The sequence below is a fragment of the Cricetulus griseus genome, chromosome 7, assembly GCF_003668045.3.
Source record: "Cricetulus griseus strain 17A/GY chromosome 7, alternate assembly CriGri-PICRH-1.0, whole genome shotgun sequence".
Lineage (NCBI taxonomy): Eukaryota > Metazoa > Chordata > Mammalia > Rodentia > Cricetidae > Cricetulus > Cricetulus griseus.
The window spans coordinates 92,206,021-92,277,568 of NC_048600.1; the positions used below are offsets into that span (position 1 = coordinate 92,206,021).

Below are 71,548 nucleotides of genomic sequence, written 5' to 3' on the forward strand. Positions count from 1 at the left end.
GGGAGGGGGAGTAGGATTTTTGTCATTGTTGTTGTTGTATGTGTGACAAAGTCTCAATGTAGTTCACTCTGACCTTAAACTCACTATGTATGCAAGGATAACCTTGAACTCTTTAAAACAATTTTTGTATATGTGTGTGTGCCTGAGTGTATGTATGTGCATTCATTCATGCAGCACCCTCAGAGGTCACAAGAGGGCATAGGGTCCCCTGGAACTGGAGTTATAGACAATTGTGAGCCACTGTATGGTTCTGGGAAGTGAACCCAGGTCCTCTGAAAGAGCAGCAAGAGCTCTTAATCACCAAGCCATCTTGCCAGCCCCAACCTTGGGCTTTGTTCATCCTTTACCTTCTGAGAGCTGGGATCACAGGCATAGGCTCTCTTGTCTGCAGGTCATTCTAAGAGATCAGATCTCACGGTTGAAGAAACCGGACCACACACCCTTGCATCACTCCCCCCACCCCGCCCCCACCCCCATCTCTGTGTTGAGACCTCCCAGCTTCAAATTTATGGTCAGAGTCAATACCTGTCTCCGGCATATTCCTTTCCACATCAGCCTCAGGCTAAATCACATGGCATGGAACTTCGTGCCGCCTCCTGGAAAGATGTAAAAGTCAGATATGTTCCTCTGTGGTGGGATTTCTCTCTGGGTCCTTCCCTGACCACCTGACTGATGGCTCTATATCTCTCTTGCTCTTTCTTTTAGCTATCCCTCTTAATGGTGCTCCCTCCAGTCTCTCCTTCCCTTCACAACCCTGTCATGCTGCCCCTGGTACAAGGCTCTGTCTGCTTTCCAGGCTCTCCCACCAAAGCTCGCGTGTGAACTCAGGACTCTTTCTCCTAATAAAGTTCATTCCCGAAGGGTAATCTGCTCCTTCGGAATCAACCCGCTGCGCCTCTCCTCGTTTAACTTGTACCACCACGCCCAGTTTATGCCATGCTAGAGATGGGCCCTGTTCACACCTGGCAAACACTCTACCATCCGAACTACTTCCCTATCCCCAAAGCCATGCTTTTTTATCTAGGAGTCGCAGAGACCAGGAAACTGATGGGGGAGAAAAGAAAGGGAAATGACAAAGCCCCGGTTTGCTTTGGGCTGCCTCGGAACAACTCAGAGAGTACATTACCCGATCTGGTTTGGACTGGTTGTGAGTCTGTTGTAATGACCTCCCATGGTAGGTAATCCTCGAGTGGCTGAGAAAGCAATATGCCACTGGCCAAGTCTCATAATTTATCGACAGGGGAAGGCCGGCACTGCAGTTGGCACTCCGTCAGCTAGCTTTCATGGACACACACATCTGATAGATCTGGCTCTATAAATTCAGGTCTGTAAAACCCAAAGTCTGTATCTTTTCCAGTAATACAGCATTTCTCTCCCTACAAATGCAGATGCCCACTTCCTGTTTCCCCTCAAAGATCCTTTCCCTCTATTACCAATTCCTGAAGTTCCCAATCACTGCCCAGAAAGGTTGGGGGGGCGGGCTGAACCCTCACAGGGTCCCGCTTCTCCTCTCTGTTTCATGTCACTTGCCCAATGCCACCACCGGCAAGGCTATGTGCTGCAGTGGCCGCCCAACAGCCCTTTGGGGCCCTAAAAAGTTCAAAAGACTGTGGGGGAGGGCCCTGACTAGACCCAGATTTTCTCTGAATCTTCCATTTCTCACCCCACCCCCAGGAGATTCAGACACTGGCAGAGCCTGGTCCTGCCCGCCTGTTGGGAAATGTTGAGGCAGGGGCAGGAGGTGAATGTGAAGGTCCCCTTTTAGACACCTGGTCCTTTCACCTATTGTTCCACTTGGGCTGGCAGCTCCTTGCAGCCTAATCACCCTCAGCTCATTAACAAGCTGTACTCATTTGCATATCTACATAGCCCTGTATGTAAAACACAGCCCGTTAGTCTTCTCCTTATATCCACAATATAGAGAAAGGGCACTGAGGGGGGCAGATAGGAAAGGCCAATCCCACATGCCTGTCTCTGGTCCGTGAAGCCCACCTGGAGGGCAGTTTTTATTGTGCTGTTTTGGGTTTTCTTAAAACCTGACAGTTCTTACAGGCTGAGCACTGCTATCTTGGAGTGATTGCCTCCTTCTTCATTTGGAAAAGCCATGGTTCTTTCCTAGTTGATCTCTTTTATTCTTATTCTCCTGTCTTTCCTAGCTCTACTTCTGGGAGGACACAGTAGCCCCCAGAACAACAAGCAAACAAGCTCCCCCAAACCCCACAGCCTTTCCACATCCATCAGCTTTATGCAAATATCTCAGCACACCCACCCTCTTCGCACAAGCTCGGAAACGGGAACTTTCTATGTATAGATCGCCAATGACAGTTCATTTTTATACAGTTTGAGAAGCGTGAAAAGTCACCAGCTCGGATAGCACAGTCCTAAATCAGCACAGACCACCGTGGTACCTGGGGCTCATGAATCCAGTGGCATATCACTGGCCCCAGGACCCCCAGCTGAGCATTTATAGGAAAAAATTGAGGCTCTCACGATGCCACGGGCCCTGGTAGGCGTGGGGGCATTGGGCACCATCTTGCTTAGTTGCCAGCTTCCTGAGAAAACAGCCACAAAATAACGGGCCTAAAGGAGGACCAGCCCTGGAAGATGGAATGCCTGGAATGCAAGCTTGCTCCTGGCTTGATCACACTTGCTATATCAACAAATAAAAACACCATGGCACAGAGAGGTTAAACAACTTTATGAAGTCACAGGGCTTATCAAATCTGCCCCCCCACTAGGGTTTTGGTCACTTTGGAGGGGCTCCTGTTTGGGGGTGTGTGTGGTAGCTGAAACAATGATGGCATGTTGACTTTGCTACTAGCTTCTTCCAAATTCACTCACCCCTCCCCTGCCTGGCATCCTGTTCTTGGGAATTCATTTCTGCAGGTGGTTAGGGGGTGGGGGTGTTACCCTCCACTCTTAGCTTCTGCAATCAAGACCTCACTATCAGCCACCCTTGGACAGTCAAGTGGCCACAGAAAGTGAATCTTAGTCTTTCTGAAGGAGTTCCTGACAGAGAAACTCCTTCTTCTACAGGCCAGTGAGGCTGCAAGGAAGATGCCTGCTGGGTAGACAAAGTGAGAGAGGAATGACAATCCCGTGCAAAGTTGAAGAAGGGGCCTGTGGATGGCAAAGCAGGGAGACAGGGGCAACACAAGTCTTTGGTGAAGCTATGAGTTGCTGGATCAAGCTTTGCCTGAAGCAAACACCATCTCCAAACTTTCCACACAGTAGGCTCTCTATGAATATTTTTTGACTATACAAGCTTATGAAAATCCCTTTGTTGATTAATCCACTTTGATTTTCTATTGTTGATTTACGAAATGAAAGATTCCTAATGGATACACATGTTCATACACATCAGAGACAGACACCAACCAAGGTGGACACAGTGCATGCTGACAGGGGTTGGCTTTATTAAAGCACTTTCTCTGGGCAGTGGTGGCTCACACCTTTAATCCCAGCACTCAGGAGGCAGAGACAGGTGGATCTCTGTGAGCTCAAGGCCAGCCTGATCTACAGAGCTAATTCCAGGACAGCCTCCAAAGCTACACAGTGAAACCCTACCCGAAAAAAAAAAAAAAGCAACTCTGTAAGGTGGATTTTTGTATGTAAACCTGTGTAGGGATGAGTGAGTGTACATGTGTATGGGTGTGGAGGCAAGAGATTGGTGCTAGATGCCCTCCCCTCCCCTGTCACCCTCCGCTGAACCTGGAGCTCACCCATTTAGCAATACCAGCTGGCCATCAAGCTCGAAGGAGCCCCCTTACAGGTTTTCACCACCACTTGGGTTCTGGGGATTCTAACCCAGGCTCTCATGCTTGCTTGGCAGGCACGTTCTCATCCAGCCATCTTTCATCACTAGTATCTTGCCTCTGACAGGCATGAGGCCCTGGCCCAGAGTCTGTGTGAAATAGCAGAAGGCTTCTTTAAGCTGGAGACTTGTTGAAAGTGACAGGAAGGTTTGTGAAGGGTGAGGAATCCTACACTCTAATCCAGAGGTGCAGGGTGTGATGTGTATTTATAGGCTATGAATTCTCGGTCCTGTGGTGCTCTGCAGTAGTCTTCACACCTCAGACCTGTGGGGACCCTCCTGGCATGACTGGTGACAGGGTGTTCATGGCCGCTAGAATTTGTTTCTGGGTCCCTGCCTAAAGGTTTCACGGCTCCCAAGACAGTGCCACCATCTTGGGTTCCAAGTGTTCAAACACATGAGCTTATGGAATACATTTCAAGTTCAGACTGTAACATCCCTGCGGTTTGTGTGAGAAGGACCCTAAGGGGCCGGGAGTAGGGGAATTTATTGGGGGGAGCAAGGGGAGTGTCTAGGGGTATGCAATAGTCTCAGGATTGGTGCACTTCTGGGCTTGAGTGGCCTGTCCTGTGTTGATTGGTCAACTGGTTGTTATGGCCTATAGGCCCTCTCAGGGTGGTTGCTATGCTCTGTGTGTCACTGTTACACCATTTTTACTGTAAAGCATGTTCAGAGTCCATAAAGCACATCCAGAGCCCACCATCTAACTTCTGATTGGTTTCTTGCCACGTGGAGGGTATCTGACCTAGAGACTAGGAGGTCCTGCAAGGTCAGAAGGCCGGAAACTAAGCAACATGTGCTGAGTCAGAGGCCTACGTCTTGCTGGGTCTTTCTGCAGCCTGTTAAGGCTGCTAAAGCAGGGGGCTAGGTGAGGGTCTGGTCCCTTCAGTCTCCCTATTGGATGGTCTTAAAGCCAGGTGTTTGGATCTCCACTAGCTTGGAACTCAGCCTTTAAGAAGTGAGCAACACCAAGCCTGCACCTGTAATTCTAGCACTTAAGGGATGGAGGCAGAAGGATCAGGTGTTCCTCCTCCACTACACAGTGAATTAGAGGCTAGCCTGGGCTACATGGGACCCTGCCTCAAACAAACAAAACAGCTGTTTTGCATGTAAAAGACTCTTTCTCTTTTGACATTTCCCCAGTGTCATCCCTCACTGAGGGCACTGTGCCAGCAGTCATTAGTGTCTCCGCCAAGGTGGGAGACACAATTCACACCTGTCTGAGGCAGAAATCACTCAGTAGGTGAGGAACTTTCCCTTAGGGATAAAAGATGAAGGCCATTGCAGCCACACGTGCCTGCTCTCCAGCTTTTTGCAACTGTGCACCTTTCTACAAAGAAGTACATTTTGTCTTGCTGAGACATCTGTTTTTGAGTGGTGGTCTGTTGATTTGTGATCTGGATCTTGTCTCTAACACTCTCTTGCTATTTATCTATTTATTTATCTATTTATTTATCTTTTGAGATGGAATTTCTTTGTGTAACAGCCTGGCTGGTCTGGAACTCACTCTGCAGACCAGGATAGCCTCAAATTCACCGAGATATGTCTGCCTCTGCCTCCTGAGTGTGGAGATTAAAGGCGTGAACCACTATGACCAGCTTCCACGTTTTTGAGACAGGATGTGTCTTTGAACCTGAGGCTTGTCAATTTGGCTAGGTTGTCTACCCAGCAAGTCTACAGGCTCTGCCTATGGCTCCCCCTCCAAGGATCTACCTCCATCTCCCAGAGTGCACCATGAACTGGACCTTCATGGACTCTGGGGATTTGAACTCAGTTTCTCGTACTTGCACTGCAATCACTTTGTGTTGAGCCATTTTCTCAACTGTTAAGGTCTTCTTCCATTAACTGCCCTACAAATACCTTGGAGATTATCCTTACCCTTGTGGTTCAGGGCAACTTCTTCATTCCAGAGTGTAGGAGAGAGGGAAGACAAAGAAAAAAGGTAAATAGAAGTGATGAGGTATTTTGGATAGGAGTTTTCCAGAATCTAACTTCCGTCATCCTCTTTAGGCTACACATGGATACTCTGAGGTGCAAGTAAGCCTAGGAAATGCAGTCTTTATTCTGAAAGGCCGTGTGCCCAGCTAAAAGTTCTGTTACCATGGGAGATGAAAAGAAAGAATATAGGGGTGTGCTGAGACTTCTCTTCAACACCAATAATAAATAAATTAAAAATTATAAATAAAAACCCGAGACCTTTGTCCTCCACTTGTACATACAAATGCACATATATCCACACACAAGAATGTACACACAAACAAGAGTAATCTAGAATGTTTCTTCCACCAAACGAATAGACACAGTCTGGAGCAAGGTGGTGCCACTCACTTGCAAATCTGTCTTCTGGGAACACAGAGCACCTGTAGATGGATGAAGAAGAGAGATACTGACTATCCTGCCCAGCCTGGTGACATATAACTGAACATCTGGGCTTATTTCTTGGGTTATAAAACATCATTTTCTTCCCTGCTTCTAGAGCCGTAATGACTGATACAATTGTTTGTTTTTTGTTGTTGTTTTTAATCTTGAAGGACACAATAGGACATGCAGAGAACTTTTGGTAGGATTTTAACAGTGGACAGAAATGGCAGAAACCTAGGAATATGTATGAGGTTAAATAGGATCTTAAGCTTCTGGAGATGACTGGTATGGGTGCACAGATCTAGGTTGGGCCTTGTCACAGACTTGGACCTTTTTTTAAAAAAAATTATTGTGTGTGTGTGTGTGTGTGTGTGTGTGTGTGTGTGTGTTCTATATATATGGGTCCCAAAAGAACCCAGAAAAGAGCATTGGATCTCTTGGAGCTGAAGGTACAAGCAGGTGTGGGCTACCCAATATGGAGGATGGGATTCTAACTTCAGAATCATATTGGAAAAGCAAGCACTTCTAGTGACTGAGCCATCTCTCCTGCCCTAAGCCCTATTTATTTTTGTGGGTAAGTAAATAAAAGCCCAGTAAGTGAATATACCAAGGTCTTGGGGAATGGCTGGCTCTGTGGCTCCTTCCTGGCCAACACTCCTTATTCACACTACTGTCTCAGGCCACCTAACCAATGAAACTAACCAGAGATAGGATGTGGCTCAGTTGGTAGCGTGCCTGACTAGCATGTGTGAAGACTTGCCTTCAACCCAAAGTGTCACTTAAACCAGGTGTGATGGTGCTTGTCTGTAAGAGCTCAGGAGATATAGGGGCAGGAGAGCAGAAGTTCAAGGTCACCCATCATCTGCTATATAACAAGCTCTAGACCAGACTGGGTTACATAACACCCAGTCTCAAACAAACAAACACCCACCATCAGAAAACAGGAGTACAGGGAAATACTCTGGGCAGATGCATTTTCCTATTGGAGGCATTGCAGAGGCCATGTGTATCTGAAGTTTACAGTGAGGCTGCGGTTTCTCAAAGCACAGGGACATTCTCCATGCAAGGCCATCTGCAAAGACCTAACTGGAGACTGTTATGAAATAAAAACAACCCTGGCCTTTCTTAGAGCAGAAGCCGCAGGATATGGTGCCTGGGTCTGGTCTACCGTCAGGCTCACATCTTGTGTGCATCAGATCAAGTGTCCTCCAGTCTCCTTGGCTAGTGGGTCAAATACAAGTTCCCTACCAAACACCAGTGCCCTTTGTGCCCTTTTCCCCATCCTGGGAGGTCCAATCTCTGGCTCTTCCCTCTTACATTGTGATGGCAAATTCTGGTGACGATCCTTGGGTCTGACTGGATCCTTGCCACCTCCATACTCCTGCTCTAGACTACTATACTTGTCTCTACTGACATGAGTGGAAAACAAATGACCACTGGCACCCATCACATTGACACCATGGCTGAGAGGGCCCAAAGTTAAGAGTTGTTGCTTCTGTGTCAGGGGTATTACTTCCTGAAGCATCCAGGCCCATCTAGGAGTCAGTGCTAGTCATGGTCTCAGTTTATACCCAGGCTGGAGTATCTTAGGTGATAGTTTTATTGGTAACCATTGAGAGTAATTGTAAGCCAGGCGTTGGTGGCACACGCCTTTAATCCCAGCACTCAGGAGGCAGAGGCAGGCGGATCTCTGTGAGTTCGAGGCCAGCCTGGTCTAGAGAGAGTTCTAGGACAGGCTCCAAAAAATACAGAGAAACCCTGTCTCAGAGAGAGAGAGAGAGAGAGAGAGAGAGAGAGAGAGAGAGAGAGAGAGAGAAATTGTAGTCTCACTGACCCTGGGATTCATTTGATTCTGTTGAATCAACTCTCATTACAAAGGGGATAAGAGATAGTTCATTCTGGAGCCAAATATGAATGACCACAGGCCAGGAACACAGATTCATGCTATTCCAAATTCCATGTCCCAAAGAAGCAACAGTTTGATGAGGTTTCTATAGTAACAGAACAAAGAAAGTCTTCAATCAAAGCATTTTGCAAATACGTCTTGAAAGCACTAGGTAGGTGAGTCATGGCAAGTGGGGAGATATCTCAGATGTTATCTGCTGCCATCCTTAGCTTTTGGTTGGTGGAAGCTAGGTCTGTACATTCCAAAGGGTATACATAATTATGACAGAGATGTTAGCTCATACACAGAGGGAGACAATAAATGGCTGCTTAATACATTTTTAAAGATGTATTTATTTATTATGTATACAGTGTTCTCTCTGCATGTATTCCAGAAGAGGGCATCAGATCTCATTACAGATGGTTGTGAGCCATCATGTGTGTGCTGGGAACTGAACTCAGGACCTCTGGAAGAGCAGCCAGTGCTCTTAACCTCTGAGCCATCTCTTCAGCCCCAACAAATGGCCGTTAAGAGGACTAAAGATGACCCAAGATAATTTGGCTCTGGACTTGTAACATTCTAAACTCTCCACCATCACTGAAGTTCCAACCAGTTAGATTAGTACAGAAGGCTTAGTGGAAGGTGGAGCTTTGGGGAACTTTTGGTCACAATCCCATCTGGACCCAATAAAGAACAACAGAGGACACATAGGTGTATGTACTCTCAGCACTGCTCAGACTTGAGCCAAGCTCAGTGGATGTAACTCCAGAACAGACTCAACTCTTGTTAGCTGGGTGGCTGTCAGCCAACAGCTGAGCCATTTGACCATACTAGTTTGTTTGGGTTTTGGCAGTGCTAGCATAGAACATAGCCTTATGCATGCAAAGCAAGCATCCTTGCATTGAGTTCCATTCCCAGTGTCTCCAGCTTTGATCTGTAATTTACACACACACACACACACACACACACACACACACACACACACTCGTATGCACAAAATCCTACACACACAACTTTTCTGGTGGCGCTATGGATTAACCCCGGTGCCTTGAACATAATGAGTATGTACACAACTGTCAAGTTACATATCAGCCCAGCTTAAAAAAATTTTATATGTCTAAGCCCACAGAGCCACGAGCTAATGCCAAAGTTTAGATTCTCTTTGGCTCCCTACTTGAGTTCCTTGGGCCTCTTCTCAGTTCTTTTGGCAACCATCACCTTAAGCTCCAAAACCACAGATGAATCTTGCCTTCCTTGAACTTCCTATAGCAAAAGAATCTAATGTAATGACAGTGATGGTGCACACTCTAATCCCAGTACTCAGGAGGCAGAGGAAGGTGAGTTCAAGGCCAGCCTGATCTATAGAGTGAGTTCCAGGACAGCCAGGGCTACATAGTGAGACCCTGTATCAAAAAACAAAATTAAAAAAGAGAATCTAATGTATACACCGGTGTGTGACTGTACACAACTGTTTTATCTATCCTGCTGTTATTGACTAAACAGGGTAGTTTAAATTCTCAGCTACTGTAGATAACTTCTAATGAACAGCTTTCTATACTTTTTATGTGTAAGCACAAGAATGCACATCGACACTCATTTCTTTTGGGTATCCAGGTGTAAAATCAGTATCTTCTGTCCTTCTTGCATGAGCTTCCAGGAAAGACGATCGCCTTGTACTGTTGCCACGCCCTCCTTGTCTACTATTTCCTCATCTTCTTTTGCTTCTGCCTTTGCCCCACTTCCTGTTGAAGTGGCTCTGCTCAAGCCATCAGTGGTGAACCCTCATTGGGCCCTTTGGAGTCCCAGCACTTGACCTACAGTGACAATGGCCTTTGATGCTGGTTGCTATTCCATGCTCTTCTGTACCCCACTTTCTCCTGGTTTCCTCCTGCCTCCCCGCCCCCACCCAGTCTCCCATACAGACTCTTCGTTCTGCTGGTGTCGGTTTGATGGTGGTGTTCTTGGGGTGGGCAGCACAGGGAATTTCTAATTCTTCATTAGCTGTCTCCAGCAGCCCATACAAGACTAGTTTAGCTTAGTTTGGTGTCATAGTGTTTAGACTGTGTTTGATATAAATTTCTTTAGAGCTGGGCCGTGGTGGTGCACGCCTTTAATCCCAGCACTTGGGAGGCAGAGGCAAGCAAATCTCTGTGAGTCCGAGGCCAGCCTGATCTACAGAGTGAGTTCTGGGACAGCCAGGACAGATTTGCAGAGAAACCCTGTCTCAAAAAACCAAAAAGTAAAAACAAATAAAATAAAAAAGAAAGAAATATCTTTAGATAGGGGACACCCTTTTATTACCATTACCTCTTTATATTACATTATTTATTTGTGTGTGTGTGTGTGTGTGTGTGTGTGTGTGTGTGTGTGTGTAGTCAGAGGACAACTTGCTGAAGTCAGTTCTCTCTTTCTACCATGTGAATTCAGAGGATTAAATTCAGATGACCAGTTTTTTGGTTTTTTGTTTGTTTGTTTTGGTTTTTTGAGACAGGGTTTCTCTGTGTAGCTTTGGAGCCTATCCTGGCACTCGCTCTGGAGATCAGGCTGGCCTCAAACTCAGAGATCCGCCTGCCTCTGCCTCCCGAGTGCTGAGATTAAATGCGTTCACCACCAACGCCCGGCCTCAGATCACCAGTTTTATGTTGAGTGCCGAGGCATCTTGCTGGCCCAAGATTGGGGACATCTTACCTTCGTTTTTCACTGCAGTCACCATGAGGCTATGGTTTTCACTTCACACCCCTAAATTCTTTCCTTCTCCTCCCTTTTGTATCTCCGTTCATTTCACGCCCTTTCCCCTGCCCTCATTCTACACATATTTACCATGTGCCTACAATGCATTGAGCACCGCTCTCTGCATAGGAACTAAAAGGCAGTGTACAATGAACAGACAAGTAGAGATTCAGAGAGAGGCAGGTTCATGGTCAGTGTTGAAGAACACCTCAGGAGTGACAGCAGGGCTCCTGGAGAGTGGATGATCAAGGGAGACATCTTTAAAAGGGTGGTTTTGGAAGTGAAACCTGAAAAACACACAAGCCATAAGCCACCCTGAGCTGGGAGTGTAGATACATAGGAAGCAGGCGCGGGAGACTAAGCTGGGCAAGAACTTGGGGCGTTTGAAAGACAGCCAGGTGGTCACTGTGGCTGGAGCAGAGTAATTGGGGAGGAAGCACCAGGGGCAGTTGGTGCCAATAATATGGGCATTGTCTACAAAAAGATGTCATGGGAAGCCACTGATCTACATGATCAATGTTATCAGGTTTCTGAGAAGGATGTCAGGAAGACAGGCTATGTAGTGGTTTGAATGAAAATGCCCCCCTACCAAGGACTCATAGGTTTCAAAAGACATGTCAGGCTCTCTCTCCGTCTCTCTTTGTCTCTCTCTCTTTGTCTCTCTCTGTCTCTGTCTCTGTCTCTCTCTCTCTCTCTCTCTCTCTCTCTCTCTCTCTCTCTGCTTCCTGCCTGACAATCAGGATGCAAGCTCTCAGATACTGCTCCTCTGCCATGTGGGACAGCTAGCTGCCATGCTCCCCACCATGATGGTCATGAACTCTGGCCCTCTGTAACTGTAAGCCGCACTTTCTATGTTGCTTTGGCCATGGTGTCTTATCACTGCAATAGAGCAGGAGGTAGCCTAGCTTGTCGCTCAAAACACAGCCACAGGCAAGCGTGAGGAGCAGGTCTCAGCGGAGGTTCAGCATGGATTCTGCTTCTCCCTGTGACCCGCCTGCCTCCACAGCTCACATACCTCTCTCCCAGCTCCAATTTACCTCCTCAACTCTGACCTCCACCTTCAACTGACCTCTGCCCTTGGATTCAAAGTGTCATCTCTGTCACTGCCCACAATCTCTTCTATCACTTGTCCCAATCCTGACCTCCAGCCAGCACGTGGTACTGGCTACAGCATCTCACCAGCCTGGCACGACTCCCGGAAAGCCTGCCCTTCGCTTGTCCTCTTTTGTTTCTCTCCCTAATTTGATGCTGACATTGACAGATAATGACAAGAAAGGCAGCCAAGCCCCAGGGTGGGACCAGAAGGTGCCATTCACATCCTAGCAAGCAAAGCCTCTAGAGCTGGGCTCATGCCTGCCTTGAATAAGAACAGCACCCCCGATCCGGAAGTGGCCACTGGCTTTAGCAATCTGCACGTTTGTTAGAGGAGCCATTTCTTCATCCAGAAGATCCTAAACATCACGTCTGTGGCTTCCAGAGTGTAGTGTCTGAGGAAAAGAGGAAACAAACTGATTTCATGGAGAAACAAGAAAATATAGAGAAGGGGCTGGAGAGATGGCTCAGCGGTTAAGAGCACTGGTTGCTCTTGCAAAAACCTGAGTTCAGTTCTCATCATCCACATGGTGACTCCCAACCCTCTATAACTCCAAGGGATCTGATGTCCTCTTCTGACCTTGAAGCAGTCACACACATGTTGCACATCTACACATATATGCAAGCAAAATGCTCATACAGATAAAATAAAGTAACTTTTTAAAAAATGAATTTAGAAAAGGAAAGATAGGAAAGTATGAGGCTTCACCAAGATATGAGTTCTGCTTAATTTCCCCTTTCATGGCCTGTGGTTTATGGCCTGGGGGAGATGTTCCTTGATTACAAGTAGAAGTGACCAGTAGCAGGCTAGGTGGTGGTGGTGCGTATTTTTAATCCCAGCGCTCGGGAGGCAGAGGCAGGTGGATCTCTGTGAGTTTGAGACCAGCCTGGTCTACAAGAGCTAGTTCTAGGACAACAGAGAAACCCTGTCTCAACACCCATCCACCCCCACCCCCATCCCCCCACCCAGAACTGGATGGCCTGCCACATGGGTGTGGGGAATTGAAGCTGGATCCTCTGGAAGAGAAGTCAGTCAGTGCTCTTAACTGCTGAGCCACCTTTCCAGCCCCAAATCCTTTTTTCCAACACGTCTTTATTTAAATAGAAATTGGGTTTTACCTTTTTGATTAAGACATTACACAATCCTCACTGCAGGAAAACCACAACTGATGATGCATGACTTCATTCCTGTTTTTTGGAAAGTTCACTGGTGGCTGTGGTGCTTCTGGTGGCAGTGGGCAGAACGGAGCCTTTCTGAGATAGGGAGGGAACCTCTGCCAGGTTTTCTTAGATGGAAAGGTGTTGGCTTTTTGTCACCCTGGGGAGACAGTGGTAGAGGAGGGTGGAGTGTGGAGGGGGTGTGATATTCTACCCTAAAATATTTTTTCTGAAATATGCCAGCAGCTAAATCTGGCTGTGTTTGTGTGATCGGGTGGAATTTTCCTTAAAGGGACAAAGCAGGGCACATTGTATCTAAGGCATTAGCTGTCAAGGGTACTGGAAGGTGGCCTTCGGAGACTTCTCAGGTGCCATCTGACTTACAAGGGGAAAGCTAGCTAGCCTAGCTCACTCTCTGTGTGAGAGTGTGACCTTGGTTGTATTAGTGACTTTTCTCTTCCCTGTGACAAAGCAATTAAATGGAGAAAGGATTTATTTCCCTAGTGTTTTCAGTCCACAGAGTGTGAGTGAGTGGGTGAATAGGCTGTTGCAAAGCAGGCTGGAAGCAGAGAACAAGGAAGAGACCCAGGAATCCAGGTAGCACTCAAAGGCCCGCCCACCAGGGCCTACTTCCTTCAGCTTGGCCTTGCCTCACAACCCTCAAAATAGTACCACCAGCTGGAGACCAGGAGTCCAGCACAGGAGCCTGAGGGGGTTGGGCGTGGGGTGAGGTGTGGGCATTTCATATTCAAACCATAATAGTGCGAGATTATGTAATCTCTCTACTTCCTCATGTGAATCATATTACCTCATTCTGAGGACTGCTGCCGGACTAAATGACACCATTTACAGAGTGTCCAGAACAGAGCCCAGAGCACAGGCTTTGCACCAGTGACTTTGTTCTTCCCTGTCTCCCTAACAGAGTCCACCAGGTATCTACCCAGCTCCTACCAAGTTTGGACACGTTGAAATCATTTATAAATTTATAAAGCCCTGCTATGTTCCCTCCAATGGTTGAATTTACTTGGATCCAGTTATGTAATCATTAACCAATTCAGGGGTGATGGTTCAAATATTTTGTGGGTATGTTAAGTAAAAGTTTTCAGATTTACCAGCCCCATCATCCTGTAAACTGATTTCTTAAATGTCTTTAAGTACACACACACACACACACACACACACACACACACACACACACAGTGAGTATATTGATGCATATCTGTAAGTCTTGCTACTTAGGAGGCTGAGGCTGGTGAATGTGAGTTGGATTTTTCTTTCTTTCTTTCTTTTTCGGGGTTGGGGGGGGCTGAGACACGGTTTCTCTGTGTAGCTTTGGAGCCTGTTCCTGGAACTCATTCTGTAGACCAGGCTGGCCTTGAACTCACAGAGATCCACCTACCCCTGCCTCCTGAGTTCTGGGATTAAAGGCGTGTGCCACCAACACACCCAGTGAGGATATGAATTTTAAGTCTAGCCTGGTCTACAGAGTGAAGCCCCGACTTATATATATATATATATATATGTATATATATATATATATATATATATGTGTGTGTGTGTGTGTGTGTGTGTGTGTGTGTTTGTGCATATACATGTGTTTATAAATATATATATGTATGTATGTATGTATGTATGTAAAATTGGTGAATTCTGCAGAATTTGGCAGGATCTGAATTCTCACTATAGGAGACTGTCTCTGATCATGACACCAGCTGCACCTGAAAGGACCCCAATTCCAGTCTGTCTATGGATCATGATTGATTTTTATTTTCTGTTTTTCCTTTTTTTCTTGAGTCAGGGTCTCATTATGTAGAGTGTCTGGTCTCAGAGATCCTCCTGCCTCTATCTCCCTCCCAAGGCCTGGATTAAAGGCGTGCACCACCATGCCCAATTTGTTTTCTAATTTTCAAGAACTCAGAGAAGTGAGATCCCTGTTGTGGTCTGCTCTGTTTGCTGCTGGCGTTTGGAGGAAAGATGGGTATGGGGTGCAAGGAAGAAAAGAGAAAGGTGAAGAGTCTGCCTGTGGAGTTTTGGTTTCACTAGCCATAGAGGTTACACACCAAGATAAGGATTGGGGGGACAGTTGCTGGGGCTGGGCAGCCCACAGAGGACAGCACTGCTAATAAGATGGTTTTATTTCCCAAAAGGAGAAGGGATATTAAGAGAAATGGATGCTTGATAGCCAAAGTAACAAATGACCATTGTAGGCAGCAGGAATGGATTCTTAGATTGGATCTCATTTGGAAAGTGGTTTAGAATGTACCCATAGCCAATATCCACAAATAGCCCTTAGGATTTGTGGAGTGTTTGCATCTCTCAGCTTAAGATTTCTTGGCTGTGGGGAAACACTGTTTTTTTATTTATTTGCTTGCTTTGCTTTTCTTTATGTAGCCTTGGCTGTCCTGGAACATGCTCAGTAAACCAGGCTAGCCTTGAACTCACAGAGATCCATGTGCCTCTGCCTCCCAGGTGCTGAGATCAAAGGCGTGTGCCACCACCACCTGTCCAAAAGGTTGCTTTTATACAAATGTTCCTTATTTAATATAAATAGCAATCATAATACGATCTCCATCCAACACTGCAGGCTAGGCACTGTTCTAAGTACTTTGTACATGCCTAATGTTTCCCCTTTGCAACAGCCTGGTGGGGGCAGGGACAGTTCTTATGCTCACCTTACATATGAGGAAACTGAGGAATGTGGAACTTAAGTGGCAAGCAGTCCACAATAATGGCCATTCAGCATCTGCATCCTGAAAGAGGACGGAGACTGTCACAGCTCCATTGCCAGTGTAGGTCCACTAGGCAGACTTTCTCTAGCTGGAAAGCTCCCCGGGCCTAATGCTCAGCTACAGATTCTGCCTTGCTGTAAGACGGGTGGCACTCAGTTCCCTTTTCTTAATGGCTGTCAATCAGCTCCCCACTGTTTCCCCTGAGGCTAGACCAGCAGGGGAGTCATCAGCATTTAGGAATAGCATTAAGAACAAAGCCAGATCTGGGCTGTTTGTTTTTCCCCAGTGAGATCGCCCAACCTTCAACACAGCCAGGAATGAGCCCAGATGTCACTCAGTGCTGAATGAATCACTTCCCAGATCACCCGACTTCCCAGAGCAAACAGAAATGAGTCCAAGGAATGCTTACTATTGCTTTAGCTTCCAGGCAGTTTCTGATAGAAATAGAACTTGCAAGCTGAGGCTCTGTCTTGGTGGATAGAATGCCCAGCATGCACAAAGCCCTGGGTCCAGTGACTCCATTACTCAAATAAGAAGACTCCTGAGGTCCCGGGGTCCGTGCTGTCATTAGAGATAAGTATGGGTAAGATGGGCAGTGGTGGCGCACACCTTTACTCCCAGTGCTTAGGAGGCAGAGGCAGGTGGCACTCTGAATTCAAGGCCCGTCTGGTCTACAGAGAGATCTAAGACAGCCAGGGCTACACAGAAAAATCCTGTCTCAAAACCAAACCAAACCAAACAAACAACCCCCCCAAAAAAAAAACAAAATAAAAGGATGGCAAAGAAAGAGACTACTATTCCAACTGAAGTGTTCAAACAAGGCAAACTTGAGTGTGTTCACTCTTCTGAGATGGGGAGTGATTTGGTTATTTTAACTCACATGGCAGTTCTGTCTTTTTCCCCATTGGCTAGGAGTCAGCCTCACACTCTTATTTGATTGGCTGGTCTGAAAAGAATTGGCGCCTAAGAAATGAAGCAGGAAGGGGGAAAAGGGTCACTGCCCCGGGCTATCAAATTCCTAGACCAGAGTCGTGAGCTTTTGTGTAAATAAAGGTTTTACCCGGTGTGGAGGATTCAAGCATAAAAGATTTTAATTCCTTGCCCTAAACACAAGTTCCACAGTATTTGATAAAAAAAAGACTCATTTGATATTTATTACCCTATCATGGAGTATGCATTCAAGGAAGGAGAACACAATAGGATTGAGCAAGATCATTCTAGGTGGAATAAACCAGAAAACGAACCAGGTGAGAGTGACTTGAGAGCACTTGGGAAAGGGGTCAGTGCGAGGAGACATTTGGGCCAGGCCGTGAAAGACCAAAGGAACTAGCCCTGTGAAGAAAGGGGCCTGGTCCTCCAAACAGTAAGTAGAAGCAGCATATGTGACACTCCGGTCCTGTAATCCCAGAGCCAGGAGAGGGAAGGCAGGAGGATCTGGAGTTCCGAATTATCCTCAGCCACATACTATAGCAAGTCTCAAAAGGTGTGGGAGGACTGGCTGTATGGCATACATACGTACATACATGTAATTTGTGTGACTTATCCAGGTCCTGTAGGCTAGTTGCTGGTCATCCCTCCTGTCATTTGTACAGCTGAAGTGGTATCCGGAGCCAGGAGGAATGGCAGAAGAAAGGGAAGACAGGTTGTTGCGTTTAGTTGAGATATAAAATGGGCCTAGTGGTAGTGGCTCATGCCTTTAACCTTAGCATTTAGCAGGAAAAGGCATGTGGATCTCTGAGTTGTATCATCAGTATAGGCTAGTCTTTTTTTTTTTTTTTTTGTCAAAAGAAACATTTTTGTTTCGAAGCCCTTTGCTCAACCTCACTGATGCTGGACATTATGTAAAAGAATCTGGGCCAGGGAGATAGCCTTGTAGGGAAATTACTTCCCTGGGAAGCATGGGGACCTGAGCTGGGGCCCCCAGCATCCACAGAGAAAGCTGGGTGTGGTGGTGCATGCTTATAATCTCAGTACTGGGGAGACAAAAACAGGTGGATCTTGGGTCTCACTGGCCAGCCAGGATGAGCTACTTGTTGAGTGGTGACCCAGCCTGGTGGTGGTGGTGGTGCATGCCTTGGATCCCAGCTTGGGAAGGTAGAGGCAGGCAGATCTCTGTGAGTTTGAGGCTAGCCTGATCTACAGAGGGAGTTCCAGGTCAGCCAGGGATACACACAGAAACCCTGTCTCAAAAATCAATGTGTGTGTGTGTGTGTGTGTGTGTGTGTGTGTGTGTGTGGAAGTTGCCCCATCACATCTATGGGAATCCACTACCAAGCCCTAGGCTTGCGGCCCCATAAGCTGCAGGCTAAACTGGGAAAGGTGCTGTATGTCTAGGCTGCCATCCAAGGCTCAATTTTCTGTTACCAGAAAAAGAGGGTAGCGATAATGGGGCCTGGGGAGGGCAGAGACAGAAATGGAGTGTTTGTCACACTTTCAAATGTCATTTATTAGGGACACTTTGATCTCATCTTGCTCATTTATAAAAAAGAGGCGTAATAATGTTCACTTTATGGGGTGGTTGTGAGTATTGACCACGGTAGTGCCTGTACATCATGCCTGGCATTTAGAAAGACTCTTAATAAATGTTAGTGTTCTTTAGCTATACTGCCACATGGTAGGTGTCTAGACAGTTCCTCATGATACGCTTGACCTATTTTTTCTTTCTGAGATACATTTATTATTGAATTATAGTTGGTCCTCTATATCTGCAGGCTCACATTCTTGAGTTCAACCAACCGCAGATTGAAAATATTCAGAACAAAAATGACATCTGTGCAGAATGGATACATTTCTCTAGACACTATTGCCTAATAATAAAAAGTATTTACATAGTGTTTATATTGTACTGGGTATTACAAAGTAATCTAGAGATGACTTAAGGCATTCTAGAGGACATGTGCGGGTTATATGGGAATGCCGTGGCATTTTATATAAAGGATTGGAGCATCCACAGGTTTTTGGCACCTATGACCACAAAGAAAGCTGTGTGTGAAATTAGAAAACCACATGCATTCTTTTTTTAAGATTTTATTTATTTATTATGTATACAACATTCTGCTTTCCATGTATATCTGCACACCAGAAAAGGGCACCAGATCTCATAATGGATGGTTGTGAGCCACAATGTGGTTGCTGGGAATTGAACTCAGGACCTCTGGAAGAGCAGTCTGCACTCTTAACCTCTGAGCCACCAGCCCCACATGTGTTCTTTTATCTTTCCTCTGCCACGATGAGTTCTTTCATGGCAGAGGCTGTAACTTGCACCTTGCTCTCCTGGCGTGCCCCTTACCTAGTATTTAACCTGCAGTTGCTGAGTGAGCACCTGTGTGGAGAAGAGGGGAGCCTTGCTTGTTCATTATACTCTGACCTTCTCTGTATAGAGTGGGTTGAGGCAACAGGTAAATCAATCTGCATTCTTGGGCTGAGAGCCCAAAAGATGGCATGGTGTGGGACATAGACATCCTCAACCCTGGGCTTTGCAGCCAGGAAAAAGTAGGACATGAGGCCGGAGACTGCCAAGGACACATACCATTGTCGGGCTCATCAGCACTGTGATCCTCCGCTCTTCCCCTGACTTCCCTTCTGTGAGGACCTCTCTTCCCTTCAGGGTTCTAGGCAAACTGTAGTTTAAAGAGGCTGATAGCTGGCAGAGGGAGAAGGAGCGGTCTCAAAGATCAGCAGTTTTTAGATTCTGGACACTGCCCTCCTGTATATTCTGGGCATTTGGATTGGTTGTGGAGATGAAAATCCTGCATTCTGCCCTGTGAAACTGGGTTATATTTTGTTGGTGACAGGCCAGCTGGCCTGAGAGATATGTTGCCATGGCAAACAGTAAGGTCATCTTATGGTTGCTCGCTTGACCCAAGCTTGTTAGTCTAGACTTCCATGTTGGGGATGACCACATCCTGGAGGAGATTCTATCACTCACCAGGTTGCTGGATTGTCCTATTTTCTCCAGCATCCTGGACCTGGACAGGGTTTCCAACTCCTTTCATTTCCTATTCATGCCTGGCATTTCCTCCTTCTCTGTACTCCTGGGGCTTTAGCTCTCAACAGATGCTGTCCCCCTCCCCCATCCAAGAGGGGCCCTGGCCTCTCTGACAGTAAATCCATTGCACCACTTAGGTTTAATTAGAGCACAATGAAAGATGATTAGTTTACACATCAAAGCACTGAAACAACTCAACAAATTGGCCCCATCCCAACCCCCCCCTGCAGCCCCCCAGGAGCTACCCTTGAACTCACAAGCTCTGCCTGCTGGGGCTGGGCAGCTAGCAAAGAAGGTTTGGAGCCCCTGGCGGCAGCACTGAAGGCTCTCTGCTGCTCAAAAGTGAAGCCCAGCAGCTTTCAGCACTAACTGTGCCCCCCACGCCCACGGTGGCTTTTCACTTCAAGACCGCTCTTAGTCTCGGATTGACCTTTGCCTGTAGTCAACTTTCCCTTATTTGTAGACTTCATTCTACACTCTGTGAGTCACCCAGGTCCTTTCTTTTTTGAAAAACCCTTCTTCCTTCCAAGTGAGAGCTTTATTGTTTCAGGACACCTGTCAGGGAGTGAGAAAGGCAAGTCAAAGATGAGGAAGGAGCTAGGAGTTATGGGTTGTGCCAGGCCGGTATGGTGCTGCTGCACACTTGCGATCCTAGCACTTGGAAGGCAGAAGCTGGAGGATTGTAAATTTGGGGCCAGCCTGGGTCTACACATTGCGAGACTCTCAAACCAAAACCAGAAAGAAAGCTAAAACACCCCCCCCCACACACACACACACAAAAAAACACACCAAGAAAGAAATTATAGGATACAGGGAGGTAAATGAACTATTTCTGGGTCTCCCCTGCATACACTTTCTTGTTCCTGTGTTGAAACACTCTCCATTAGACTGTCTTTATGATTTCTTACATCGGAGCCCTTATTGTCAGGGTGTGTGGGCATGGGCATATGTGGGCATGGGCATATGCAAATGTGTGTGTGTGTGTGTGTGTGTGTGTGTGTGTGTGTGTGTGTGTATGATCGAGCTGAGCACAGAGGCCAGAGGTTTATCTCAGGTGTTGTTCTTCATGAGCCACCCACCTTGTTTTTCTTGTTTCCAAGTCAGGGTTCTCTGTGTAGCCCTGGCTGTCCTGGAACTCACTCTATAGACCAGGCTGGCCTCAAACTCACAGAGATCGGCCTGCCTCTGCCTCCGGAGTGCTGGGATCAAAGGCATGCACCATCACCACTGGGCTCCACGCTGTTTTATGATACTGGGTCACTCACTGGTCCCAAACCCAACAAGTAGCCTATACTTGCTGGCCAGTGAGCCCCAAGATCCACCTGTTTGTGTTTGAGATTATAAGGATGCACCACCACACCCAGCTTGTCACGTGGATGTTGGGGGCCCCAGCTCAGGTCCCCCTTCTTTCCAGGGAAGTAATTTGCCTACCAAGCTATCTCCATGACCCCAGATCCTTTTCCAGCACCAGTGAGGTTGAGCAAGGGCTTGGAGACAAAAATGTTTCTTTTGATAGAAAGTACAAGTCAGTACTGATGATCAGCTGGTTAACTGAAAATAAATACAGAAGTTCACCCAAATGAACCAAACTGATATTCTGTCTTGATCCACACACATACCCAGCACAACAAATGGTGTGCCTTTCTACAAGTCAATGCAGAGAAATGTATCAGGTCTTCCTCATGGTCCATGGCCCTCAGCAGTTGGTGATCTTTTCTGTTAGAGCGAGAGGACTGTGGCTAAAGTAGAATTTCATGCAGCACAGCAGCTTGGGCCTCTTTCCTGAATAACTGATGTAGATGAAGTACGTGGTGAAACCTAGTTCCTAGGCTGTGGGCCTGAGGCTGGACGGGAGTCAGCTTTACCACTGAGCAGACAAATGAATGCAGAACAGCATGGTGGGTGGGGGGTTGAACTGGGCTCAGACTGGGGGCTGCAAGGAAGCCCTTCTCCAGGAAGATGGCACTGCATTGTTAGCATAAAACCTGGAGTCTATTGATCTGGCTGATTAGAAAGCCTTCCAAGGCACTGGGGTAATTAGCACAATTTACGGAGTAGCAGTTATCAGCTTCATTGCCTAATTAACAATGTAAATATCTTTCTAAATGACATTTTATAATCACCATCAGACCCTCTAGCACTGGCCCTGCTCGCTGCTGATTCCTTCCCAGATGTAGAGTTGGTTTTTCCCCCTGCCGAACACGGCATTTCTGCATCACGTGCGATAAAGCGATTGTATACGCCCCACATCTCCTCATTTGTATCTTACTAGGGTAGACCCTGCCTTCATCTCTCCAGCCCCAAATATGCAGTCTGCCGACTGAATTGCCAATTAAAAGTACTTAATTAGACGTGAAAGGGAGTTCTGCCGTGTTCTGGATTCTGAACTGTTTTTTATTTATGCGCTTAGCAGGATAAGTCATCTTAAATTAGCATCACATTTTTCCCTCTGAAGAGCATGTGAGAAACGAGGCTATTAAGAGAAGGGGCCTAACACGGTATTTGTGTGCACTAGTCATGGGTACAAAGTCTCATCCCAAACCCATATGTTGCTTTGGCAAACCAGGTTCTGCTTCATATTTATTTTATTTCCGTATCATATTTTATGGAATTAATATTGGTCATAGACGATAGGACCTGCATGATGAAGCATATGTGCAGAGAACTGGAAAAAATTACTAATTCACCTATTATTCAGAATATCAGGAACATATTAAAGATTTATTGTCTTCTGTCTAAGTTCCGAATGCATGCAGAGGCCTGGGAGTGTCACTTGGTGAGAGAGAACCCGCAAGCCTGAGTAAGGTTCTGGGTTCGGATCTCAGTGTTGGGGAAAACAAAGAAAGAAAGAAAACACCCCAGATGGTGTATACATCAATCTTTCTTGGGGATGGGAATGTTAACATCTTAGGGAAGAGTGCTCCACAAGTTTCCCACCGTTAGACTGATGATGGCTTCCGTTTTGGTCTTTTTGTTCGGATGAACTGCATGATGGTCATTGCAGCTACACATCCACAAAGCAAGTCAAAATGAAGGCAAATGAATTTAATGTAAACCAGCTGTATTGTATTGGTGGAAATAGAAGGGGAGACAAAGATGAATTTTTGAAGAATTTGCTGTGGGTTTTAATTAGCCATCTTGCCCTGGTTCCCCATTATCATTGATTTGTGTGATAAGTGACAATTATACGTGTCATAAGTATACTCCTTTTTGCTGAAGACAAGAGATCTTATGTGTGATGCAAATAAGGGTTCTCAGAATGCTAATTTTGTAATGAGCCAATGCATTTTTCAAGGAGTTTATAGTCTAGAGGGGGAATAAAACATGTGCATAAATAATTAGAATGCAAAGTAGGAAACTGGTGTGTCCTGAGACAGTACAGAAAGAATTATGGGAGAGAGAGAGAGGGGGTAAATACATTTTAGTTGAGAGATTCAGGACAGCCTGCTTGAAGGTTGGGGGAAATTGTCATAAAAGTATATGGAGACCATTGGTGTGGTTTACAGATGAGAAGAACACGGAGGTGGGACAGCAGGAAATTTAAATGAGGAAACAAGATGTTTACCATGGTATTAGGTGAGTGGGCTGGAGGTAACACAGTCATTACGGCTTCGAGGGTGGGGCAGACTCCATCCTGGTCTTTTCTGAGCCTTGACTGGGTGGCTAAAACATTGCAGTCCTTCTGTAGACTCAGGATTGATGACTTTAAATAAAGGGCCAGATAATAAGTAAATGGCTTTGCAGGCTGTGCTGTTGTCTCTGCCACAGCAGCTCTTCTCTACAGACAACATGGAAGTGAATGGGCATGGCTGTGTCCCGATGAAACTTTCTGACCACTGAGATGTGAATGTCACAAAGATCTGCAGATGTTTCTATTGTCTTCTGCCATGGAAATAGGCAGGGGCTGCTGGCTGCCTGGTGCTGACTGGGAGTGATCCCAGTGGGCCAGAAAGCTTCACGGTCCATGTGTCAAGTGGTTATGATGGTGTGTATGGGTGCTGGGGGTCATGGTGCCATCACTGCTGTGTGCCTGGGACCAAGCTTCAGTGTGTAGCCAGGAGGCATCAGTGGGTGGGTGAGGTACATGCTCCCGATGAACCCTAATAGTATTTAATAATGAAAAAGAAATACCCAAGTGAAGAGTTCGGCAAAAGGGACATTAGGTCTTCTGCACTGAGGAAGCCATGAAGCCCACACTGTGGTAGGATATATCCCTATATCCTGAAACCACCTTCTCTGGTTTGACTTGGGAATTTCTGAGCAGTAGCTGGCTAATAATAACTTCCATCCATCCATCTCCCTGAGAAGGTTCTGTGGTTTCCAGCAAGTGTGGTTTTGTTCTCCCCACCCCCTACAGCCCTGCCCTTCAGGGACAAGGGAAAGTGCTAGGGGGTCCAGACTGCTGAGCTGTAGGAGGCCAGCTAGCCCCCCTGCTTTCCTTCCTGCTCAGCTACTCAGAGTTCCAGCTTGGGAAGCCCAGCTGAGCAGAGTGAAAAGGTGGGGCCAGCTTTGCCCTTTCTGGCTGGATCGGAGAAATATCTCCCACTTCCAGATATACCAGTGCCAATACAGGGATGAAAAAATAAAAAGAAACAAACAAAAAAGATAAAAGCCAGTTGTGGTGAAACATGCCTACAATTCCAGCACCAGGGAGGTGGAGGCAGGAGGATCAGGGGTGTATAGCAAGTTTAGGACCACCCTGGACTAAATGAGACCCTGTCTCAAAAAAACATACTAACTCAAACTGAAACAGACAAAACCCCAAAAGACATAAAATAAAATATATTTTAAGGAAATGGAATGGCCCCAGTACTCGGGAGGCAGAAGCAGGTGGATCTTTGTGAGTTCAAGGCCATCCTGGTCTACAGAGTGAGTTCCAGGACAGGCAGGATTATACAGAGAAACCGTGTCTTGAAAAACTTAAAAATAAAAAGAGGAAAGAAAATGAAATGGCACTTTTATGTGTGAATAAAATTTCCTCCCCCTGATCTTCTCTGCTTTCTCCTCTTTTATCCAGGGAAGTCTTCAGATTTTATTTTAGTCAGATAATGACAAGTGAAGGGTTAACTAGGTGACCTAGTTTTCAATGTCTGTAGAAGGAAAGTCCAGTCGGATGACTTAGAGGCTACTGAAAAGTCTAGGAAGTTAAGGGCAGAAGGAGGGCCTTGACCTATGACACCACAGAAGCTACTGGAAGTCTTGCTCTGAGCAGAGGAGACAGGTATTGACGGAAGGGTAAGCCTGTGTGGACAGCTGTAACTGTGTGTGTGTGTGTGTGTGTGTGTGTGTGTGTGTGTGTGTGTGTGTGTGTGTGTGCATGTCAAAACTAGAGGTTAGTGTTAGGTATCTTCTTCAATCACTTTTTACCCTGCTTTTTCAATCAGGCTCTGTCATTGAACATGAAATTCACCAATTTGGCTAGAATGGGTAACCAGCAAGGCCCAGGGAACATCCTGTCTACCTGCCTGTGCTTGAATGACAAGCACAGACTGCCTTTTCCAACTCTAATGTGGGTACTTGGGATGGAGCTCAGATCCTCATGTGCTGTACCCTGAGGCAGCTCTTCATCCCTGAGGGGAATGGCTGTTTCTCATTTAGACCTCCATCCAAATGTCATACTTGGAGTGATGCAGTAGCCATTGGGTGATAATCACCTTTTTTTTTTTTTTAACTCTCTGTATGTGTGTCTGTGTGCATGTATGCATGTGGAGGTGAGAAGACAGCTTGCAACACTTGGTTCTTCTGCACTAAGTGGCCCAATCACTAGCTTGTGATTCATATTCTTTCTTTTTTAAACATTTTTTTTGTTTTGTTTTTCGAGACAGGGTTTCCCTGTATAGCTTTGGAGCCTATCCTGGCACTTGCTCTGGAGACCAGGCTGGCCTCGAACTCACAGAGATCCGCCTGCCTCTGCCTCCCAAGTGCTGGGATTAAAGGCGTGCGCCACCAACGCCCGCTAAAAGATTTTATTTATTTATTATGTATACAATATTCTGCTTCCATGTATGTCTGCACACCAGAAGAGGGCACCAGATCTCATAACAGATGGTTGTGAGCCACCATGTGGTTGCTGGGAATTGAACTCAAGACCTCTGGAAGAGCAGTCAGCGCTCTTAACCTCTGAGCCATCTCTCCAGCCCCCCATATTCTTTCTTACTCACTCATTTTCTGAGCCTCTGGAACACAACTTGTACAATGATCATATACTTTATTAATATTTATTTTATTATTTTTATATTTGAGTGTTTGTCTTCATGCATACATATGTACCATGTTCATGCCTGGTGCCTGTGAAGGTCAGAAGAGGGTATTAGATCCCTGAGACTGGAGTTACAGATGGTGGTAAGCTGCCAGGTGGGTACTGGAAATGGAACCCCCGGTCCTTTGCAAGAGCAATAAGTGCTCTTAACCACCAAGCCAACTCTTTAGCCCCTGTTTTTTCATTTTTAAAAGATTTTATTCCTATTTTTAATTATGGGTATGCATGTGTGTCTATGTTGCTGTATGTGCTTGGTGGGCATATTTGCTCTTGAAGGCCATTGGGTCCCCTGGAGCAGGAGTTACAGGCAGTTGTAAGCTGTCCAAAGTGGGTTCCGGGTACTGAACTCTGGTACTCGGTAAGGGCAGCAAGTGCTCTTAATCACCGAGCCATCTCTCCAACCCCCCATATATGCTTTATTTATTCTGTCTCCTGAGAACCTAGAAGATGGTTGGTATCTGCCAGGGAGAGTAGAGAAAGAAATCTGTATGGTGGGGAACAGGGGACATTTTGTTCATTTGTTTTTGAATGGGAACCCCTGGTTTGGTGCTGATCAAACTTTCACATGCCTGGTGAGCATCCGAGGATCTTGTTAACACGTGGACTCTGATTCTGCCTTCTGGGTGAAGATTCTGCGTTTCTAACAGGCTCCCAGCGAGGCTCAGACCGCTGGTCCACAAATCACTTTGTGAGAAGTAACGCTCTGGACCTCTTCAGTATGTTGCTTAGAATGAGCAAATGGAGATGTGGAGATTAATTAGGGATGAAGCAGAAGTAACTAGCAGCAGAGACTTTCACAACTCTCAAGGGAGAGAGCCAAGAGAACCACAGGGGGGGGGGTGTGTTATCAAAGGCACATAGCAATATGCCTCATTGGAAGGGAAAGAAAGGAGACAGGCTGAGAACTCCGAGGGATGTTCTCATCTGGTGGCGTTGACCTTTCCCACGGGCAGTTAGCTGAGAGTGAGGGTGGAGGTGGAGTGTGGGAGCTCTGAAAAGCAGTCATTTTCTTCCCAGGAAGTATCCGGGATGCATTTAAAGTCAGACCCATCAGCTCTGTTGTGTAATTTTCTCAACATTAATCTGCTTGGGGGCAGATTGGAGGAGGACGATAGATTCAGGCGGAGTGAGACGGGCTGAGGAAGTGGGGAGGGAGCTTTTAGTGTGGCACGACATGCCTGGCTGGGACCCTGCTGCTCAGCTCTGTTTTTGTGGGGCCACAGTCCAGAGGTGGAGTGACCTGATGCAATCACGCAAACACACATCTGTATACACATGCATGTACTGAATCTGTAACTAATCTGTACATTTATGACTGCTATGACTAATCACCAGTGACCCTGCTCCCATCCTCTGAGCCTTATCTTCTGCCACACTTGACTGATTTCCCACTGCCCCAAGCTACTAGGTCTCTGCTTGAGAACATGGCAGGCTAACCCGACCAGGGAGCCAGTGCCCTGAGAGCAAGCATCATTCAACCAGTAGCTAAAAGGGATGGCCCTGTAAATACTTCGGGCACTAACCACACTGACTCCCAGAGGGAGGCATGGAGTGTGATGTGGTACCGCCTTGCTTGGCAGGGCTCTGTGTACATAAACTGTCTTCCCTAGCCTCCTGTCTCCACTTGCTACCGGCGGTTTTCTAGATCCCTGTCCAGGCTCAAATCCTTGCATCAGTGTTTTCTGGGGGATTCCAAACTGACCTATGTCCAGTCATAAACTCGGATGCCTGCCAGGGAGACAGGTACAGGCCACTGACTGGGAGCAGGTCTCCTCTGCTCCAGTGTGTGAGTGTGGGTGTCAGGGAAGGGCAGGAGGATGCATTTGTGAGGTGGGATCTGAAGGGTAATGGCAGAAGGGGACAGGGTACGTTTGAAAGTCTGGAGAGTCACAGGGCTGTGGCAAAGGTTGGAAAGAGAAAGTGAAACTTGGAAGTCTAAACCCTATAGGGCCTTGTAGGGTGCAGTCAGGAATTTGACCTCTGTATTCAGAGAACTTTGAGGAGCCAGTAAAGGGTCTATCATAGGACAAAGACAAGACTTGACCTGCCTCAAACAACAAGGTGGGGGTGGAGGGGCAGGGGGCACAGGAGATGAAAGGGATGCAGTTGTCTCTGTGATGACTCCAGGCTCTAATGATAGTTTGCCTGGGAAGGGAGGATATCAGCATGTGTTTGCCAAAATGGACAGTTAACTATTAACTGCATCCTTGATTGACCAGAACACCCCATTTCCTGTCTATAGCAAAGAATGGTTCCCCTTACTAACGTCCACAAAACACCCCTCCCCCACTTTCCCTTGGTAGCTTCTCTTAACTTTACCAGCCCTTTCTCTTTGGGATGGTATGGACAAGGTTAACTCCCTTCTCCCTTCCCTCATTCTATCCTTTCCTCTTTCTTGTCTCTTCTTCATTCCTCCTCTTTTCTGCCTTCCTCTTTCTTTCTCTAACTGATTCTATTTAATAATCATTTCCTCCATTTCAGTGAACCAAGGCATCGAACACTTTTTATTCTTTTTTAATGATTCATTATTTTTTATGTGCATTGGTGTTTTGCCTGCATGGGTGTCTGTGTGAGGGTGCCGGATCCCTTGGAACTGCAGTTATAGACAGCTATGAGCTTTCCAGGTCCTTTGGAAGAGCAGCAATGCTCTTAACTGCTGAGCCAGCTCTTCAGGACCCTGGCAATGAATTCTTATCTGTGGCCATCTTAAGATTCTTCATGTCACTAGCAGAAACAGAGTTACAATTTGAACCAGGTCATTTAAAAGTAGGTCTTAGCTGAATGGTAATGGCACACACCTTTAGTCTCAGCACTAGGGAGACAGAAGCAGGCAGATCTCTGTGAGTTCAAGACCAGCTTGGTCTACAGAGTGAGTTCCAGGACAGCCAGGACTGTTTCAAACACACACACACACACACACACACAAAAAAAAAAAAAAAGAAAAGAAAAGAAAAGAAAAGATGTTCACAAGCACATCCATGTCTTTGGTAAGGTTACTATATATGTCCTCGGCAAGCACTTATTTTCGTCTTTTTCTCCCCCTTCTTCCTCCTCTTTTCTCCCTACTTCTTCTCCACCTCTTCTTCCTCTTCTGCAGTAGTCATTTTTTTGTTTGTTTTTGTTTTTTTGAGACAGGGTCTCTCTGTATAGCACTGGCTGTCCTGGATCTCGCTCTGTAGATCAGGCTGGCCTAGAACTCACAGAGATCTGCCTGCCTCTGCCTCTTGAGTGCTCGGAGTTGTTTTAGTGCGGTCTTGCTGTGTAGTGTGGGCTTGTCTCAAACTCATGATTCTGTTTCAGCGCCCCCTAGTGCTGGCATTGCAGTCATGCACCACCACGCCTGGCTACACTTAATCTTTTAATGAAAAATTCCATTCTAAAGGTAATTTGGATAAAATTGTGGATGTGGGTATATATATTAATTACAGTCTTAAAAATGAGACATGTTTCAACAGACAAAAAAGTGGAGACTCAAACGCAGAGATGGCATATGCCTATGTGGCTTCACTTGCAGCTAAGGTCAATAAATTACCACAGGACACACCAGAAGTGTAGAATGACATGAACCAGCCAGGCGGGTTGGATTTATGGTGCTGCAGAAAGTAACACAAGAGCAAAGTCCTGGAAGACGAGGCTCCATCCTGTAGAGAGTATGCTGTGAATAGTCAGGGCTGTGCCTTTCCTCTCTTATACTCCTTTTTATAAAAATCTTGCATCTCTGCTCATCCCCTTCTCCCACCCAGTAATTACAGAAGAAAAGACACTAGATATCTGAGATCTCACATAACCTTTTACACCTGGTGTTTTCATTGTCTTGCTAACAAACCTTTCTAGTTGTCAGCCAGGGCTATGTTCTGCAACACCCAGGGTGGCAAAGATCTGTATAATGGATTTTCCCAGTTTTGCCTTGGTGATCTCTTTAGGCACATTCACCTGTCACCCTGTGTTCTGGCAGAATTTGAGTCATGCAAATTGCAAACTGGTAAATAGCAACTTTGCATATTTTGAATAGAAAAGAACACCAAGGTAGTGCTCATCATGTGTGCACAGAGAAATCTGAGCTGAGGGGGATGGAGAGCAAGGGCAGATCAAAGGTCCTAAGTATTTTCTTCAAAGTGTTTATGGTGCTTATTAAATCCATTGTATATTTATGAATTAATTTGAATTATTTACATGGTCAACCTTTGAGACAATAACCCGACTTAATCAAAGCATGAAAATGTATCATTTCTCTTTGAAATCTGGAAATGGGGCAGGGAGCAACTCAGTGGCTAAAGGCACTTGCTGTCAAGCCTGATGACCTGAGTTTGATTTCCTGGACCCACAGGGTGGAAGAGAACCAACTCCCTCAGGTTGTCCTCTGACCTCTGCACACACCACAGCACCTACACACACAATAATAAGCAAATAAATGTAATTTTAAAAACCTGGAGGTCAATTTAAAGCACCAGGACTTCTTGCCTGGTTACAAATTTGCTACTGTTAGGCTAAATGACATTTCAGAAAGCAAGAGAACAGGGCCATGTATTTCTTAGGGAAGTTGATAAATTCCCAGTGAGACGGATTCTCCTGCACAGCCAACCCTTGAGTGATAAATTTCTTAAGCAAAAGGTCTTTAAAGTTCTGTTTACCTGTAAATATCATGCAGTCTGACATGAGGGTGCCCAGCCTCTGAAATTTCAGTGTAGAAGAAAATGGCATGATAAGAATGGTTAGATTTTCATTATATTATGGGCCTGGTGTCAATTTTAGTGAAATGTTGGGATTTGTAAGAATTTTTTAGTTTTACTACTGAAATGAAATCCAAAATTCTTGTCAAGTTAAAAAGAATCACAATTGAACTATTCTTTTTTTGTTTGTTTGCTTGTTTTTATTTTTTAAGACAGGGTCTCTCTGTAGCTTTGGAGCCTGTCCTGGAACTCGCTCTGTGACCAGGCTGGCCTTGAACTCACAGAGATCTGCCTGTCTCTGCCTCCCGTATGCTGGAATTAAAGCTGTGTGTCACCACAGCCTGGAACTATTCTTAAATCCACGTTCCCAGTGTGATTTGGTTTAAAAAAACAAAAAAAAAGGAGTTGCTGCCCACATCTTTCTTTATGGTGATTTTCTCCTTCTCCTCCTCCTTCTCTTCCTCTTCCTCCCCCTTTTCCTTTTCCTTCTCTTCCTCCTTCTTGCTACTTAGCTGTCGACAAAGAATTTTTTGAGAACGATAAATGTTGCATCTCTATAAAGACAAGAGTAACACAAGAGCCGAGAAGGTGGAGCTTTCGGAGGTAGAGCTAACAGCTTGCTTCTTGAATATTTTATGAGATCTAGGTATTAGAATGAGGCTTCTGAAGCAGGAACACAGAGATCTAGGAACAAAAGAGCAGGGATGAGAGAACAGACTGTGAAATGGCTTAAAAATGTGAAATGATCTTAATGTTGAACTCAGGAGTGGAATGACGGTGTCACTGCAGAGTATTCCAAGTAAGGGCTCTAAAAGTATAATGATTTATTGATTGAACCTGCGCTAATGATGTGCCCTGATTATGCATGGGTAAATAAGAGGGCTGATTTATGAGGGTGCGATTGGATCTTTCAGATATATTTGGTCCAAGTCTACATATTGAAAATAAATGAAGGTAATTACCTGGGCATTCCAGGGGAGGACTCTTCCCACACTGGTTTGGAGACAGTGTAGTGTGTTAGGTAAAGAGGAGGAAAAGAGGGGTGCTGAGGGGATGGAGCCAGATTCTAGAGAATTGAAGAAGAAACAGGGAAAAGAATAAGTTATTGAGAAATAGCCCCTGCTTCCTAAGAGGAAGAAAAGTAGATTTCTGGGTGCTGCTAGATAGCAATGTTTTCTTTTTTAAAAATGAAGAAAAAAGACATTATAAGAAATTGTCTTGTTAAAGCAACTGCACAAGGAGCGTGTGTAAGGAAATCGGGCTTTTCATTCAGGTAGGTTTTAAAAGCCCCAAAGAAGAGAGACAGGCGAAGAGAAGCAACGTTATCCACTGGTATCCTCTCTGCTTTTCATACAGCAACCTCGAGAAGCTTGCAGCTTCATTGAACAGGGCGTTTGTCTCCTGATAAAGACTCGTCTTTATTTCTTCCAGGATATAAAACTTGTATTTAAATCAATTCAGAGAAGCATTCTGACTTTAAACAAGCACAAGTGGGGAGAACCCATTTAATGAAACAGCATTATTTCGTTTTCAAAGAATAATCCTGGCAGTAGCTGTGAGTTAAGATTTCTGCATTCTTTCCCTCAATTATAATTATAGCTGAGTCTGAAAAGAAGCATGCCTATTACTGTCATATGTATTCTTCTGACAGGTGTTGTGGGACTGTAATTTGATGAAGCCACTCAAAATGCAGACTCCCTTCCAAACATAATTCCTGTCATCAACACCAGGGGTTTAGGACAGTCCTCCAGAAGCCTTTACAAAGATCTTGAGCACCCCTAATATTCTAGCACAATCCAATCTTGGGAATATGAGGAAGAGCTTGCCTTCAGGGCGTGTTTCCAAGCTAGTAAGGAAGACAAGCGAAACAAGTTGGCTTTGGGGAAGGCCAACTGGGTGGGGTCGGATCAGGATGCCCGCACCCAGTAGGACCCCAATCCCTCTGGCGGCCAGCAGAGGGCGCTTAGGCACCTGGCGGCTCGGGGCGGAGCTGCGCAGGCTTCCGTTGCGCAGGCGCACTAGTCGCTCGCGGTGTGTCTGTCGCTGGCGTCCGCCCGGAAGGCGGGTGAGCCCTGCTGCGCGGGCCCAGGGCGGGGACTCGGGCGGCGGGGGCGGGCTGGGGATTACCGAGGCTGCCAGCAGGGCCGGGATATGTGGAAGCCCTGGGGGCGATCTGCGGGAGCTCCGGGCTTCCCGCGAAAGCCGGCGGCACCTGTGGCAGGCCTAGTCCCCGAGCCGCGGAGGAGCGTGGGAGGCCGGGGTGCGGGCTAGGAGAATGCAGGGAGCCTGGTCTCCGCCATGTGCTGCTGTTGGCGACCGCGCTCGGCTGGGGCAGCCTGGGTTCAGTGGTTTTCAAAGAGGAGCCGTGCCCCCTCTGCTCTCAGTCGGTCTATGAGAACACCCTGTTACCAGGAGTAACTGAGATCATTTTGGTTTCTGCAGTATGTAACCCAGGCTGGCCTTGAATTCATAATCCTCTGCCTCAGCCTCCCACGAGTACTGCCCATTTGAAATGAACACGTTTAATAACCTTTAGAATATGCGCAGTTGTTCATCTACCACCACTGTCGGTTTTAGAATATTTACTGTGACTTAAAAAAAACAAAAACCTCCGTTAGCAGGCAACACCCTTCCCCAGTCCTTAACTTTCCTCTGTGCTAGGCAACCACTTCTCTGCTTCCCATAGATTTGCCAATTCCGAACATTTCATTGAAACGGAATCAATCATACGTTTTGTAGCCCCCTGTTAATTGGATTCCTGCGTCTTGCATGCCGCCTTCAAGGTTCACACGCTTCCTTCTTTTTATTACAGGATGATTTTCCAAGGTCTGCCTGGATTAGGTTTTTATCTCTCCATTCTCCCTGTGATGGCTCTTGGGACTCATTTGAAGTCCTTACTATTACATACCTGTCCTCTGGGTACAAGGTAGTGGGGGCCAAAGAAAGGGCAGGCTAAAGTGTGACATATCCGGTGGCACGTGGGAATTGGCCAGGAAGAGACTGATTAGCTACCTGCTAATCAGGAGCTAGGAACATCTGAGTGGTAAAAAGGTTGCCTGGCGCGGTCAAACCCCAGTATTCATCTTCAGCATCCCTACCTCCCACAGGGATGGGCACAAAGCTGGGACTGAAGGTTGTGCCAGTGGGAATGAAGGGAGGCTGGGCTGACCTTCGTTCTGTGGGAGAGGGACTACGGGAGGCAGGCTTGCTGGAAGAACATAAATATGCCAGATGGAGCCCTGGGGTGGGCGGGGGCAGGGAACACGCCATTCCTATTTTTCAACTTTTCTCCATCAAGAAGATTAATTGCATATTTAAAAAATGGCTGGTGCAGGCTTAATTTAGCTTTTATCGGTGCTCAATATCGGGCATAATTTTGGGTTATTTTCTGCAATTCCATTATCTTTTTAAATGTATGACTCTTTTTCCAATTATTTTTAGGTGCTCCATGTTAGGACACAGGTTAGGAAAAAGTGTAGTGAGTTTACACGGGGCTGGGTCCTTTCTTCTTAGCACCAGTGCCAGCAGTACCAGTAGGCACCTAGGAAGTTCCCCTTGTGCCCCCTCTTCCTTAATAGATCATGTTCTTTTTTGAATTGTGTAAATTTTTTTTTTTTTTTTTTTGAGACAGGATCTCGGATAGCCCAGGCTGGCCTTGAGCTTGCTATGTGGCCACAGGCTGGACCTTCAACTCCCAAGTATCTTCTGAGTTCTGGATTACAGGGATGTGCCACCAGACTTGTTCAGTTTTGTAAATTGTGTGTGCTGTCACACGTGGAGGTCAGAGGACTGACTACCTTTGGGAGCTGGTTCTCTCCTGCCACCTTGTGGGATCCAGGGATTGAACTCAGGTTGTAAGGCTTGTGTCTAAGCCATCCTACCACTCAGTAGGATTTTTTTTTTCTCTGTGTAGACCTTGATGTCCTGGAAAATATAGACCAAGCTGGCCTTGAACTCAGAGATCCACCTGCCTCTGCCTCCCTAGTGCTGGGGTTAAAGGTGCACACCACTACTGCCTTGCTAAAGACTTTATTTTAAAACATTCCTTTTTTTTTTCCTTGTGTACTTGACATCAGTCTGAATTGTTTTTCCATCTCTATGTGAGATAATGCTGTATTGCCCTTGTATTTCAGAAAGGAACATGGAGAGCAAGAATTTGTGGCTAAGTTGGGAATAACAGTCCAGTCAAGTGTGTGTTATCAGTGACTGAGCCTGCTCTTGCATAAACCCCAGGAAAGTTCTTTATGGATGGGGTCCTTGGTCATGATCTAGTCCTCACATTTTTATTTATTTTTTTTTTTGTTCTGGGGACTGAATTCAGGGCCTTGAGCATGCTAAGCATTTCTCTTAACGCTGGGTTACCCCCAGCCTTAGTCAGCGTTCTTAGGCATACACATTTAGCAGATGTTAAGGAAGCAAGTAAGATTGTGGGCTTCAGAATCAAATAGACTTAGGGATAGTTCCCTACCTGACTGATAGCTAAGTGGCCATTGACAAATCATAGCTTCCCTGAGCCTTGGTTTTCTTATCTATAAAATGGGGCTACCCTCTAATATTTGCTGTGTTTAATGAGGTAATATGTGAAAAGCTGTCATAATTGCCAGGGACTAATTAGTCTCTTGTGGAAAGATGATCAAATATGACATTAGCTTTGCAGGAGATTCTGGATAAGCAGGTATTGGTATTTTCAGTGGTTTCCCGGAGCCTGCAAACTCAACTGCTTGAAGAGAGGTTTCCTGGATGAGCTATGCTGATGGCAGGTCAGACTCATTTGCTTTGTCCTGGTGTGTGATTGTTTCAGTGTTTTCATTGTATGCAGATGACTTAAGTAACAGTCGGGCTCCCCAAAGATTGTGTGTCCGACTGTGGCTGCATTAGACATCCCAGGATGAGGAAACAGACTTGATAATATAGTTCATGGGAAAAGGTACTTTGAAGTGGATGCCAGGGTCCTAGGGTCTGAGCAGAGAAGGCAGCATTCCTTGAATTCTCAGGTCATGGGAAGTCAGCAGGGTCATTGCTCATGAACTGGTTAGGACATAATTAACTTGTTTCTCACACTGGCAGTGTGCTTGAGAGTGGAGGGGAGGGGTAAAGGGGGGAGGATGTGGAAGCATCAGTTACATTTGGGGCAGGGAGGCTTGGGGAGATGGTAATGTCTTCCACCCTTGTGCTGGAAAGAGGATGACAGGGACCTCAAGAGTTGGCTGTGGGCAGTGGATCAGGACAGCTCAGACCTTCACGTGAAACACTCTTAACATTTGTGTTTCTTCTTGGTTTGTCCTTTCTCTCTGTGGATTGGCTTTTGTTGAACTGTTTGAAAATAGTTGCAGAGCCTTCTTAATGCATGTACCTGTGTCATGTGAGGATAAGAGCGAACTGCATAACCACAATATCATGAGATCTCCAATAACGTTGGAAGATTCCTACCACCTCGATAGTGTCAGCTAGTGCACAGCTGTGGAAGGTTTTGGATGGGAGGTTGGTAAAGCACTGTAACCACCCTTGGAGGTAACCACCCTGGCAGGGCCATCCTTGCACACAGGTGGGCGCCTTCCCATAACCCAGGTGAGACCTGAGCTGGAAGTCAGGGCTAGAGTGAAAAGAGGTGTTAAGGCTCTTTTGAAGTCACCACAGGTTTCCTCCTGAGCATGGTGCATGGCAGCGTGGGGTGTTCTGTGTTAATGAGGAACCCAGAGCTGAGTGTGGAAGAGTGAGGCCAGCTACAGGAAGCCACAGGGGCGTTAAAGGCAGAGGGAAGAGGGTTAGCAGTAAATAGTGTGGACTTCTACTAGGAGAGTTCGTGTTATGTCAGCTTCAGTGGGATGCAAGTGTTATTCTGGGTGTCTCTATGAGAATGTTTTTAGATTTAAATGAGTAGACTGAGTCAAGGAGACTGTCTTCATTAATATAAATGGACCTCATTCAATCTTTTTAAAAGTATACATTTAGACCAGGTATGGTGGAGCACGTCTTCAAATCCCAGTGCTCAGGAGGCAGATGCCGGTGGATCTCTTGAGTTCCGGGTCATACTGGTGAGCCACATCTTGAGTCTCATTCAGTCCCCTACAGGCCTGACTGTGACAGGACAACTAAGTCACAACCTACCACCAGCTTGCTGTACTTTAAGAGAATTTAGGTACTTTCTGTACCTGTTCTCTACCCATGTCTGTGGCAGTCTTACTGTTAGAGTTGTAGGCCAGAAGAGGTGGAGATTTGCTTGCCACACAGTTTAACGATCCTGGGGGGTGGGCAGGGGTGGTACTTGGCCTCAGTTGCTGTTACTGTCTGTATTATCTGGATAGCATTAGATGCTTACAAGTTACACTGTCATAGAATGAACAGTCTGAACCTTTCTGGCATAAGGAAGAATTCTCTTGAAGCCCTTTGAACTGGGACAGACCCTCTTAGGGTTAGAGTCATGGCATGGCTTTGCCAGCTCCCAGAATTACATAACACATTCCTTGTAACACACACACACACACACACACACACACACACACACACACACACACACACACACAGAGTGTGGTAGTTCGAATGTAATTGGTCCTCATAAGCTCATAGGGAGTGGCACTATTAGGAGGTGTGGCCTTGGACTAGGTATGGCCTTGCTGGAGGAAGTATGTCACTGTGGGGGTAGGCTTTGAGGTCTCCTATGTTCAAGCAACACCTAGTGAGACAATTCACTTCCTGTTGACTGTGGAATCAAGATGTAGAACTCTCAGTTCCTTCTCCAGCACCATGTCTGCCTGCATGACACTATACCCAGCCATGATGATAATGAACTAAACAGCTGAAACTGTCAGCTACCTAATTAAATGTTTTCCTTTATAAGAGTTGCCATAGGGCTGGACAGATGGCTGTGTGGTCAAGAGCACTGACTCTTCTTCCAGAGGACCCAAGTTCAATTCCCAGCACCCACATGGCAGCTCAGAGCAGTCTATAACTCCAGTTCCAAGGGTTCCGACACCCTCATATAGACAAGCATGCAGGAAAAAAAAGTTGCCATGGTCATGGTGTCTTTTCACAGCAATAGATACTCTAACTAAGACCCCCACACACATACATACTCCCCCACCCCACACATACACACATTCACACATACTCTCGAACACACACACACACACACACACACACACACACACACACACACACACACACACACACACCCCATGCACATACCTACAGGTTTTGCTTCTGAGGACCCTAACTAATACATTTGTTTTATGTCAAGCCTTCTGTCACCTGTCACAGTGTGGAGACCATCCCTAGACATAGCTTCCACAGACTGCCCCATCTAGGGCTCAGTTTGCCTGGACTTGGCTTGAGGGGTGGGCTATGGAGAGGAGCCTCAGTGTATTCTGTAGACTGGCACCATCCCTGCTCAGTGACGCTTTCACTGTTTCTGTCTTCTCCTCGTTTTGACTGCATCTCTATTTGCTTGGGATATTTACATTTCTGTACCCATTCTTTAAAAACAACAACAAAACCAAAACTGTTTTAAGCATAATGCCTATGAAATTGAGATTTTTCATACTTATGTAGGTATTACATCATTATGATAAAGAGATGGTCTATTCATAGGCTGCTTAAAATAAGTTCAAGTGGCTAGTCCACATTTTGAGAAAAGTTGCCAGAGTGACAAGGTATGGGAATGACTAATAGGGGGACTTGGAGGGGACTGGGTACCCTGAAACGTATGTTTCAGGTTCAGTTGGGCTGTTGGGTGGAGAACAGATCCAGACTTTAGCAGTTGAGACAGAATGAATCTGGACTAGAAGGAGCCATAAATCTTAAGAGGCACAGAGAGGTAGAATTTGATAGGATTTCAGGGATTGAAAGAAAAGGAGTAGCTGGGTTGCTGGTGGCCATCTGAGTGTGGTTGCCTGGGAGCTGGAGCTGTCAGAGGCACAGGGCTGGGGTGTGAGGCTAAGGTCAAGTCCACAGGGCACAGTGAGAGAAGTGAGCATTACTAGGGTCAGAGGGGTTGACTGTAGTTTTGGTAATGGTGCTGGGAGGTTCATGGCCCCCTTAATGATAGTAAACCCACACTCTAAATTAAATTAAAGCATTTTTAGTTCAGCTCCTCTCAGTGGACCCACACATGTATTCTCTACTTGTTATTACTGAGAATGACTAAGTAATATAATTGAGCTGAAAATAATCTTCCGCCCATACTTGCTGGGTTGGTTACTAAGTATTGCTTGGGTTTTAAAGCAGCAAAGCAAAGTTGTGCTCTTTCCAAATGTTAAGTTTGAGGACTGCAGATGGCAACCATCTGTTCTGGACTAGCATTTTACAATATTTGATTAGCACTTTATATAGTCTGGGGAAGCCTGCCAGCGGATGCCTGCCGTGTTGGGACTGTAGTGTGTCCTCTGTGGTTGCCCTTCAGGGGCCTGCCCATGACAGTTTATGGGGTCTCCCCCTATTGAACAGGCCAAAGCAGGCAGGGCTGGTCAGAATGATGACATCAGGGACTTGAAGAGCCCTGACCTGCTTAGACTTCCTACAACTGGAATCACTGAAGTGGGTCATAGATATTTTTTTTAATTTAATTTTTTTTTTTGAGACCTGTAGCCCAGACTGTCCTTAAACCCGCTAAAGTGGCCGAGGGTGCCCTTGACCTTGTGATTTTGCTACCTCTACCTTCCTAGTGCTGTACCATCATGCTTTCTGTTTGCAGTGTTGAAGATTGAGTCCAGAACTTCCTGCCTGCTAAGGCAGGTTCTCTACCAATTGAGCCACACCCCCAATCCCTGGAAGTAGCCATGGGGAGTCAAGGTCTATCTGAATTCTTTGGGTTGAAGGTGACAGAACCACCATTCAAGCTGGTATGGTAATTGGTCAGGCTATTAAGAGTTCTGGGGCCTGGGTTCCTATGGGTGAAGCATTTTAGGGCTTAAATGAGGTCTTTGGACTTTGTTGTGGCAAATTCCAGCTCTGCGTTCTGCTCGGAGCCAAGAGGAGGCAAGATGATTTCCTCAAAGACTTTCTGAGTCTAGTTGCGGAAGCAGACTTTTCCAGTCCCAGCTGCTCATCTGTGAGCCAATCCCTGCACATATATGAATCCTGGGCATTGGTTGGTCAGGCAGGTTGGGCCCGTGTGCACGCTGAGTTCTGCAAAGCTGGCATTTACTAGGAGGGAGAATGGGTGGTTGGGGGAGGACAGTTGCCAGCCAACTCCAGTGTCAGCACCAGCCGGAAGAACCATGAGGAAATGAGATTGTGTTGCTCTGGGAAGATAAGCTTGAACTAGAGTGCACATGCCTCTGAACCCAGCCTGTCTATCCCCTTTTAGTGAAGGGGTTCCCGACAGAGCTAGAGTCTGGTTCTCATGGGGGTTCTCCCATGCCCTTGCTTCTTTAAAATTAGCACCGGTCACACAGTCTCTCTATCTTTGACTCTTCGTCTGGCACACAGGGGACACTCCCACCCCACCTCCTCGAAAGCCCATACTGAGGAAATAATGGGTCGGATTGGTTCATCTTAGAACCCCCCCCCCACATCGGTGTGGCAGCAGAGTGAGTCACTCCCACCCGAGGAAGGACAGTCAGAAAGGGCTTCCCAGAGGGAAAGGGTTCCGCCGAGGGTCTGGGAATGGAGCACTGCCATGCAGACCTGCAGAGAACTGAGGGCCTTGATAGTTTGGAGATTCTGGGAAGAATTCCTGGGGCTGACATGGATGCATCCAGAACAGTGGTCAGAGATCACTTAGTATCAAGTGTGGAAGAGAATGAGTGACAGTAGGGTGTTAGGTAGGGTACTAAGACACACACCACACTACACCACACACACATCCACACACACACACACACACACACACACACACACACACACACACACACACACACGATAGATGAATAATACACACACACACATATATAAAGAAAAAGTTCACGTTGAGTTGTGGGCTCTTTCGGAAGAGCACATGTGATGGCGTGGTTAAAAGTGCATAGCACTCTTCCAGAGGACCTGAGTTCAGTTTCCAGAATCCTCATTGGGCGGCTCAAAATTGCCTGTAACTCCAGCTCCAGGGAATCTGATGCCTCTGTCCTCTTTGGGCACCACCCTCACACTGTGCATACCCTCCCATAGACACATTCATGCTATAATTAAAAAAGAATACAACTTTAAAAAATCACACAGTGTAAACATGTTTTGAAATATCCCGTGGTACTCCATAAATATGTATAATTCTTAAGATTTATGTAATAGCTGAAAAAACAGATTCAAATTTTATTTTGAATATATGGAGTCCATAGACCGAAAACAAGCGTGGCAGACCGTTCTCCTTACACAAACCTTGAGAACTTGGGAAGGAACCTGAGATAGGGAAGGCCGTCAGCCGCTGCTGGAGGATGGGAAGTATGGAATGCAGAGAGGCTGTCTTGGGGTGGACGCGCTCACTCTTCATTCTGGTGTGGTGCCTGCAGAGGTGAGCATGTGAATCGATACCAGATGGCTCACTGTAAATGCATGCATCAATTGTGTGTTAATAGCACCTTTCCCCAGTATTTAAACGATCTTAAATTGTTTTTCATTTTATGGGCATGAGTGTTGGCCTTCTTGTATATATGTACTGCGTACATGCTTGGTATCTAGAGGGGAGAAGAGGCATCAGACCCTGGACATACCTGGAGTTACAGACAGTTGTGAGCCATCATGTGGTTGCTGGGAACCAAACCTAGGTCCTCTGCAAGAACAGCCAGTGCTCTTAACTGCTGAACCATCTAGCTTCCAAAACAAACAAACAAACAAAAACCTTTTTTTTTGAGGCAGTGTCTCACTACATAATCTTGGCTGGCCTGGAATTCACAGAAAGTTGCCTGCCTCTGCCTTCCAAATTCTGGAATTAAAGACTTGTGCTACCATATCCAGCCCTACTTTTAGAAAACATTAAAAATTACATGTAGTGTGTGTGTGTGTGTGTGTGTGTGTGTGTGTGTGTGTGTGTGTACATGTGTGGACACAGTGTGTGCCATATGGGGGAAAGGACAACCTGAGGGAGTTGGTTCACTCCTTCCAGCATGTGGGTCCTGGGAACCAAGCTCAGGTCTTCAACCTCAGTTACAAGTACCCTGACCCACTCAATTGTCTTTCGGGTCCCTTCTACCCCTCCCCCCCCTTTTTTTAATAGGACCTTGGAGCCAGACTGCTCAGGTTCAAATCTCAGATTGACCTTTTATCAGCTGTGTGAGCTTGGGCACATTACTTGACCCCTCTGTGCTTAGTCTTTCTTTTTTTTTTTTTTTTTTTTTTTTTTTTGAGACAGGGTTTCTCTGTGGCTTTGGAGGCTGTCCTGGAACTAGCTCTTGTAGACCAGGCTGGTCTCGAACTCACAGAGATCCACCTGCCTCTGCCTCCCGAGTGCTGGGATTAAAGGCGTGTGCCACCACCGCCTAGCAACTGCTTAGTTTTTCTTGTGTTTGCATTAGCTTATGTGTCAATTGTATACTGTGCTCATCGATATCAATGACTCAGTAAGATGAAGTCACATGACTAGTTGTTTCTCTGTGGTCACCCTGTGTTTAGCTGTTTCTTCATGGGAGCCACTATGTGCATTCGGATCCGCTGAGGGTCATGTTAACATGCACCTATCTGGCTTGGGATCAAGACTGCATGCCTGATGAGCTCCAGGTCTTGCCAGTGCTCTGGCTTTGTGACACTTTGACCTCTGGCTTTGGACCTTTGGACTTTCTGCCCTCCTGCCCGATGCTCCAACTAGGATGTATGCGGCTGTCGGCAGCTTGATTGCTGCCTGGGTTTTCTGCTCATTTCCTCTGTACATCTCCTGCCTGAAGCTGAGCTTTAGAAGACTCTAGGCTGAGTTGACACATCCCCCTCTACACAGGCATTGGGTCCTTGTGGGCCTGCCCTGTGCTAAGGCTAGCCCCAACCCGGGGCTGGACCACAAGGGGGTCTAGCCTCTGTGCAGATGATTCACAGAGGGCTGGGATTGGAGACCAGGCCACTATGGAGCTGGCTTGGTATCTAAGAAATTGATGTTCTGTGTTTTTCAGGGCTGGGGCTCACAGATGGCCCCACTGCCGGGGGCAGAGCTGGTCCAGACACCGCTGCAGCTCTACCGTTACTTGCTGCGTTGTTGCCGGCAGCTGCCAACCAAGGGCATCCAGGAGCACTACAAGCATGCTGTCAGACAGGTGGGAGCGGTCTAGGGGAGGTTGTTTGCTGGGGACCCGAGGCACAGGTGCCAGGGAATGGGCCTAGAAGTTTCATTAGAAGCACTACAGTAGTGGACAGCTGGCCTCTGGCTTCTGTCTGTGGCCCAGTGGCTGCCTCAGCTGGCATCTCAGCGCTGTGCTGGGGCCCTAAAGGAGACAATTCAGAGGACATCAAAATAGACTAGGTAGAGGCAGGTGAGAGAACACAGTTGATAAAGTTCTTTCCATGCTAATGCGAAGACCAGAGTTCAACAATCCAAGAAGGCTGGGGTGGGTGTGGGCACTTGAAATCCCAGCGTTGGGGAGGCAGAGACAGGAGGATTGTGAGCCCCAGGTCCCAGTAAGAGGACCTGTCTTAAAGAACAATAAATAAATAAATAATAAAGACAAAACAAGCTTTGTGGACCACCAGGAAAGGCAAGCAGCTCTAGATTCACAGTGACTGAAGCGATGTCATTAAAGGCATGATGCCAGATCCCAGGCTAGAGAGACATGTAGCTGGTGGGAATTCGAATACTGGCTGTGGATTAGGTAAGGGTTATTTTGATGCTAATTTTTCTGAGTTTGATTGCTGTAGTTCTATCAGAGGGTCCCTTTGTTAGGAACACATAGTGAGGTTGTTAGGGGATAAGGGTACAGTGCCTATAACTTACTTTAGATGCTTCTATATAAAAAAAAAAGGGCAATAAAGGCAGTACGGGAAAATGTTAACTGGGAAGTTTAGTTGGGAGTTCTTTGCACTTTACACTATCTTTCTATAAGAGATCACTTCCAGGGCTTGGGAGATGGCTGAAAGGTTAAGAGCAGTGGCAGCTCTTCCGGAGGACTCAGGTTCTAGTCTTTGCACCCATGTGGCAGCTCCAGGGATCCAGTGCCCTCTTCTGGCCTCTGCAGGTACTGCATGCACGTGGTGCATGGCATACATACAAGGCAGAATACCATACCACAAAAATAATAAAAAATTTAAAAAGTTATAAGAAATCATTTCCAAATAAAAACGCTAAAAGGTAAACTTCATACAGATATGGAAAAGAAAAACAACCGTGACGTGGTGGCGGCACACATCTTTAATCCCAGTACTCTAGAGACAGAAGCAGATCTATCTCTGTGAGCTCACTTGAACTCACTACATAGTGAGTTCTAGGCTAGCCAGGGTTACATAGTGAGCCCCTGTCTCAAAAAGAAAAAAGAGAAACAGTGGTAGCAATAAAAGGCTGTGGGAAAAGAGAAGGGAGCAATTAACTTTGGGGGATGCAGGGAAGACTTCCTGGAGGTGGCACAAAGTAGGCTCCCGGTGTGAGTAGGTGAATGTGAGGTTGGGAACACAGATAAGGGAGGGACTAGTCCATTCTTTTGGAAGAACCCTGAGGTTCACACCAATGAACCCAAATCTTAGGTCACTGGTCACAAGCTTGGCAGAATTTCCCCCAGGATATCCTTCTGCCATGCCTTCCCTCCCTTCCCTGTTGCTTCCCCAGCACCAGTACCTGGTTGGGGGAAGAAGGGAAGGCCAGTCCCTCCCCAGCACACTGATCCAAGCAGATTCCTTTCCTGAGAAAATCAGATGCAGAGATTGGCGGTTCCCCTTGGCTCTGATCAGCGCAGATAGCCTGCAGGCCCAGAGGCCGGCCTCCTTTTTCATCCTCCCTACTGGCTGCACGGCGAGCTTTAATGTCATGGACTAGGAGGACGCTGCTATCTAAGAGCCCAGGGTGGGCTCTCCAAGCCTCATCTCATCATCTCCAAGTAGGCAGGACCGCACACCTCAGCAGGGCTGAGGTGACCGGAGCCCCACAGCCTCTTGGGACTGTGCGCTGAAGTTACCAACCTTGCGAATTTCGTTGGGCCATGTTCTTTTATGCTGAAACTTACAGAGTTTCCGGGTCCACTCAGATGAAGACAACCCCGAGAGAATCTTGCAGATAATCAAAAGAGCCATTGAAGATGCCGACTGGATCATGAACAAGGTAAGTGCTTTCTTGCTTGACTCCCGGGAGGCTATAACCTCCCAGGCCACTAGGGGACGCCTGCGCATCACAATTGAAAACAGGCTGCCCACGACGCCTGTGCACCCAGGTAGGGGGATGATCTCTTATGGTTGCATTGTTTTTCAGCACCCTTAGTCCTGAAAGGCCACATCACTGCCCAGCAGTGAGCTGACAGGGGCGCAGGAACAGCTGCGTTTCCCTGGAAGGACAGCTTTATTATCTGCCATGGCATAGCTGTATCTGGCTTTGGGGGAAGCTGTCTTAGTTTGTTCTCTTTTTCTGTGATAGAACACTGACAGAAGCCACCTCAGGGCAGGAGAGGGGTTACTTGGCTTACAGGCTATAGTCCATCACCAAGGAAGCCCAGGCAGGAACAGAAACAGAGACCACAGGGGACAGCACTAACTGGCTTGCTTCTATGGCTTTCTCAGCTACCTTTCTTATATACATCCTGGGACCAGTGGTGTCACCACCCTCAGTGGCTTGGGTTCTCCCACATTAGCCGTTTATCGAGAAAATGCTCCACAGGCACACACACAGGCCGATCTGATGGAAGCAATTCCTAAATTGAGATTGCCTTGTCCCGGGTGACTCTAGTGTGTGTGAAGTTGACAAAAACTAGGCGACTGTCTAGGACCTAGACTCTAGGTGGGGAAAGACAGTGGATGTGCAGAACTGGATGGAGTGTACCCCTGGATTCCTTTCCTCCTGACTCAGATGTTCCAAGTATGGTTTTTTTGTTGTTGTTGTTGTTTTGTTTTGTTTTTTTTTTTGTAAAACTCAGATTTTGACAGGGCATTTAGCTCAGTGGTAGATTGCTTGCCTAGTGCACAAGCCCCTGGGACATATCCCTGACAGAAAAAAACAAAAGCCAAAACAAAAACCAGAAAAAGAAAAACCTCAGCGGTTGGTTTTGAGGCCTCCTTTGCTGGGGACTTTTCTCCCACAGACAAGACTGGTGAGTGCCATTCTCAGTCCCAGCACCTCCGGCCGGCCTCCCTGCCAGGGAGGTGGGGACACCTGTGACATGACCAGAGTCCTTCTCCACTGTCTTGCAGTATAAAAAACAAAACTGAGAATCCGGAGCTCGCGGCGTGACTGTCCTGGAGACATTTGGAACTGAGAAGCCTCCTCCTTTTGAAGCTAAGCAGCAGCAGCAGCATTTCTAGACTGTTCTTCGACCTTGTTGGCTGAAAGCAAGAAATCCTAACTGACGTTTGGTCAGGTGGCTCTTGTCACCGCAGCCATGTCTCCAGCATCTGTTATGGCTGCTCTTCCAGCCCGGAATGATATGCAGTTTGAAGAGAACTTGGTGGTTTTTTGCTTCTTCTCTGTGTTTCTCATCTTTGTCTATCTGTTTTTTTACTTTGTTCTGAAGGCTATTAATTTATTCTGGAGGTCCCGTCACCATTCTCCGAGCCCCAGAGCAGATGCCCCCTCAGATGACCACCTGTACACAAGAAAGAGAAAGGGCTTGAGAACCAGGCAGCTGTGGATCTGAATCCCAGCCAGCATCCACAGCTTCAGTGCTGCCTGGGTAAGGTGCCCATGATGTGCCACACACCGGCTTCATGCATAGAGACCTCTTGAGGAAGCCACTGCTCTATCCTTCCCCAGCTCCAGCTCTGTCTCCCATCCTCTCTCAGAGACTTGTCTGTGAGTTTGTCCTGTGCCATCTCAGAGCCCTACCAGCCCCAGCTGTGCTGTGCTGTGTCCTAATCCACTAAGGTGCTGCTCTTCCTGACACTGTCCCTTCCAACAGGCTCCGAGCAGAAGTCCTGGCCCTTGAGGTGGTGAAATGTATACCACATGAGGCTGGGAAGAAAGTGCAAGCAGCCAGAGTAGACACCATCAGGTCCAGGCTTCGGGGCACTCTGTGTCCTCACTGACCCTCCTGGACTTTGACCCATCGGGGAGGATGAAATGGAAGGAGAGGAGGAGAGCAGGTCCAGGGAGAAGTGGCCCAAGTTAGCTAAGTAGCTGGAAGATGGAAAAGCAACACTGGGAGTTGGATAAGTCAGACTTATCCTCCACTGGCCAGGAGGGATCGATCATTCCTCAGAGATTACCAGGTGCTGGTGGTCCCACTGCTGAACAACAATGGTCAAGGCCAGGTTTTCCCACTCAGATGAGGGCAAGGCAAAGGGGTAAGAGCAAAGCTGGGTCACCTCTGTCTTCACTGCTGTTGTCCAATCCATCTGAGCCCAAGGACCAATCATCATGGTTTGGTGATCATGGGGGCAGGGTGGCCATGTGCACCACCATTCTTGATCTTAGGTAGGGGTTTGTTTGTTTGTTTGAGGCAGAGTTTCTCTGTGTAGCCCTGGCTGTCCTGAAACTCACTGTGTAGACCAGGCTGGCCTCGAACTCACAGAGATCAGCCTGCCTTTGCTTCCCCAGTGCTGGGATTAAAGGTGTGTGCCACCACTGCCTGACGAGCTTTATAGCATGCTTATACTGGTATGTACCAGTGCCCCTAGTTTTATTGTAAATTATTAGTCCAGGAACAGTGTGTCACCTAGAGCAGTCTCCTACATCATGTTCTGTTCAATGAACACAGGACTTAGACAATCTCAAGTTTTGGAGGAACTCAGCAAGAGATGCAGCCCTGGGAAGGCTACTTGGGAAGAGCCTGGACAGAGGGAATTCAGTAGGATGCTGAGTATTAAGGAACAAGGGCCACAAAAGATGAAGATGAGTATTTAAACATTTCCTCAGCAGAGAGAAATTGGCACACACTTCGGAGGAGGAGTGCTGTGTGTGTTGACTAAGTCAGGAGGCTCTGGGGTTAGGGTCACAAATTTATGTGGCTGCCTAGAGCTTTGACTACAAGCTTAGCATTTTTTTTTTTAAAGTTTTGAATTGTTCCAAATTTTAAAGCTTTTGGGGGAAACATTTATTTATTTATTTATTTATTTATTTATCTTTAAGGATTTATTTATTTATTATGCATAAGTATTCTGTCTGAATGTATCCCTACAGGCCAGAAGAGGGCACCAGATCTCATTACAGATGGTTGTGAGCCACCATGTGGTTGCTGGGAATTGAACTCAGGACCTCTGGAAGAGCAGTCAGTGCTCTTAACCTCTGAGCCATCTCTCCAGCCCCCAGCTAGTGTTCTTAACCACTGAGCCAACTCTCCAACCCTATTTATTTATTTTTATTGTGCATTTGTGTGTATGTGCCAAAGTGCTCAGGTCATCAGGCATGGTGGCAAGTGCCTTAACCCACTCAGCCTTGTCATTGCCCCCAGCTTTTTACATCATCATCTTGACTGACTTAGGGTCTATGCCATAGGGTCCCTTGAAGTGAGTTATTGCCACCTATTTAGGGATCTGTACTACCCGGGGGGTGTAATAAGATTAGATCTTAATGCTTTATTGGGGGAAATTTTAGGCATCAACATTTCACTTCCCCCAGATATCAGTGTGGGTGTGAGTGTAAGGGGCCCAGCCTCAGAGCCTGTGAATGTTGGTTGTCACCCTTCTAATTATAGGACTCAAATAAATAAGGGCAGTGAGCTCACTTTGGGGGCAGAAATGTAAGAAGGGGGGGTATGGCCTCTGGCATAGTAGCAACTAAGTTCTTCCTGTATCCCTGGACTTTATAATGCCTTTTAAAATAAAACTGCTGGTCCCTGTAAACCGTCTAGCCTCAGAAAATGAAAATGGACATTTTAAGTCTGGTTATCTGGATTGGATTTGCCCAGTGATCTCTACACATTGGTGTCTACAGAGGTCTGCAGAGGTTGGGAATACTGTATCTGGATTTCCAGTTTGACACACCTACATTGTAATATTGGAAACAGCCAACAGGAGGGCTGGTGCTTTGTCAGTCTTTCTGAAATAAGCCAGTGAAGTCCCTTGACTTCTAAACTGTCTGGACTTGGTCTCTGAGTTTCCATATATTGTCCCAAGGTTACTCTGAAAACCTCAATAACTAGCTGTTGTGTGACTTTCTTGGGGAAACATCTGTTTATTCCAGAGAAAGAGGATACAGACAGATCAAAGACCCTGAGTAAGTCCAGCTTGGTGAGCCAATGACTTTATTTGGAGTATCACCAGAGAGAGTCTCAGGGTGTCCCATGATGTGATTGATGCTCCTTTGTATCTCAGCCGAAGAATGGAGTAAGACACACGTTACTGGGTTCCTCTTGCTGGTTCGTAGTCTGGTTGATGAAAGAATTTTAAAACAGAGTCAGAAGGAAGCTTGAGAGAACGACGGGGTGAGGTGTAACTCCTGGCAGATGCCTGGAGCACAGAAATGCAGAAGAAACCCATGACTTCTGAGTTAGCAGCATCAGTGGAGGTCTGCAAGAGGCTGTGGCTTTGGAAGGAGAGCTCAGGGAAGGGTAGGCCAGCATCCTCATCAGCTGTCTAACAGGAACAGGGCAGGGGCATCACCACCGAGAGCCCCACATCAGCAATTGTGACTTTCCCCTTCCATGGTGGAATACTGGTAAATCCCACCTTGTGCAGTAGTTCTCAACCTTCCTAAGGCTGCGACCCCTTAAAACAGTTCCTCATGTTGTGGTAACCCCCAACCATAAAATTATCCCATTCCTACTGTTATGAATTGTAAATATCTGACATTCAGGATATATGATATGTGACCAGGGTCTCGACCCACAGGGTTAGAACCACTGGTCTGGTGGGCTCCTCACCAATACTCTGCTTCAGAATGACGATAGATGTGTTCAGTGTGGGAGAAACATCACCATTACAATAGCAAAACAGTTGTGGCCCCTGCTCTTGAACAGTGTGTGTCCTTTGCCCCTCCCCCTCCCCAACCCTCCCATCCCCCATTGGGGGTCATTGAGTATAATTGTTTGTCAAAATGAGCCATTGTCTCTGGATAGGTCCCAGTTTGGGGACTTAAGACCCCTAAAGCTTAACCTAGTCTTTTGTGTACATGGAGTGTGAAGAGCATTTTTGAAGCTGGGGCGTGGCTGAACCTGGCCTTGACTTGACCTGCTCATTTTTTATGGACATTTTTCCGGTAAAAGACTGGACTCTTGTATCCTCAACCAGCTTGTTTTAGTCACCCTTCCCCAATAAGCCAATTAAAGAGGCTAATTATAGTGAAGGCAGAGGAAGGTTTATGTTGGGAAGGGGAACAAATAAAGGGACCTAGGTCAAAGAGTCAAAGAGACACGTCTCCATGTCTTTGAGGGTTCGAAGACTCCACCTGGGCAAAGCTCATGGCTTTGACAGAGAAATGAATGTCAGGGTGAGCCAATGTGAAACGAAGTTGAATTTATTAAAAGCAGGCAATAAGGGCCTGGGGGAGAGGAAGAAAGGAAGAACCTGACAGGACAAGTGTGGCTACTCCAGGGAGATTCTTCACAGAGTGGATAGACAGGAATTTAGTGGCTCTGAAGTTACATCTTTAAAACTGTTAAGAACCTCCTCTCTTTTAACATTTCTCAAAGAGTGTAGGTGGCTACAAAGAGCAAGTGGCTAAAATTTAAAGATTTTTAGCTGGGCATGGTGCACACCTAATCCCAACACTCTGTGAGTTTGAGGCCAGCCAGATCTACATATCAAGTTCCAGGACAGCTGGGGCAACAAAGTGAAAAGAGAAAAATAAAAAGAGAACAGACTTCCTTTCTGTAAAGAAATTGTGTGGTAAATGTGTGGACACTGTCCAGGCTCAGGGAGAAGAAGGGCTTGTCAGAAGGCCCGCGGAAGCACTGCCCTTTACCAGCCTTGACAACATGTCTTCAGCAAAATGCAGGTTGTCTCTATGAGCAATTTTGGCTTTAACCAGTGACAGCTGAAAATTTTCAACTCTATCAAAAGGATGGGCAAGCCAGACTTTTCTTATACTTGCCCTCCCATGGCCTCATAGTTTTTCCTGTCTTGCTGTCCTGCCTCACAGTGACCTCAAGTCGATCTTCAGGATGCTGACATGAGATTTACCTTTCAGTGGGCAAGAGGTGTGCATAGCTAAGCAGTCCCAGTCAAGGTGTGGCCCAACCCATTATGGACTTAGCAAGGTGATCCAATGGGTTGTTGTTAATTTGTCAATCATCTGTTCATTATTGACCCTTCCTTGTCCAGGTCTGTCTTAAAAAGTGCTCTTCCTGGAATTCAAGATGATTCAAGAGGAAAGGTTAAGGACAAAGGACAGTGACATTTCTGTCTCCAGAGTCCAGATACCAAGTGAAAGCAGAGATGCCAGGCTTTTGTTAGTAAACTTGAGGTCATAGGCTCTGCCCCAAGAAGCCAGGTTCAACCACCTGTCCTCCAGAAGCCAATTAAAACAGCCAAATTCATAGCAAAAATCAGATAAAGAATAGGGGCTGGAGTACTGTCTCAGTGGTTAAGAGTACTTGCTGCTCTTCCAGAGGACCTGACAACCAGCTGTAACAACAGTTCTGATGCCCTCTTCTGGTCTCTGTGAGAATCCAAGTACACTTCTTTCTACCTGGTTACACAGTAAGGAAAGGTTCCATTTCTTCCCTACAGACCTCCTGAGTGTGGCCCAATCTAGAGTATTTGGATGCCGTGGGTGATCTCAGAAAGTAAAAGTGAGCTAGCTCATTGTGGTGGTTCATGCTGTAATGTCAGCCCTTGGGAGGCTAAGGCAAGAAGATCAAGGAGTTTAAGGCTATCCTGGGCTACATGAGACTCTGTCTTAAAAACAAACACTGAGCTCACAGCAAAGAGAAACAACCGATCTAGGTAGTATAAGGTGTTGTAATGACTTGCTCATTTTTATTTTATGTATGTGAATGTTTGTCTGTATGCATGCCTGGTGCCCACATGCTAGAAGACGACATCGGATTCACTGGAGTTACAGACCACTGTGAGCCATTATGTGGGTGCTGGGAACTGAACCCTGGTCCTCTGTAAGAGCAGCCAGTGCTCTTAATCTCTGAGCCATCTCTCCAGCCCCAGTATAAGGTGTTTCAGAAGTAGAACCAGTAGGTGGAGAGTCTTGGCTTACAGAGATTGGACTCTGGACCCAGAAGGGGGATCTCACACTGGTAGCACTCAGGACTGCAAGGGAGGGCGCAGTGAAACCATCAAACCAGATCTCCCTATGTGTAGAAAGAAAAGTTGGTTGGGGATCAAACTGCCAAGGCTGTGTTGGAGGCCAGGTGGCAGAGAAGAGCAAAATGGTGGGAAGGGCAAGCAGGTTTTATATGGCAGTCAGCAAAGCGAGGGACTTTGAATTTATCCATGTATGACTGACCTGGGACCAGATGCCCTTGCATTGGTAGCTGACCTTCGGAGTAGATTAAGGGAGATTCCCGGAAGATAATTGGTTAAGGGAGGTTCCTGGTAAACAGAAACCTGCCTTTAGCTTTGGCTTGTGTTTTCCCAGTCAAAGTCCTTTTCGGACACTGTCACTAGCGCTGCTATTTTTGGGTGCCACCTTTGAAAGGTTCAGGCATTATGCTGGCCTGCCCCTGTTACCTGGTGGAACAGGCCGTACCCTGGTCAGCCCAAGGTTCCATGGGAACTAAGTCAGCACGCAGGTGCAGAGGACCCCTTTAAAATACAGGTCCCCGCCCATTTACGCTCTCGGTTTCCTCTCTCTCTGTTTCCCCGCTCTGTTTCCTCTCAGCTTCCTTTCTACTCTCTCTCTCTCACCTATGCGCTCTCTCTATGGCGACCGGCCATGGCGGTCAGCCATTTACCCCTGTTCCTCTTCTTAGTCTCCCCCTACTCTGCCCAGCCTCATAATAAACTTATAGTCAATATGTCTCATGTCTCAGCATTTCTCTTTTCTTCTTTTTAAACAAAAGAATAACAACCTTAGACCTAACAGCAATCAAGAATTCCTTTCCTCAAAAGCTGTTCAGAGGTTATGGAAGCCAGTGCGGGAAGGAAGATGGGGAAAGAGAAAGAAAAAAAAAATAGAAAAATCACAGCAAGGGACGTTCACATGCCACCTCAGTTATCTCCCTCGAGTTTTAGACCCAGATGGCCAGTCACAGGGTGGTCTGCCCTCTGCTGTCCCTTGGCTTGAACACAATAGGACCATGGCACCCTTCCTCTTAGGACATTTGATACCAAGATTCAAACGGATCCCAAGTCCTGTGCCCCAACTCAAGCACGATGGGTCAGCAACTTGTGTTCTAACTTGAAGGGGAATTAAGAGAGAAAAGAATTCTAGGAAAAAGTGAGGTGCATTCTTCCGACTTAGCTAGATCTAGAAACTGTACCAGGCTCCAGGACCATAAGCTATGGTGTCAGCCGCTAGCCAGCTGACCCAGCATTCTGGGAATTCCCCAGCTACCAAGAAAGGCAAGAAACGGGGTGTGGCTTATGCACTTAGGTATTTGGAAAGCAGGAAAGGGAGTGGGCAGAGGGGAAACACTTGCCTTTGTCTCTTTGTCTCTTCTAGCATGGGATTCCTGGGGGAATCTTTGGGGGCCCATAGTCCAAATATTCTAACCGATAAAAAGAGAAACATTAATGTCTCCTTTCCTACAGGGGACAATTTAGCCCTGCTCCAGGGAAGGGCAAACCAGGGAGGTTGCCTAGCTACCTGAGGAGATGGTGTCTGTGCATCGCACCTGCCCCTGCATCATCTCCCATGCCCTCTGGAGTCATCAGATGGTACGGAATGCCAGAGAACTTGTCCAAGTGATCACAGAAAAAAAAAAAAAAATGGAGGCTACAGTATGAACTGCCAAGCAAAGGCTTAATTAGAAACAGGGCTTGAGGAAGAAGGAACAGCATGTGGCTGGGGAAACCCAGGCTGCTGCTGACAGCAGGCCTGTTACCCGGTGGTCGGAGGGGGTGGGGATTTGTGAATTTTCTTCCTCATTGTGGGACTTTCCTGGTGTAAGACAGGTCAATGGGCCGTTTGTCCCTATAGACATCATAGCGTTGCCCTGTAGCTGGTCGGGTTTTTCCTGTGGTAAGATTAGGAGGAAACAAGGGGCAGATATGTTCCATACATTGTTTACTAAGGGTAAACTCCAGGGTTAACTGGTTTGGTAGATTAAGGGTGTGAGAACTTCACCTCTTGTCTCTGCAAGTGGTCGCTATGTTATCACGACTTAGAAAGTTTTGATGTGGCATCAAAGAAACCACCCGGAAGCTGAATGCAATGATTTCAAGGTCAACCTAGATTACAGTTACTTTCTATAAAATGCGCTAATATGTAGCAAGCTTATTTCTATTTTTAGAGATTTATTGTTTGTTTGTTTGTTTGTTTGTTTGAGACAGGGTTTCTTTGTGTAGTCCTGGCTGTCCTGAAACTTGCTATATAGACCAGGCTGGCCTCGAACTCACAGAGATCCACCTACCTCTGCCTGCCCAGTGCTAGGATTATAAGCGTGCACCACCACAGCCTGGCAAGATTTGTTTTTTATTTCAAATGTATGGATGTTTTGCTTGCATGCATATTAAGTATGCCATGTTTGTGCAGTGCCTGCCAAGGCCAGAATACAGCATTGGATCTCCAAGAACTAGAGCTATACACATGGTGGATTCTGGGAACCGAATCTGGGTCCTCTGCAAGAGAAACAAGTGCTCTTACCTGCTGAGTCATTTCTCCAGCCCCCATGTATTGTTTTTAAGTTACATTTTAGTATTAGTAGTAATAATAACAATATATAACTTATAGTTGTTATGCTCCTATAATCCCAGCTAGCTCTTGGGAGGTAGAGGCAGCAATATTGGAAGTTCAAGGTTATCCTCAATTACATAGTGAGGTTAAGGTTAGCCCAGGCTACATGAATCACACACGACCACCTTTTACTGGTGGCTGTCTGGGGTCAGTGTGCTTATAAGGTGACTGCTCCTTGATCATCACTAACTAGAGAGAACAAACTCACTTTGATGTCTTCTAAAGACTGCTGTTACAATTGAGGGAAAATATTTGAAAGGAGGGATGTTGAGGTGGCTCAGCCCATTGAGGCATTTGCTGCTAAGCATGATGGTCTCATTTCGATCTGCAGATCCCACAGTGGAAGGAAAGAACTCACTTCCAAAGGGTGTCCACATGCTCCCCATCACACACAAGATCCCCAATAAAAGCTACAAAAAAAGGAAATGTGAGAGGAGAAGATGTGGTGTTCTCAAGTCACACATGTCAGGTTACATGTCAGGGCACAGGAGGGAGGCTACCAAGAATTCTGTTTGCATGAAGAGCCCTGAAGTTTTCTGGGAGTCACGGAGACAAGTTGAAACAGATGGACAGCCCATGACAGAGACACTGGGGAAGAAACAGGGCAAAAGCTGCTTCCTGGAAATGTAGAGCCTGGTCTCCCAAGGTTCCTATGGTTCATTTCTGGATTTAATAAAAACAAAACATTCAAGTTTGATGGCTCAACACAGCGAGGTGTTCTGACTGCTCACAGTCCTGGACTGAGGTGGCTGGGGAAGGCTCTGCCACTCCGTCTGCTGTGCTTAGGTGGTTGCTGGTCTGGGTGAGTGACAGGAGACAACCATGGCTTGTGATGTTTACCTGATGCTTAGAGGCTACATGAGAAATACAGCGGTCTACGTAGTGCTTTGCTTCAAGAAACACATGGTTTTGCTTTCCACCCATGGGCTTTGATGTTCGATGTAAAGCAGTAAAGAAAGAAGAAAGGCCTGTTACTTCCACCTTCCTTCCTAGCCCCAGTCCTTTAACCATGCCTCTCTTTGAAATTCTAGAGAGAGGCATTTATGACACTTTCTACCCCAGCTAAATGGCAGAGTCAGACTTGCACTTTGACTTAGAAAGCCCAGTTTGAACTTGAACCTGGTTTTCTCCCCTTCCCATCTGGTGTATGCGTGTGCGTGTGCGTGTGCGTGTGCGTGTGCGTGTGCGTGTGCGTGTGCGTACAAAGGAGGCCAGAGGAGGGCACTGGCATCAGGTGTCTTGCTTTATCACTCTCTGCCTTATTCATTTGAGGCAAGTTCTTTTCCTGAACTTGCAGTTCATATGTTTTCCACTAGGCTGACATTTACAGGATCACAGCTGGCTTGTTAAGTGAGTGGATACTGGAACCTGATTGCAGTCCTCGTGTGTGTACAGCTTGCTCAAACACCTCTTATCTGCTGAACTATTTCTCCACCCCCAATATTCTCCCTTTTTGATTCAAGGTCCTGCTATGTACCTTGCTCCTCCAGGAACTCACTACATGGACCAGGCTGCCCTCAGACTTGCAAGGTCACCCTTTCTCTGCCTCCCAGCTGTTGGGATTACAGGAATGTATCCCTATGTCCATCTGGAACCTGACTTTGGAAGGAAAAGACTGAAAAGGATCTAGTGAAGTAGATGTTCACAGAAAGGTGGAGAGCTTGAGCTTCCGCAAAAGAATGTCTCCCAGGGGCATGCGCAGCATTTCCTACCCATTCTTTTATAAACCCCTGGAAATTTAGGCACCTTCCCCAAAGAGATGGACTTTTCTTTAGCCCAGACCCGAATAAACCAGTCTGCCCTGCCAATATCTGGCATATGTCTGTCTTGTTATTGTCCGTTTTGGGGGTGCATCACTAAGTAGTAGAACTTAAGGCACCTTGGTCTCCTCACAAGGCCCGCCCTTCAGAAGGCTCCCCACATTTATTTAGCATCTGTCTGGCTTCTTTAGGGAGAGTGAGAGCTAGAATTTTTGTTTTCCTGTCTTTTTAAAAAAAGATTCATTTTAAAAATTTATATTTATGTATGTGTATGTGTGTGTGCCTGCATGCGTGTATGGGTATCACATATATGTAGGTGCCCACAAAGGCCAAAGAGGGCATCATATCTCCTGGAACCAGAGTTATAGGTAATTGTGATCTACCATGTGGATGCTGAGAACCAAACTTGGTTGTCTGGAGGAGCAGCCAATGCTCTTACCAGCAAGACACCTTTCTAGACCTGAATGTTCATTTTTACTTGTGTGTGTGTGTGTCTGTGTGTGTCTGTGTCTGTGTGTCTGTGTGTGCATTACTGTATTTCACCAAGTGTGTGGGGATACCCACAGAAGCCAGGAGAGGGCACTAGATCCCTTGAAGCTGGTATCATAGATGGTGTGAACTGCCTGTGGTGGGTGCTCTGAACTTGGGTCCTGTGGAAAGGCACTGATATTTTTAATTGCTAATCTACCTCTTGGGCCCTTCTGTGTCCTCTGAATGGGCTAAGACTGTATTGAAGGTTTTCGTACCTCTTGTACACTTGTACACAAGTCACAGCACTAATGTAGCTGCAAGGAAGGAGAAAACAGGCTCTACCTCTTGATGGAAGGAATGAAATGCACATATAAGGAGGTGGGGTGGTGATGGTGGCCACTTTGGCCATCTACCACACACAGTGAGCAGGGGAGCTGTTTTGAGAAGAGAAAAAGAGGATGCTTTAGTCAGTCCTTAGGCACTGGTTGAGGAACTATTTTGGAAGCAACACCAAAGCACAACACTAAAAGCTCTCCTCCATCTCAACTCTAAGAGGATCCACTCTAAAAATGTTAGGGTCAGGGGACCAAAAGAATATTTTAAAAAAGACTTAAAAAAAAAAAAGATAGGGTCTCAGGCTGACCTAGAATCCTGAGAGCTGGGATAGAGTTGTACACACCACATCTGGGAGAGCTAAGATTGCAGTGCACATACTGTAAGACCCCCAGAAAGCTCAGGCCTCCAGGATCTCAGCCCAGGACCGAGGTCACCCCAATCACCAGGCGGATTCGAAAGCTCGATGCAAACTGCATGAGGCTTTATTATAGTTGTTTAACAAGCTAACCCCATGTTAGCTCAGGTCTCTCATCCACCCACCATGGCGGATGGCTAGGAAAGACAGCTCGAAGCATTTGCATAGAGATCTTGTAGGGCAGCATAAGGGGAGTGTCTAGGGGTACGCACAGGCTCAGGATTGGTGTGCCTCCAGGCTTGGAGGGCTTGCCCTGTGTTGATTGGTCAACTGGTTGTTATGGCCCATAGGCCCTCCCAGGGTAGTTGCTATGCTCTGCATGTCATTGCTGTGCACTTGTCCGTAAAGTACACCCAGAGCCGTAAAGCATAGCGCCACCAGCTAACTTCTGATTGGTTCCTTGCCAAGAGGCAGGCACCTAACCTCTAGTGACTAAGGCAAGGTCATGGCGTGCACGTGTTACTGTCATGGCTGCCGAAATGGGGAACTGGTCCCTTCAGGATAAGCCAGTATGAAGCAGAATTAGGACTCATTAAGACACCCCCTCCCAGACAGTGTTTCATTGTGTAGCCCTGGCTGTCCTGGAATTTGCTCTGTAGACCAGGTTGGCCTTGAACTTAGTGATCTGCCTGCCTCTGCCTCCCAAGTGCTGACTTATGCCACTGTACCCAGCTCATTAAGACAACAGATTTTAGGTTAAGGGCAAACAGGCACTAGGGAAGAAAGTAGGGAAAGCTGCTTACTGCTCCCCATGGCCTGCTCAGCCTGCTTTCTTGTACACACCAGGATCACTCTGCCAGGGGTGATACTGCCTACAGTGGGCTGGACCCTCCCACATCAATCCCATTAACCAAGAAAATGCCCCACAGAGTTGTGTACAGGCCAGTTTGATGGAGGCATCTTCTCAACATTCTGTCTTCCCAGACAACCCTGGCCTATTCCAAGTTGATAAGAACAGCACAGAGAGTCACTTGGTTGTTTTTACAGTAGTCACAGACAGGGACATGGTGGGTTTTCAGGCTGTTATCTTCAGTTGCTAAGAAACCTAAATAAACACACAGGTGGTTCCTGAGAGCATGTGACAGGATTACAGTTGGTAAGGTGAAAGTCTAGATCTGGGGTGCACAATGGTGGCTCAGCTCCCCTGTAAACAAAGGGAAAGTTAATTATTCTTGTTTGTGCAATTCCAGAGAATATCTGGGAAGGAATGGGGCCCTTCCCAGGTCACATACAATCAGGGCTTATCCTGGTTCATTGCTATTTTACATAAAATACGTAGGTAGGAAAGGAGTAGATCTCCGAGTTGGCAGCATTCACAGCAATTGCTGGATCTGTTCTTGCTTCTCAGCCAGCAAGAGACTGTGAACTGAATTGGGGTGTGGGGGGTGTTGGGGGGCGGGTGTCACACCTACATCAAGGATTCTACAAGGCTCATTGACTAGAACTTCTGGGGTTGTGGAGAGTTGGAATGTTTCGGGTTTGGAGCCAAATTATCTTGGGCTATCTTTAGTTACCATAATAGCCTCTCTTTACCCCAGGATGGTACAGGCTTGGTTGCTCAGTACTTGAGAGGCAGAGGCTAGAGGATCAGAAGGTCAAGGAAATTCTCAACCTCAAAGTGACTTTGAGGCCCTCTTAAGCTATGAGATGAGAGCCTGTCTCAAAAAAAAAAAAAACAAAAAAACAAAAACAAAACAAAAACAACAACAACAACAACAACAAAAAACCAGAAGTAGCAACAACAAAAAATGCCATTTATTGTCCGCCTCTATTTCTGAACTAATACCCATTTTTGATACTGAGTTCAATCAGTTGGATTACTATTTTGCTCTAGACATATTTTTTAACAAAATTTTTAGATTTATTTTATTTTATTTAGAGACAGAGGCAAGAGGGTCCCTGTGAGTTGGAGGCTAGCCTGGTCTACATATTGAGTTGTAAGCCAGTCAGGTCTACCTAGTGAGACCCTGTCTCAAAAACTATAAAGTTAGTCCCAGTACTCAGGGGGAGGCAGGTGAATTTCTATGAGTTCAAGGCCAGCCTGGTCTATAGAGTGAGTTTCAGGATTCTGTGTCTTAAAACACAAACAAACAAACAAAAAGTTAAGATGTAACAAATGAAAAGCTCTGGGAATCCATCTGGTTTACTCAGACTTCTGCCTGCCTTATAGTAACTTTGATTCTTGACCCTTGCTAAGGAGCATCTAACGCTTTAGTTTAGTTCTTTTTCTCCAAACCATACAAAAGCAGTCAGTCTCCAGGGACAACAACACTCATGATGTTGTGTTCCTTTTTGTTGTTGTTGTTCTTTTTTTTTTTTAAAAAAAAGATTTTATTTATTTATTATGTATACAACATTCTGCTTCCATGTATATCTGCACACCAGAAGAGGGCACCAGATCTCATTACAGATGGTTGTGAGCCACCATGTGGTTGCTGGGAATTGACCTCAGGACCTCAGGAAGAGCAGTCGGTGCTCTTAACCTCTGAGCCATCTCTCCAGCCCCTGTTGTTCATTTTTTTAAATTAATTTTTTTACATTCCAATCCCAGTTCTCCCTCCCTCCTTTTCTCCCACTCCCTCAGCTACCCCCCTCCTCCCATCTCCTCCACGGAAAGGGTAAGGCCTCCCCTAGGAAGTTTGCTAAGTCTGTACCATCATCTCCTTGAAGCAGGACCAAGGCATCTCTCCACCCCGACACCCCTGTGTCTAGGCTTAGCAAGTATCTCTCCATATTATAGAATGGGCTCCACCAAGTCAGATTGTGCATTATAGTTAGATCTTATACCCACTGCCTGTGGCCTCATATATTGTCTCAGTCACACCACTGTCACCTGTATTAAGGGAGTCTAGTTTGGTCTTATGCAGGTTTCCCATTTGTTAGATCTGAGTCAGTGATCTCTCACTAACTCAGGCCAGCTGATTCTGTGGGTTTCCCCATCATGGTCTTGACTCCTTCGTTCATATTTTCGCTCACTTTGATTGTACTCCAGGAGCTTGGCTCATTTCTGCATCTGCTCCCATGTGTTTCTAGAGGAAGGTTCAAACTTCTCTGGGGTTGTGGATTGTAGCCTGGGTATCTTTTGCTTTATGTCTGGTATCCACTTATGAGTGAGTACATACTATATTTGTCTTTCTGGTTTTGGGTTCCCTCACTTAGGATGGCTTTTTCTAGTTCAGTCAATTTGCCTGTGAATTTTGGGACGATTCTTTTCATGGTCAAAATTGAGCACATTTTTGTTAGAGCCAAAAGGGATCTCTCTGGAGGTGTAGCAAGCAATTCTAGAGAAGAATGAAGCTGTTAAAAACAAGAAACAATGTATACAGTGATTTCCAGGTGGGACAGGCTAAAAATGAGTAAAATAAAATAATAAACATTAAAACGATGAATGTTCAAAATTAGAAGAATCTAGCCAGGTGGTGGTGGCACACGCCTTTAGTCCCAGTACTCGGGAGACAGAGGCAGTCGGATCTGTGTGAGTTCGAGACCAGCCTGGTCTACAAGAGCTAATTCCAGGACAGTCTCCAAAGCCACAGAGAAACCCTGTCTCGAAAAACCAAAAAAAAAAAAAAAAAAGAAGAAGAAGAAGAAGAAGAATCTGAGATTGGCTGGGCTGTGTCCACAAAACCTGTGAAGTCCTGGGGCTAGAGAAATGGCTCAGAGGTTAAGAGTACTTACTGCTCTTGTAGAGGACCTGGGTTTAGTTCTCAGCACTCACATCTGTAATTCCAATTCCTCTTATGGCTTCTGTGGGCGCTGCATGCACGTGGTACACATATATGCTGATAAAAATACTCATACCCATAAAATCATAATAGATACAAAAATTAAAAACCTATGAAATCTTGATTTCTCATAAGTCTAGTACCTTCTTTTCTACCCCTGTCACAGTAAGACCTGGTACAAAACAGAACAACAATTTTGTTAGAAAGAAATTTAAAGTGATACTATATAGTCATTTGGTTTCTTTTATAAAGTGATGATCGAATCACTTCTCCAAACTGGAATCTTCTGTAAAACCAAGAAAACAGGACAAACCAAATCATCTATTATGATTATCATCATCAGTATTATTGAGACAGAATCTCATGTATTCTAGGCTCCTCTCAACCTTTCTCTGTAGCCAGGGATGGCCTTCCTGCTGCCTTAGCTACATGAGATCCTAGGAACAAATGAGCCTTCCTGGCATATGGGGACATAAAACATTTGTCTTCTGCATAGACAAAACTTGATGCTTAGCCAATGGGGGAACTATGAACTGATGTTCCCAGAAAAGGAAGCCACACCTATGTTAAAGATTCTCCAATCAGGCTGATGATTAATTAGGATTGTAAGACTGGGTGTTAGAGACCCAGGGTAATTATCTGATCTCTCTTAATGGCCCTGAGCAGCCATTCATTGCCCAGCTCTATGTCTGATCTGATGTCCTCATCATTATCAGGTAATCAGTACTCTCAACTGCTGAGCCATCTCTCCAGCCCCCTTGGAATGCATTCTTAGCATTAACTTCCACCAACCCCAAAGCTAGGAATGTCATCAGACAGGATCATGAGTTGACACCTCTGCTGTAGTGTCACCAGCCTGCCTAATCTTTTTTTAGCATTTTTTAAAATTTGAAACAAGATTGTTTTACATGACAATCCCAGTTCCCTTCTCCCCCTACCCCGTCCTCCCCTAACACCCCCACCCCCATTAAAACCCTACCTATCACATATCCTTTCTGCTCCCCCTGGATGGTGAGGCCTTCCATAGTGTGTCATCAGAGTCTATCTTTGGGATAGGGTCCAGGCCCACCCCTGTGTGTCTTGGCTCAGGGAGTATTCCTCTATGTGGAATGGGCTCCCAAAGTTCACACCTATACTAGGGATAAATACTGAACTACTACAGGAGATCCTGTAGATTTCTGAGGTTTCCTCACTGAAATCCATGTTCCTGGGTCTGGATCAGTCCCATGCTGGTTTCCCAGCTATTAGTCTGGAGAGCAAGAGCTCCCCAATGTTCAGGTCAGCTGTTTCTGTGGATTTCACCAGCCTGGTCTGGACCCCTTTGCTCATCACTCGTCCTTCTCTGAATCCAGATTCCAGTTCAGTTCAGTGATTAGTTGTGGGTGTCTGCTTCTACTTCCACCAGCTACTGGATGAGGGCTATCGGGTGGCATATAATAAGTCAGTCATCGATCTCATTATCGGGGAGGGCATTTAAGGTAGCCTCTCCTCTGTTGTTTAGATTGTTAGCTGGTATCATCTTTGTAGATCTCTAGACAGTTCCCTAGTGCCTGATTTCTCTGTAAACCTAAAATGTCTCCCTCAATTTTGGTATCTCCATTCTTGTTATTGAAGGAACCGGCTTCCCTTTTGGCAGCCATAATGGTTGAACATGTGCTTCTATGACCTTGTCCTAGAAACCAGAAAGTCAGATGCCTGTCTTGTGACAAGGAACCAATCAGAAGTTAGCTGGTGGTGCTATGCTTTATGGCTCTGGGTGTGCTTTACGGACAAGCGCACAGCAATGACGTAGAGAGCATAGCAACCACCCTGGGAGGGCCTATGAGCCATAACAACCAGTTGACCAATCAACACAGGGCAAGCCCTCCAAGCCTGGAGGCACACCAATCGTAAGCCTGTGCGTACCCCTAGACACTCCCCTTACGCTGCCCTATAAGATCTTTGGGGAGACCTTAGGAGCCGTCTTTTTCTAGCCGTCTGCCATGGCGGGTGGGTGAAAGACCCGAGCTAACATGGGGTTAGTTCGTTAAATTACAATAAAGCCTCGTGCAGTTTGCAGCAAGCTCTCGAATCCGCCTGGTGATTGGGGTGACCGCGAACCTGGCCTGAGACCCCGGATACTTGAGTTTTCGGGGGTCTAACATTTTGGGGGCTCGTCCGCGATTTGCGACCACCCTTCACCTGAGTGGATTCGATCTTGGAGGTAAGATGATTCGAGCTCGAAACTTATATATGTTCAATGTTCTATGTTTCTTGTTTTGTCTCTTGCTGTTTTGTTTGGTGCCATGATTTGTATTTGATCTGCGCAGAATTTGTATTTGTAATTCGGACTTCTGGGGATGACCCTAAAGTCCTGCCCTGGACAAAAGTCCGAGGGTTGCTTGATTTGATCTGCGCAGAATTTGTAATTGAACCATAGGGTAAGCAGACTTGCGAGAACCTTGGTTCCACCCTGGATGAAAGTCCAAGGTTTGGTTGTAATTTTGGTTTGGGGCACCATTTCTTTGCCGCGGTTTGTCCTGTCTAATGTTTGTGCTGTCTAATGTGCTGTCATTTGTGTTATATGTTTCTTAAGCATCTCTTTCTGTCCCTGCTCTCCCTATGCACGTGGCATGCATGGGTCAGGGGGTCAGGGGTCTTTTCTTGATTCTCTGAGCACGTGGCGCCACCTCAACTGTGATCGGCAGATGCGCCCTGTGGACAGACTGCCACTCTGAGGACACCCAGGACCCAGGAGGTATGGACTCGGGCCAAGGACACTTGGACCCGCCTCAGTTAGCCGCCGAGTTCTGCCGCCGTCTTCCCGGCGCCATTGCCTTATGAGCAGCGTGGGCGGATTGGGTTGGCGTCTGTTCTTTCCTGTCTATTCTGTGTTATCATCATTGGTTTTCAATTCAGGATCCACCACGCCACCCCCTTTCTATCCCCACCTGCGGGTCTGAGGCATGCCCAGTAGGACTGTTTCTGCCCCAGCTGCCGTTATGGCTGTTTCCCTGCTCTGGGGGAACATGGCTACAAGGCCGCCATCTGCTACCCGTCTTTCTGTGCTCCACACACATGGTATGCAGGGGGGCCGCAGGAGTCTTTTTCCCACCCCTGGATTGGCCAAGGGTCTGGGGTTACCAGCAGCACCCCCACCCCAGGTCTCTCTGCCTTGAGCACATGGAGCTAGCTCAGGCAGGTGAACCATCTGTCCTGATCCGGATATTCTAAAAACAATAACAACAAAAAAGGGCCTTAAAGTTATTAAAAATTGTAAAAGGGACTTTGACAAAATTTTTATGTTGACTAAAAAATGGGAAAAAATGTAAAAAAACTTAAATAATAAAGAGGAAAAGAAAAAAAGAAAAATTGTCTAAGAATGTCTAAGAAAGTCAGAGAAATAAAATAAAAGGTTAAAGAGAGTTAAAGCAAATGCTAAAAGTTATAGAGGGTTAAAATTGTAGAAGGTCAGAGGAAAGTTGTCGAAGGTCAGAGAAAAGGTTACAAGTTAAAAAAAAAATTGTAAACTGTGCTATGGTTTCTCATGTCTACAAACAGCAAATTTTAAAAATGGTAATATAAGTTAAAATTTTAACCATATTAAGCTAATTCTGTTTTAAAAAGTCCTGTTTATTTCTCAAGTAATTTATATATATTTGTTTTAAAATGTTCTGTTTCCTGGTTTAGCCAGCACATGGCCAACTGGTCACATGACTTGACTAGTCGCCATTTTGCTAAAGTTAAAAAAGAATACTTAAACCGCCATCTTGACTAAAGATGACCGCATGGAAATTAGAGGTACCATCTTAAAAACAAGTTTTTCAATTAAGATTTAAAATGTTAATGCTTCTATATATTACAGAAAGACCTTAAGGGAATTTAAATTTCTTTTTAAAACCAGTTTTCAAATGTTTGTTTTTATTAATGTTTGTACTTAAAGAGCTTCAATTTAGAATTATTTCTAAGCAAAGCCTGACAATGTAAAGTTCTTGTTTTATAAAAGATGCTAATCTGTTACAGTTTGTGTTTTCAGAAGTTAAGTTTAGGATGTTGATAGCACACACCTTTAAGCTCAGGGTGTAGATGGCACACGCCTTTAATCCCACCATTCGGGAGGAAGAGGCAGATGGATCTTTATGAGTTCAAGGCCTGCCTGGTCCGGCAGATAGAATTCTAGAACAGGCTCCAAAGTCACAGAAAAACCCTGCCTCAGAAAGAAGTTAAGCTACTGTTTAAGAAATATAAGATAGCTCTATATAGTTTTAAGTTCAGCTGTATTACAGAAGTAAGACTTTACCTAGCCACCTGTGTGCTTCTTGTATGCTTAAGGCAAGTAATTAAAACAGACCTCTAATGCTTCAGAGATCTTCAGAATATGGCATTTAAATTGTTATCTTTAAAGTTTATAATGTCAGACAGACCGCCAGATCCGGACAGTGACCCAAAGTCTCCAAAGAAGATTACGAGGCACCTCAGTTCCTGCACCTGGACCAGTGAGCGAGATGCTCAGATGTGAAACCTGCCGCCTGCCAGAACCTGGCCAAGAATGTGGACAAAGCTGCTGGACACTGGAAAATTGATTGTACCCCTTTGCCTAGACAAAACAAGGTCAGTCTTTTCCATGTCCCTCTTCCACAGAGAGGAAAAAAACCTCTCACAGTATAGGCCTGGTGGAGATTACTGTTCTTTGAGACAGCTGCCTCCAACGATAATGGAGAAACTTGGGTTTGGCTAACTGTATATGGACTTGCTTCTGACTGGCTTCTGTCACTTTTTAGTAGATTTGGATAAAGTATACCCTTCTCAGATCTCTGAAATATTACTGGTTGTCAGCTTGACAGCATCAGTCAGTCAGATCCACTATAGACTAGTCAGTATGTTAGCTGATAAAATAGTAACTATCTACTGTTCAGGCACGAGTTCAAGGTTTTTAAGTTTATTTTGGTTGTCATCTAAGTACAAACTTAAAGGGCTTTTCATCAGGCCAAAGGCACCTCTGTCCAATCCATACCTGGCACTCTGGACAGAAGAAAAATGTACATGCTTATAGCCCAAATCTGCAGTTTTTGCTAGGACTCAAAGTTATAAATATGTTCTTGCTGTTTAAACAGATATCTGCTTTTTCTACACTGTGGGCTTCAGTAAATAAGCTTTAACCTCTGTTCCTAGTTTAAACATGTCTTAAACAGGTTTCTGCTTCTGGCAGACATCTGAATATCAGTTGCTGACTACAGACTGTTCTAAGACTGCGAGCCCTAGACTTGCTGTGGATGTGAACCAGTTCAGCTGATATGGACACCCCCTGTCTCTGCAACAGTGTCTGCTACCCAGAAGCCCCTGATGAATTCCCCATTGCCTAAATCCCTTTTTGCTTTTGACTAGCATTTCAACCTTCTGGGGTCCCTAACTTCGTCCCAAAGTCAGCAGGAAGCAGTTTAGAAAAGAATTTCGGCGTCCATTTTCCCTGGTTAAAATGCTAAGTCAAAAGGAACTCCCTTACATGGGGATGCCAATATCTATCACTCCCTGATGGGGATGCTAGAGAGACAGCAATTCCATGATTGGAATTTCCAGAAAAGAAAATGGGGGAATGAAGGAACCGGCTTCCCTTTTGGCAGCCATAATGGTTGAACATGTGCTTCTATGACCTTGTCCTAGAAACCAGAAAGTCAGATGCCTGTCTTGTGACAAGGAACCAATCAGAAGTTAGCTGGTGGTGCTATGCTTTATGGCTCTGGGTGTGCTTTACGGACAAGCGCACAGCAATGACGTAGAGAGCATAGCAACCACCCTGGGAGGGCCTATGAGCCATAACAACCAGTTGACCAATCAACACAGGGCAAGCCCTCCAAGCCTGGAGGCACACCAATCGTAAGCCTGTGCGTACCCCTAGACACTCCCCTTACGCTGCCCTATAAGATCTTTGGGGAGACCTTAGGAGCCGTCTTTTTCTAGCCGTCTGCCATGGCGGGTGGGTGAAAGACCCGAGCTAACATGGGGTTAGTTCGTTAAATTACAATAAAGCCTCGTGCAGTTTGCAGCAAGCTCTCGAATCCGCCTGGTGATTGGGGTGACCGCGAACCTGGCCTGAGACCCCGGATACTTGAGTTTTCGGAGGTCTAACATTATCTTCTATTCTTCCCCTGACTCAACCTTTCTGCTCCCTCATGTCCTCTGCATCCCTCCTCTTCTTCCCTTCTCATTCTCATAGCTACCTCCCCCCTCTTCCTGTGCTCCCACCTTGCTCAGGGGATCTTGACCCTTTCCCCTTCTCCAGGGGACCACGTATGCCTCTCTTAGGGTCCTCCTTGTTTATAGCTTCTCTCTGCCTGATCTTTTTGTCTATGTATTTGGAAAATGCCTTGATTCGTGACTGTCTTTTGTTCTATAAGTATAAAATTTCCTAACACCATATCTATGTTGGGACATATTTGTAGTGACCTGTGTTCCTGGGCTATGGCCACTTATATTTGACTCAAGGATAAACTACCTTTTATTCTCTTTGAGATGAGAACCATGTTTTGTGTTTTGTGAAATGAGGGGTGTGATCTACTCCTGGCAGCGAATCTGGGGATGTTGGTGGCCCGCTTTTAAGGGGAGCAGCAGCTAGTCATTAGCAGCTGTGGCTGTGGCCACCAGGTGGCAGCATGGAGGCGGCTTTGGCATCTGTGGCTGAAAATGGAGTCCTGAATTTTTCTAGGAAAAGAATGGCAGGAATTGGGTGCGAGTGCCAACTGACGGTCGAGTCCTACCACCACTGAGTCTCACGTGGGGAAGTACAGTATGTTTAGGTGGCAGGTTATCTGGAGAGAATCACCCTCTTGGACAAATCTTTTAGAGCAGGGGAATTCTTTAAAAATATACCCTATGATTTTGAACCAATTGCTTCAGATTTCCCTAAGAAACATCCAAGGGTATCAGAATATTCTCCTCAGGGAGTGCAAACAGTGGAATACTACTCTGTAATCAAAAGGAGCTATTGCGATGGGCAGTGGTGGCACACTTCTTTAATCCCAGCACTGGGGAGACAGAGGCAGGGGGATATCTGTGAGTTTGAGGCCAGCCTGGTCTACAGAGCAAGTTCCAGGACAGGCTCCAAAGCTACAGAGAAACCCTGTCTTGAAAAAAAAAAAACAAAGAAGCTATTGCTGCATGCATTACCTTAGATGAACCCCAAAGGCATGCTGAGTGAACAGAGACATTCTCAAAAGGTTACATCTGTAGTGTTCCCATTCCTAGGACCAGCTTGAGAAGACAAAACTACGATGAAGGAGGTGTTGGTTGCCAGAGTTCAGGCTGGAGGGACGGTGTGATTATGAATGCATAGCATGAGGTTGGAGAGATGGCTCAGCAGTTAGGATCCACATATGGCAGCTTACCACTGTTAGAACCAGAGGAGGCTCCATCTGGATTTCTGCCAGTTAGATAGAAGCCAGAATTCCTCAGGAACTTGTGGAGCTGGTTCCCCTCTGTCAAAGGGAGCCATTTCCCTCATGACTGACAGAAGGGACAAATGGCTACCTGTGGTGCCCAGTAGCACATGCTGGCCTCCAGCTCCCTCAGAATCACGAGTTCCTGTTTTACATTTCAAAGTCCAAGCATCCTAGCCCTTCTCACCGCCTCCCCTGCCCCAAACTCCCTCCAGCTCACAGCTACCGATTCTCCTTATAACCCTTCTATTTTTTATATTCTTGCTCTCTAATTGGGTGTGGTTCAAAAATCTATAAAAACATTAACAAAAAGTTAGCTTAAAACTTGTAACAAAAGGTTGATAGTTAAAAAAATCTATACATAGATAATCTTAATTTGCTACAGAATGCTTATATGTAACTTGGATTCGGCTCTTGTTTTAAGAAAATATATTTGCTCCAGCATATTGTATCTGTAACTTGGATTCAATTCTTGTTTATAAAAAAAACCAGGACTTACTAACAACATATGTTTGATGAATATGGTATCTTTGATTAAGGCACAAACATTGCTAAGGTTATAAAGGTCTACACAGATGGCCAGAAACTGAGTTAGAGCTGTATGTCTAACCACTTATGTCTTTGTTCAACACCAGGCTTCTAGAAAACTTTGGATAAGGAACAACCTATGTTTGATGAATGAGACATGTTCCATAAATTAAGTTTATAAATTCCTAAGGTCTATTCAGGCTAGCAGAAACTGACTTGAGGATGTATGTCCAGCCCTTTTGTCTTTGCTAACTTAGTTATTTGGGTAAACTGAGTCACACAAGAAAGTGTGATGTGCTCTAAAGGTGCACCAGGGCTGAGGAAAGTAAGGCTCCAGTCTCTCTGTGGACTGTATTTATGGTTTAAAGTTTTATTTTGATGCCAAAGGATCTTCAGTTAAATTTTCAATTCAAAAATGTAAGGCTCAGGCTTAACAGGGATAAAACCATAAAACAATAATCTTACAAAAGCTACTAACTTGTAAACTGTTAAAGATGATTAAGACATGCAAGTAGATGGTCAGTCACTTCATAAATGACCACATGCTTTAATGTGCTCAGAACTATGCTGGTAGTCATGCAAAATACAAATGTAACTCATTTACAAGGGACGAGGTCTATTTAGCCATCTTTATATGTTATCACAGTTAAGCCTGAAGCAGGTAACTAAAAACAAGTGAAGTTTGTTTGAAATCAGGCATATTTAATAGATTAGATGATGTCCCTCAAGCTCCTCAGAGAGATCTGCTGACTATGGCATTTAAGGTGTTTAATGAAAAGGCTTCCCTGATAGACAAAGTACAAGCTCTGGTAGTAGCAACTGAGGCTATCTCCAAAGAAGACAGGCAGTAATTGACTCTACCTGGATTGTTAATGTTGACCACTGGGCAAAAAGCTGCCCCATGCCACCAGGGCCCCTACCAAACTGGACATTGTTGGGTTGACTGCCCTACTCTGCCTCACCAAGGTGCGTCAGTTTTCCCAAGTTCCTCCTCCAAGAAAAATCTCTCAGACCTTCTGGATTTGGCAGCCACAGGTTGATGCTGCCCTGTGTAGCTGCTTAAGACTGATGACCACTGCCCCCTGTTGAGATCACCATGGCAGAGCCCAAGATGACCGTCCAGGTATTGTGTAAATCTCTGTCATGTTAACTGATACATAGGCCATTTGAATTATACTTTCTCCTCGAGTTTATCCTGCTCAGGTCTCTGATGGTGTTGATGGCCAGCCCTAGCTTTATCAGTCTACACCCCCCCACACACACACACACACACAACAGACCTTAGCCAGCTCCTCCCTTCAAGGCTGCAGTTGCCTGGTCAGTCCATTTCATGTGTAAACAACCAGGCCTTGCTCTTCTAGGGCTACTAGGTCTCCTTCTGAGGAAGGCAGACTCACAGGCAGGTTTACCTAGCTGTCAGGCTTCACACCAAAAGAGACACACTCACAAAATAGGTTTCAGTGTCAAAAACAAACTCAAGCTGACACGCTACTATTAATAACTAAAAATTAGCCACGTGGTGGTGACACATGCCTTTAATCCGAGCACTTGGGAAGCAGAGGCAGGTGGATCTCTGTGAGTCTGAGGCCAGCCTGATTTATAGAGTGAGTTCCAGGACAGCCAGGGGCTAAATGGAAAAGCCCATCTCAAGAAAAAAAGAAAGAAAGACAGAACAAAAAAAATCAAAAATTTACTTTTTACTATTCCTTTATTTAAAAGGATTTGTGTTTCAATGACTGTTCTCAGCAATCAATCACCTATGTCTCATGGTAAGTAACTGGTTAGAAAAAAAAAAGGGTTTAAAGTTTATGTAAATAATGAGCTTGTAAGGAAGTAATTTAAGGTGTGTAAATGCAAGTTATAAAAGTCTGAGGAAGTGAAAGATGTGAAAAATGAAACTTAAAGATAATACATGATATCCAGACTTCAAAAGTTCAGAGTTTTAACTTTAATCAACACAGTTCTGATAAGCTATTAATCTAGTGCTGATAAAGCACAAGCTGCTGGAACAGTAACAGACTAAAAATTTAAATTTCCTGATTTTTTTTATTGTTTGTTTTGTTTTCATTTTTTGAGATACGGTTTTTCTGTGTAACTTTGGAGTCTGTCCTGGCACTTACTCTTGTAGACCAGGCTGGCCTTGAACTCACAGAGATCCACTTGCCCCAGACTTCCCAGTGCTGGGATTAAAGGTGTGCCACCATCACCTGGCTCTTTGACTTAAAGGTGCTTCTAATTGTGTTGAAGACAACACACACACACACACACACACACACACACACACACTGCCTTACAAAGGTGGGTGAGGGAAGAGTGTCTAAAGGCAAAAACCATGAGAAGACCTTGAGCATCTGCACAAGCAAGCCAAGAGCTGTTCTGCTTTACCAAGATTAGGTAGCCAAGGAGACCTCAAAATAGCCTTGAATGTCTACACAAGCAGGTTACAGA

General features: G+C 45.9%; 1 protein-coding gene and 1 long non-coding RNA gene across 3 annotated transcripts; both read left to right on the forward strand.

Moving 5' to 3' along the window:
* The first annotated feature begins 27,651 nt into the window (after nt 1-27,651).
* Nucleotides 27,652-46,189, forward strand: Lyrm9 (LYR motif containing 9). 2 transcript variants are annotated; one of them, XM_027426558.2, is made up of 4 exons: nt 27,652-27,759; nt 42,713-42,853; nt 44,749-44,841; nt 45,921-46,189. In XM_027426558.2, the coding sequence occupies exons 1-4, from the start codon at nt 27,721-27,723 to the stop codon at nt 45,936-45,938; spliced, it is 291 nt and encodes a 96-aa protein (XP_027282359.1). In that variant the 5' UTR covers nt 27,652-27,720; the 3' UTR covers nt 45,939-46,189. The 2 variants fall into 2 exon arrangements, with proteins under 2 accessions (XP_027282359.1, XP_027282361.1); XM_027426560.2 differs by lacking the exon at nt 27,652-27,759 and adding an exon at nt 32,673-32,751.
* Nucleotides 46,190-63,301: 17,112 nt separating this feature from the next.
* LOC118239180 lies at nt 63,302-64,376 on the forward strand. The gene is made up of 2 exons (XR_004770850.1): nt 63,302-63,363; nt 63,786-64,376. It is a non-coding gene; the product is annotated as an uncharacterized LOC118239180 (long non-coding RNA).
* Nucleotides 64,377-71,548: the final 7,172 nt, after the last annotated feature.

Bases quoted from the DNA above. Each gene is read 5' to 3' on its own strand.
- Lyrm9 (XM_027426558.2), top strand. From the start codon at position 27,721: ATGTCCAGTCATAAACTCGGATGCCTGCCAGGGAGACAG. The intron at 27,760-42,712 runs GTACAGGCCACT...TGTGTTTTTCAG, and splicing joins GATGCCTGCCAGGGAGACAG to GGCTGGGGCTCACAGATGGC. The intron at 42,854-44,748 runs GTGGGAGCGGTC...TGAAACTTACAG, and splicing joins ACAAGCATGCTGTCAGACAG to AGTTTCCGGGTCCACTCAGA.